Raw genomic sequence first — 53,191 nt, forward strand, 5'->3', positions numbered from 1 at the left:
ATATAATTGTCAGAGCAAAGGTAGGATTGGTGGAATTAATTTGCTGTGTTAATTGATACAATAAGTCTAAAGGAAGACAGGTTGGTGCGATCATCCTAATGGATAACAAGGTCAGAGTGATGAGCAAGGGGACTTGAACCACAGGAATCTGTGCCAAAGACTAACAAACCATTGTATCCTAGGAACAAGTTATAAAGGCAGGCAATTGCTTCATTTATATATCCAAGAAAGATCTTGAGTCAGTCAGTACCACAATGGAAAATCATGGTCTCTTGTCTAGTTTCAAGAGTTGAGGCAGTTTTCAGACTCAGAATCCATTGATTGAAGAGCCATGTCCCCTTGAAGAAAGTCCCTGAAACACCATAGCAAGTAGTTATCATAGCTATGAGCAATCCTTCCTCAAAAGGGCCTGCAGACATTTACCAGATTAACTACACACCGGGGAAAGTGAATATTCAGGTATTTTGAAGGCTGTGGATAAGTCAACATGAATACCAAGCAACCCAAAATAGCATCGGCCTCCTTATTAGAGTGGGGATGATTAGAGAACAATTGATATATGGAGTCCTACCCCAAGTCAGGGGGCTGTGGTATATTTAGCAACTGGAAGAACCCTCACATTGGTTCTCTGTGGAGTGAATCTTTATAGTAGGAAAGGCTAAGTGGAAACCCCTAAAAGTCCTGCCTGATCCCCATCCCTGGGCAAAGATAGTAAATTGAAAGGACATCCTGCAGTGATTCATGTCACCCTCAACCACTTCAAGGATGCAGGAGTGATGCTCTCCATAGTACCCCATTCAGTGCACCAGTCTGATCATCACTTAAAGTATATAGATCATGGATGATAATGATGGACCTTGATTGCCTGGACATTCTGGTCACTGGTCCACTATATTGATGACACCATGCCAGTTGGACCCAGTAACAAAAAGTGGCAAGAGCTTTGAATGCCTAATTAAGAAATGTGCACCTCAGGTGATAGGAAATAAACCCTACAAAGATTCAGGAACCTGACAGATCTGTGGAACTTTTAGAGGTACAATGGTCTAGACCAGTGGTTGGCAAACTATGGCCTGTGGGCCAAATCTGTCTATTTTGTATGGTCCACAAGCTAAGAATGGTTTTACATTTTTAAGTGGTTTTTAAAAATCAAAAGAAGAATATTTTGTGATGTGAAAAATATTTGAAATTAAGGGTTAGTATATGTCAATGAAGTTCTATTGTAACACAGTCACACTCTTTCACTTATGTATTATCTATGGATACATTTGAGTTTCAACAGCAGAGTTGAAAAGTTGCAACAGAGACCATATGTGGAACTCTCATCACTTCATGCTTATCACTCAATGAGTCATAACTCACTCAAAACAGTGTCACAAATGCTAAGCATTTTGTTATACCATTTTATTTTATTTTATTTTGTTCTATTTTACGTTACCAGACATGTTTTCATGTCTAAACAAGAAAAGTGGACTTCAAATGTTGCACTTTCAAATCACTGGTGGAGGGTGGTTTGTTATTGAATTTTATTTATTAGGCAATGACACAATAAGTGTGCTAAAATAACACAAGATATGTCAACATTTCCAGGTTAAGCACTCATCACAATATCCCAAACTCACAGGAAAGCAACAGTCGGAAAAATTAGGAAATTTAAAATAGAATACCTCATTATAGCAGAATTTCTTCACAAGAATTAAAAATGTAAATGAGGCTGCAAAGAAAGTGAGTTTCTGAGTGGCTCACTTGTTAGCAAGCAAGGAAAGCCATTTACCGATGGCAAGTTAATTAAATTGTGTTTGATCATAGAAGCTGAATAAATGTGTCCAGAGAAAATAAACCTGTTTAAGATGATCAGCCTTTTGGTATGAACAACTGTTCGGAGTTGAGGACCTTGGTAGCAACATCAATAGTTAGTTTTAAAAAAAAAAAAAGTTAATGGTTCTGAGTATTCTTTCTTGTATCTTCATGAATTGACAAGATGGTACTGATGCTGGTCAGCTGTTGTTTACTTGGATGTGTCAATGCCAAGTTTGAAGTGACTGAACAACTGGCTTCTATGAATAGTCTGTGTTGAGCTACAAGCAAGAATATTTTCAAAGAAGTTGAGAAATTTTCGAATTTAGTACAACCTGAAGTGGAATTTGCTAAGATGTATACAACTCCTGGTGATAAAAATTGGTGTGGAGCAGGAAAAGGCTTAGTCGGACAAATTTACAAAGCTTGTGGAAAAGAAGGATATTAAAGACTGTGATTATTCTTTGTGTGATTCATCAGCAGATACTTCAAAGGCAATATTTGAATCTATCATGAGTTATTGAACCAATACTGTAAAAAAATTAACTTTATTCACTCTTGTATACTTACACAACTTCAGTTCTATTAATTTTTGTCAGCAATAGAGGCTGAATATCCTGACTTGCTCAACTAAACAGCAGTTTGATAGCTTAGCAATGGTAAAGTTTGACTGTGGTTTTTTTTTTTTTCAGCTTGAAATTTTTCTGAACAAGAAAAACTACCCTCATCCACTATTTAACCCTGAATGACTCTGGGAATTTTTTGCTAATTTTTAGGTGGGAAGTGGTATTAAGAATTCTTACCAGGGGCTTCCCTGGTGGCGCAGTGGTTGAGAATCTGCCTGCTCATGCAGGGGACACGGGTTCGAGCCCTGGTCTGGGAGGATCCCACATGCCGTGGAGCGGCTGGGCCCGTGAGCCATGGCTGCTGAGCCTGCATGTCCAGAGCCTGTGCCCCGCAGCGGGAGAGGCCACAGCAGTGAGAGGCCTGTGCACCGCAAAAAAAGAAAAGAAAAGAAAAGAAATGTAGAATCCACTACGTAAGGAATGAAAAATTCTCTAGAAATCCTCTCCCCTTCAGGGAGTAGAGAAGGGAACCCTTCTGGTTCGGCCAACGACCCAACTGACTGAGAACAGTGTGGTCAAGAGCAGAGCTACCCAGGAAGCAGAGGTACAGGAATTCAAAACTTCCCAGGAGAAGGATGGGAAAGTAGAGTAATTAACTTCCAAAAACTTTTACAAACTCAGAAAGGAGGAAAGAGGTGATGGAGTTTGAAGGGTACAGAAACTTGCCTGAGATCAAAGGCAGTCAAATTGCCTAAAGCCAGGGCTCTTCTTTCATAGGCCACACATTCCTTTAAGAATTATTTTTTTTTTTTTAATGAGAGAAAGTAAACAAGTATTCACAAGCATAGAATTTTGCATTTGATTTCAGAGCCTCCCCAAAGCCTGGGATCCATGAGCACTATGTTAAGAACTCCTGGATGAAAATTTTCCTTACAGAAAGTTCATGGTGGAAAATAAATGGCAGGGAAGGTAAGAAGGGCAATTCTGAGTGTGGTTTGCCCATTTCAGGGAATGAACGCATAGCAACATCATGGAAGCTTTCTTGCCCTAGGAGGATATACGTGAAACTGTAAAGTACCACGTTAAGGGGAGATTTTTCCCAATGGCCATGTGTTGGAGCAGTCACTGAAATGTTGAAAGCAGCTACTTAACTTGAGAAAGCCAAGTATTTGAAACTAGCTCGGCCAGATCCCAGCTGTCATTTCCACTCCACCCCCTGCAATCACCATTAGTGATTTTTCAACCTTCAACCAACATTTTGTAGGTAATGTGTTGGGAAGTGTGGGAGATGAAAAATATTATTGAAACATGGACTCTAACACAGGGACGTTCATCTCCAAGTGGAGAATGTGAATGCTGCTTGCAACAGCCTGGCCCTGGATTCTTTGACCTTCAACTTTATTGTCTTCAGGACATTTTTAGAAGCACACAACCACGGCTACTCCTTTGGTATTGATACTTAATACTCCTCTGTCATCAAGATTTCAAACTCTGAAATTCTGATAGGCCACAAACTCTTATTTTTCTGTCTTTCTCATACCTACTAATTTTTTCTTTACCCTCATCATGAACTCCAGACCCCTTGAATGCTCATACCCGAGTATTCAGGTATGAGTATTCAGCTCTGTCTTGCTTTCACTTGCCTCTTCCTAGCTAGGATACCTTGGACATCTGAAGTGACCAAGGACCACCAGGTGGCAGCAGAGTCTCAACTAAACTGTCCACCAACTTGGGCACCAAGTCAGGTATGGTCATTGTTATTTATAATGGGAGCCTCAAGTTTGAAGGGGAAGTGGAATTAAACAAAGGATAGAGCATACAGGGAGATCAGGCAGCAGGGGGACAAGAAGATCTTGATCCTCATGTAAGTATAAACCAGAGAAGTGGCTAGACCCAAGCAATGGGGGAGATGGCAGGGTTCTCACAGGTTCATTGTCTGTAACCATTTCATAGCTATATACCTGGGTAGTCTCCTCCTGCTTTGAAACATCCCTTGCCCAACTGCTCTGAAGCTCTTTCTAGTTAAGGGTTAGTTACTTAATGTCAACAAGCCTCCTGGAATCCTTTGCTCTTAACTGCCTTGCCAATCCCCAGTGCTAGATGGAGTCGACCCTCTTGTCTCTCTCCTTCCAGGCGGCCAGGTGCTCCTGCAGAAAGTTACAAAAGTCTACACATTGGATCAACTCTGAATCCATAATATGTAACCTCAGTGGTAACCTCAAGGCTGCTGAAGTTTCCTCTTTTCATCCTTAGTTAATTCCTTGGGGCATTGCTCATAGAAGCAATTCTAAGCCTTCTCCACTCGCTGAAGTCCCTTTCTGCATTTCAGCTCCTCGACCACAGCAGATGACCTCACATCCTCCTTTGTCTGGAGGACTGGGACCATCCATCCAGTCCTCCTCTGCAGGCCCTCTCCACTGTAGACAGAGCACAGGACCTACAGAGTCCTCCATGGTACACTTCTTGAGCTGAATGGGAAAGACATCAGAAATTTCATCCTTTTCAAGGCAAAGTAAGAAAACAGCTAGCCTACATCTCATCTCAGAATCAACTTACTACTCTGAATGATATGTTACTCTCTTAGTCAGCTCGGGCTGACAAAATAACACAGCCTGGGTGGCTTAATCAATAGACATTTATCCTCACAGTTCTGGAGGCCGGGAAGTCCAAGGTCAAGGTGCCAGACAATTCGGTTCCTGGTGAACATCTTCCTGGTTTGTAGACAGCCACCTTCTCCTTACGTTCTTACGTGGTTTTTCCTTGGGTACATACAGAGCGAGAAAGAGATCTCTCTCTCTCTCTTCTCTTCTTATAAGGCCACCAATCCCATCATGAGTGCTTCACCTTCATGATCTAATCTAACTCCTGTGGCCTCATCTACAAATACCATCACACTGGGGATTAGGGTCTCAGCATATGAATTTGGGGTACACAAATATTTAGTCCAGAACAGTTACAAATGTTGATGGCTGGAGTGTTTCCTAACTTAGGACTGGGGTGACAGCTCTTAAAAATCTCATCTGCAAAGATAGTGCTTTCAAACTTTTCATTGAAAAATTCACAAACTAACATAAAATCTATTCTGTCCAATTTTAATTGACCTTGTTCTTCCTGTGCAATGATTTCTGATTCATTTATTCAGTCATTCAATTAGTAAATACTTAACTGACTTGAGCCAAGACTCCTAACTACTACGTACTGCCAAATACAGACATGTGATGATGAAGCACATTTGTGGCAGATAAAGAATATTTAACAAGAAGAATCATTCATCCAGAATTTGTCAGACTCCCCCTTCAGCACTGTGGAAAGAGAATCCACTCACTGGCCCGCAGGCATAGGCCAGTGTGCTCAGCTGGGTGCTCAGTCAAGAGGTAAGTGCCTCAGGATAAAGTTTTTATTATAATCTCTCCCGATATTCAAGTAGTTTTCAAAGGCTTTCTATTTAATGAAAAGATAATGTGTGACTAGCATATATATGTATGTTCTAGACTGCATGATGGGTACCTCTCTCAGAACAGTCACTTAGAATCCTGCCCCATTTATCTGTTTGTTATGAACTAGATTATTATGGATTATCCCAACTCAGGTCACTCCTGAGTAAACTAACAAAGATGAACTTTTAAATTTGCAACACTGTAGACTAGACCTTGGCTTCAAAATGACCTCACCAATGCGCTGGCTGGCATCCTCGAAGGTTCAGCTTGATCCTTCTTGTCTCTTAAAGCTATCAGTACTAAATTAAAGACACGTCCCATTTAAACTGTATTAATTGAATTTAATTAATTAATTTACTCTTTTGATTTAATATTAAAAATTAATTTATGAGATAATAAATGTATTAAGAAATTAAATTATTAAAATTAATTCATTTGTTTATTTTTTGAATTTTTGAATTTTATTTTATTTATTTATTTTTATACAGCAGGTTCTTATTAGTTATCCATTTTATACATATTAGTGTATATATGTCAATCCTAATCTCCCAGTTCATCCCACCACCACCACCACCCTGCCACTTTCCCCCCTTGGTGTCCATACGTTTGTTCTCTACATCTCTGTCTCAATTTCTGCCCTGCAAGCCAGTTCATCTGTACCATTCTTCTAGGTTCCACATATATGCGTTAATATACGATATTTGTTTTTCTCTTTCTGACTTACTTCACTCTGTATGACAGTCTCTAGATCCATCTATGTCTCTACAAATGACCCAGTTTCATTCCTTTTTATGGCTGAGTATATTCCATTGTATATATGTACCACATCTTCTTTATCCATTCGTCTGTCAATCTTCTTTTTGTGTGTGTGTGTGTGTGTGTGTGTGTTTTGTGTGTGTGGTTTTTTTGGTCAATCTTCTTTATCTATTCATCTGTATCAATTAATTGGTGATATTTACCCAAAACAACTGGGTATAACATAGGACTATAACAGCTATATCAAATATTTGGAGGGCTTTCACAGCATTACCAAGTCCAAACTCGTACTGCTCGCTGCATGACGAGCCAATAAATTGAGAGACAAATTTCTGGAGCAAGAAATAGCGACTTTATTTGGAATGCCAGTAGACTGAGAAGATGGTGGATTAATGTCCCAAAGAACTGTCTTACCCAGGTTTGGATGCTAGTTTCTTTTATAGAACAAAGAGGGGGAGGTGAAGAGGTAAAGTAAAAAAGGCAATAAGTTGTTGCAGATATTTCCTGGTTCTGGCCAGACTCCAGAGGGGGTTATGTTAATTTCTTCTTTCCTGCAGCGATTCACAGGTGGGCCTGGTCAGGATGTTTCCTGTGAGCTAAACAAAGGTGGGGTTTTTTTGGTTTTTGTTTTTGTGGTACGCAGGTCTCTCACTGTTGTGGCCTCTCCCGCCCCGGAGCACAGGCTCTGGACGCGCAGGCCCAGCGGCCATGGCTCACGGGCCCAGCCGCTCTGCGGCACGTGGGATCTTCCCGGACTGGGTCACGAACCCGCGCCCCCTGCATCGGCAGGCGGACTCCCAACCACTGCGCCACCAGGGAAGCCTTAAACGAAGGTATTTTAACTTAATGCTCATTGCATGGGAGGCAGGGTTCCCAGAGATAGGCCATTATGCATATTTTAGGCTATAGGCAACATCCCTTTAGTGATTAACTTGTAGCAAAAGCAATAGAATACAAAGGTTAAAGTAAAAGAAACAGATCCAATATGGAGTCAGATTTGTTCTTGCTTATTACACAAGGATCAGGATGCTGTGTGGTCACAGCATACAGAATTGAGATCTATAGGTGGAAGATATAGGAAGGCACATTTTACCTCAGCATAAGAAAGACCTGTCTCAACACAAGATTTTTCTGAATACTAGTTGGCAGAAGTGAATTCCCGGCCACTAGAGAAGGCTGGGCGTTAGCCAGACTGTGATGTTTGAAGACCTGGAAGACCTTCAGTGCCTCTAAGGCCCCACCAGCATTGATAGCCTGTGAGTCTAGCCTGGCTGGTACCAGGTGAATCTCTTAAATCAGCCCTATCATTTCTGCCACAGCCCAAAATGCACAGCTGCCCTTTAGCCTTGGAGCTCCCTCAGCTGCTGGCTCTGGCCTACCTCATACACAGAAGCAGGGCATAACTCCAGGGAGACAAACCTATTTGTTCAGCAGAGCTTGTAGAGCATGCAGCTGTGAATGTGCCACTTATCCACTGGTAGATTTGCAAGCAGAAGAAGAGCAAAGAGTGTTTTGCTCACCATCCAGTTCTACGAATATGAACCCACTGCAGTGGCTGACCAACAGTGCATCCCTTACTTCAGACAGAAGAGACTAAGGCGATAACAGGGTGAAGAACTCTGTGCTCCAGACATAGGAAATGAAGATGATAACAGGATGCTCTGTACTTCTGACGAGCAGGCCCCTTAGATAGTTAGATGTATTATATCTCAGGAAGAACTTTAATGAATCCAGCTTCTTGCATTTTCCCATACATTGTAAAGCACTAAAATCATTGACTTGAGTTACCTGTTCTTCATGACTAGCAGCAATCTTTTACCAAGATGCATACTTGACTGCGCATATTCCCCAGCACCCCCCCCAAAAAAAATCATATATGAGCTAGCCTTCCCCCCTACCTCTTCGGAGTACTTTCTCAGAGCTACCAAGAGGCCATAGTCTCCTGGGCTATAGTCCTCAGTAAGAATATGAATATAACTTAACTCACAACCCTCACATTGTGCGGGTTTTTTTTCAGTTCACAGATTCATACTGGATGATGTTACACGGTTGATAGTTAGGATGAAGCAAATATTTAAATCCTTGTCTGGGTGCTTGGCTTCCAGCTTACAGGTAGAAATGAAATAAGTTACGGAACATTAGTACACAACAGTTACAGCAGTATTTTCTGCTTTTGAATATCACCTGTTGGTTTAGAAATAAACCAAGCAAATCTGAAAGAAGCTGCACATCTGAAGTTCTGAAATCAGAGAAGAAAGAAGTAGAGGGATGTATTTTCCTGAGATCATTCTTTTTCCTCTGAAATCCCAAGCAGAAATTAAGGAATTAGTTCAGGAGTTCAAGGGCCCTTAGGACTAGCTGGTTTCACATTTTTGCCAGGAAGTGGGAAGTGTGGGGTCCAAGAAGAGCTACGTCATCTGAGAGGCAGGCAGAAGACAGGGAGCTTTATTTTGGCACATGTGCAATTATTAATACTTTTGGAAGAGTTGTAGGTTCTAACTTCAATCTACTAACCTGTTTCTGGACTTATAAGAAAATACTCGGTATCTGATTTACTCTGAAGAGTATATTTGGGTGATGTGTGTGTTGCTTTATTACAATAACTAACATCAGGAAAAAGAGGTTGTGAAAAGAAAGAATGAGCTGGGGCTTGTGGATAATTTGATTTTCAGAGGCCTGCCACCTCTGACTCCGCTGCCCTTGCCTTGCTGGGAGAGAGAGCGACAGCCTTGGATCAGAAGGCCAAAGCCCCAGATCCAAAGACAGGGTGAGGAGGATGCATATGCAAAGTCATGGTGTGGGGAACTTGGCCAACCATGTAACAATTGATAAGATTGTATTGATGTTTGGACGTGGTAGTGCAAAGTGCAGAGAAACAATACACATAGAAGGCAGTGGGGCTGCTCAAAAAGTGGAACCTCACGACCTTGTTTCTGGTCATGTCTAGAGACTAAGGTCACCAAGACAATAAAAAAGAAAAGGCTGATTTTTTTTAAAAAACAGAAACTAAAAAGTAGTCCTATGTATTTATTGCGTGCTGAATTCTAGGAGAAATATGTAAAAAAAAAATCAGTAAATATTAATTCCTTTTAAAATTAAAAAAAAAACTATTTAAAACCCTGCATATTGCTATATAAAGGAGTGGCCTGGGACCTTGACAAAACCCTTGGCATTTCTGTGTACTTTGAAAAACATTAATTACATTCTTAATATGCTGTAGAAAGGAATACTCTATTTTTCCATCCCTTTGAGCTTCAGCTTTGCCATTTTGATACATGACCACTGATTTTGTCGAACAGCTCTCCTGATGGGATGGTTTGATGTTTCCTCATGTTTATATTCAAGTTATACAACTTTGGCAGGGATATCAGAGATGTGATGCTAGCTTCTTCTTATTGCCTCCTAGCAGGTGATACATAATTTCAATTTGTCCTATTACTGATAATGTTAAACTGATCACTTGATTAAGGTGGGGTGGTAGGCAGAATTTTAGGATGGCCCTATGACCTTGGCCCATGGTGTTGCTGCCATGATTTTGCTTAGTTATATGGCAAAAGGAAGATTATCTGTGGGCCTAGTCTAATCACATCAGCCCTTACAAAGCAGAGTTTTCTCTGGCTGGTAGCAAAAGGGGAAGTCAGAGAAATGCAAGGTGTGACTGGGATTCAACTCCAGGGAGGTCTACCTTGTTGAGTTGGAGAAAACCTGTGGCAAATAACTGTGATTGGCCTCCAGGATCTGAGAGCAGCCCCCAGCTGACAGCCACAGGGAAATGGGGACCTCAGTCCTACAGCAACAAGGAACAGAACTCTGCCAACAACCTGAATGAGTTTGAAGGAAAATTCTTCCCCAAAGCCTCCTGATGAAATTCCAGCCTGGCCAACACCTTGATTTCAGTCTTGGGAGACCCTGAGCGCAGAACCTAGTTGGATCTGACTTACAGAGCTGTGAAATCGTAAGTGGATGTTGTTTCAAGCCATTTGTGATGATTTGTTACACAGCAGTAGAAAACTAATACCAGAGGTATCTGCCACCTTTCTCCACCGTAAACAAACTCTTTCCCCTTAGTAACTGTTTTAGACAGCTTGGGCTGCTATAACAAGTTACCATGGGCTAGAGGTAGCTTAAACAACAGGAATGTATTTCTCACAGTTCTGGAGGCTGCAAAGGCCAAGATCAAGGTGCCAGCAGATCTGGCACTTCCTGATTTGCAGATGGCCATCTTCTCATTGTATCTTCATATGGCAGCGAGCAGAGAGAGAGAGAGAGAGAGAGAGGCCGGGGGAAGGGAGATCTCCTGTGTCTTCTTATAAGGGCACTAATCCCATTCATGAGGGTTCTACCCTCATGACCTAAACCCCTCCCCAAAATCGTACCTCCTAATACCATCACATTAGGAGTTAGAATTTCAACCTGTGAATTCCGTAACAAACATTTAATCCATAACAGTAATTAATATAATTTATGATTAGTTGTAGAGTCCTTCATAGAATCACTTCAGCATAGGTAGGTAGGTAGGCACCATGGGTTGTAACAGTTAAGAGACCTGGTTTCAGTTTTCTCATCTGAAACATCAGAATAAAAATAAAAATAAACAGACAAAAATTCCTGCTCTCATAGAGCTTACATTCTATTAGGTAGAAACAGAACAAGCAAGCAAGCAAACAACAAATAAATAAAACACATAATATGTTAGGTAAATACATGCTATGGAAAAAAGGAAAACAGAGAGGAGAAAGAGGGAGCCCCAGAGAAGATGGATTAATCTTAAATAGGGTGGGGAAAGAAGGGCTTCCTGAGAAGATGATAAATGAGCAAAGACCTGAAGACTATGAGGCAGAGAATCACTCACACTATCTGAGGGTAGATAAAGCATCCCAAGCATTGAGAATAACCCGGGCAAAGGCCCTAGGCCACAAACACAGCGGTAACCTCCAACCACCTATCAGTGCATAACTTTTAAACAATGGTCATAGTCTTCTCCTTGGTCTTTCCATCTCTCCCTAACTGACGTGGGGCCTGACCATTTTGAACCAACAAAAGTGCTGAAAGGCAGCACTTCCCTGGAGTTGCTGGGAAAACATTTACCCTACTGACAACAAATGAGAAAAAAACAAACTGGATAGAATTTTAAATACAATGTAATCACATTCTACCCTGTAGTACACTCAGGGTGTTTGTTTTCTAAAGTTGAAAGACCAACTGAATGAAAATGACTTCAAGTAAAAATGTTTCTTTAATTTGACTTTCCCCATAGGTGTGTGAAATAACTGATTGAGTTGGATCCTTGTTATTTTTTTTTAATGCTTAAAAAATGTTTAATGTTTACATCTCTGACTGTAAACATGAATTTCCTATTTTAGAAAATACGAAAATTATGTAAGAGAATAACAAACATGAAATTCACTGGTTACCACATAGAAAAAAAAACCTGCTTACATGTTTATTTTGCTAGATAGATTTTTCTTTTATTTTAAGCTTTATTGATTTGATAATGTAGATAGCTTGTTATAATTTGCATTTTTGGTTACTAGTATGAATAACTTTTCATGTTGTTTATTGGCCAATTTTCATTCACCAACTTTTCTTTTGAAAAATCTTAGATTTTTCTTACTGATTTGAATAAGCTTGTTTGATTGTAAGAAAATTACTCATCTATTTTCTGTCACATTCATGGCAAATGGTTTTTTCCAAGATTCTTTACAGCCTATTATTTTTGCATGGTTTTTACGTTCAGTTTTATGTTTCACTCTTATACTCATGTGTACTCAATATTAAAGCAAAAAAAATGCTTATTTCCAACAATGTTCACTGATGAGGGTCCTTTCAAATTTTACTGGAAATTATTTTCTACAGGAGCCTCTCTCTAATCTGTACCCCTTTTAACTCTATAATGTATAGCAAAATCTCACGATAATGCAATAAGTAGGGTACAAAATTCTAGTCATGTAAAATGCAATTATTGCAAGTTAATGAATGACTAAAGCAGGCCTGAGAGGTTGGGCATTATGGGGTCTTATTGAGAAAGTCAAATCCCTCCAGGTCCCAGTTGGAGTTTGGTACCATCTGGCTGGCATTTACCAGATCTGACTTAAATACTAATGGGTCCAGTCTAGTCCTGAGACTCCCTGGGACTTGTAGGACAGCAGCAGTGATTCCCAGATTTCCAGTTAGCTGGTACCCATCTTTCCAGCTCAATCCAAAAATACCGGGGGAGAGACATACCTGGAACACATGAGGACCCACTCCCTGGTCCCCTACTTCCCATGACAAGCTGCCTTCCTTTTCCACACCCCGCCTCACCATCCTCCCCTCCCCATCACTCCCCAACCTCTCTCCCCGTAAGAAAAGGCAAGTTCACTACATAATCACGTAATCATAGAATAGAAAGAGTTAATTTAACACACACCTGTAGTGTATACCTTAGACTGGATTCAGGTTTAGCTGATGACTAGTGTGGCTTTATTCCCAGCAATCCAAAATCAGTGAACAAATTTTAGGATGGATTCATTATCTTGGTTAGAATTGTGAGATTGAAGGGTCTGAGGCCTGCAAAGTTCTCATTACTCGAGATGTAAACGTGAAAAGTGAAGTCAGGAAAAACTAGGAAGTTGTTTTTTAAAATATTTCTCTGTATCAGCATTTTAATTCACCTCTGTTTGGTTAAATTCAAGTGAAACAAAAAACGTCATATAACTTATTAATAGGAACCTAATCTTTTTATCCTATACCTAAGCTTTTTAATTAAGGAAATCATAATCATAATCACATGAAGGAAAATTTTTCTTTAATTTTAAAAAACACCCAAAACAATCTCATAGATTATTTATGGGTATATAAATAAATAGCAAAAATATAAAAATGTGGATGGGAAGTGTGACACCATACTCTGTCATTTACAAGGCCCATGAGGTAGAAACAAAATGATGAACTGAGACCCCCAGGCTTGCCTTTCAGAGTGCCAGGGAAACCGCAGATATGGAAATAATTTGCTCACAGCCCCTTCTGCTGATGCCCCAGATGATTGATAGTGACCAAGAATGACAGGGCCCAGGGTCTCTCCTAGGAACTACTGGCTCCACTGATATTTCCCACAAGGAGCCCTGGGTAAAAATGACTGTGGGAAATAAGCTTGTTGATTTTTGATTGATACCGGACCTACTTTCTCTGTGCTAAACTCTAAACTGGCCAAAGCCTCCTCAGAGATAGTGACTGTCTCCAAAACCTCTCCAAAAGCCCTTTTGGAAGCCACTGGAGCGTCAGATAGGAGAGACTTATTTGAAGCAGTTTCCCTGTACATGCCTGAGTGTCCAATGCCTGTGCTGGGATGAGACCTCTTGAGTAAACTAAATGCAAGAGTCGCTTTCTCCTAAGAAAGGATGGACATTAAGGTGCCACCAGAACAAACTTGCTCGCTTCAAGCAACATTACTATAGCTAGGAAAGACTGAATTTCCTGAAGAGATCCTGCAGAAGGTAAGATGGGATGTTTGGGCAGATAGGAGGCCAAGAAGAGCAAAGATGGTAACACCTGTACAGGTGAAACTCCATCCAGGGTCTAAGATCCCGAACTTAAAACAATAGCCCTTAAGGGAACATGCCAGAAAGGGAATCCAGCCAGTGATATCTGCCTTCCTTGAACATAACCTCATCTGCCTCTGCCAGTCACCATACAACACTCCCATCCTACCAGTCCAGAAGCCGGGGACCCACGAATACCACTTTGTACAGGACCTGAGAGCAATAAATCAGATAGCTGAGGACATTCATCTGGTGGTAGCCAACCCCTATACCTTACAACTTTATCCTGGGATTTCTGCTGGCCCTATGGTTTGGGACCTACAAGGCACCTTTTATTGCACACCCTTAAGTCCCAAATCTCAGGATTTTTTGCTTTTGAATGGGATGACCCAGAGACCAAATTGAAACAGCAGTTTTGCTGGATCATGCTTCCCCCCGGGATTCAAGAACGCCCCCACCATTTTCAGGAAAGCCCTAGCCAAAGAGCTAATGGACCTACAGTTATACGAAGGAACCTTACTTCAGTATGTAGATGACGTTTTGATTGCCAGAGAAACCAAAGATCTCCCAAGAGCCTTTGAAACTTGGTTCAGCCACTTACAACCTGGGTGGCCTTGAGCAAGTTCCTTGGCCTCCCCATTCCTGCATTTCATCTTCTGTAAAATGTGAGTAAGAGTATCTACCTCCAAGGGGTGCTTGCAGGATTCAGTGAGTAACACATACAAAAAGCATTCCGAATAGTGCTGGCACGGGGTAAATTCTCCATGCATGTTGGTTATTATTATTCTTTATCCTTTTAAATCTTCATATCCTCAAGATAGCAGAGTCCCCGTGATCAGATCAGAGGTACAGCTGTGCTCAGACCTGACAGGACCTCACCGGCTGCTCCCCCAGCCCATCCTTAGTCATTCATCTCAGCTCTGAGGTCAGCTCCCTGGCCTGAGAGATTGCAAGGTGCTGGGAAGGGGGAAAAGCCCACAGAAAACTCAGGGACAGCATGAGAGGCCTGGTGAGGGAATCTCTCCCGTCGCCTCCTCCACTGAGAAAACCAGGGCCAACCAGCTGGAACCTTACCTGAAAGTTCTCAGCGATGCGTGCTGGCATCACAGACTTGGGAATTACGACCACGTTCCTCCGGATATGGAACCGGACCAGAACCCGTGCAGAAGGGGACGTGGTGTTTCCACTTATCTACAAGGACTGCTCCCTCTACTTTTTTTCAGAAAAATAAAACATCTCTGCCACTCACTGTATCTTTAGTACAACAGCTAGTATTGACTGAGCACTTTATATAACTATCAGAAGCTTGTCAGTCCTCTGCCAGTATCTCCCTTAATCCTCACAACAACTCCATAACCTTCCTTTTTTATTTTATTTATTTATTATTATTATTATTATTTTGCGGTACGCGGGCCTCTCACTGTTGTGGCCTCTCCCGTTGCGGAGCACAGGCTCCGGACGCGCAGGCTCAGCGGCCATGGCTCACGGGCCCAGCCGCTCTGCGGCATGTGGGATCTTCCCAGACCGGGGCACAAACCTGTGTCCCCTGCATCGGCAAGTGGACTCTCAACCACTGCACCACCAGGGAGGCCCTCATAACCTTCCTTTTTTAAAAATAAGGAAAGTGGCTTGGGACAGTGTTTGGGGTCATGAGGCTGATAAGTAGTGGAACTGGGATCTGAACCCAGATCTTTTGGCTGTATAGCCATGCTCTTCTTCCTGGACAACAGGACTCAACAGAAGCCGTTAGATGCCATCCTTGTTTCAGTGATAACCATGGGATTTCCTGAGTTCCAAACAAACAGGCTTTCAAGGAAGGGCCTCAGTGGGCTTCCTTTCCTGTTTTTTTCGCCTTCAAGGAGTTAAATGAAGACAGCACAAGGAATAAAACACAAGACTGATCTGCTGGACGGAAAAGAAACTATATACCTTGTACCTGGGCTGTGGATTTTTTGTGCTTTGCAGCAATCTCCTTAATCCTGGGATCCTCCAGTAGGGACGAGTCCTAGATTAAGGACCCTTGGCCCTAGAGGGAGAAAGATGGCTGGTGTGAATAATCACCATGGCTACCATATGTAAATAAATATTACTCCAGCGATGGTCCCAAGGCTGATCATCAGTCTTCTCCATGTGGGAGACAAGGCAGCAGGATTTGAAAGCTTCATGTCTTACCCATGGGCTTTGAAGTGTCAGTAATTTTGCAAAGGTTGATCCAGTGCTGGGTGGCTGAACTGGAGTAATTCCAGAGGGTCAGGCATGTTGCTGTTTTTTGTAAAGTTACCATATTTTCCCCACTGTTTGAGTATGCCAGGCACATTGCATTACATGTATTTTTCTTTCTGATGGCTTTTTAAAAAATATATATCTTTATTGGAGTATAATTTTTTGGAGCATTATTTTTTCCAATAATCTTTATTGGAGTATAATTTTATACTCTTTATTGGTGTATAGTGTTGTGTTAGTTTCTGCTGTACAACAAAGTGAATCAGCTATATGTATACATATATCCCTATATCCCCTCCCTCTTGAGCCTCCCTCCCACCCTCCCTATCCCACCCCTCTAGGTCATCACAAAACATTGAGCTGATCTCCCTGTGCTAAGCAACAGCTTCCCACTAGCCATCTGATGGCTTTTCTTAAAGAATGTCAAGAGAAAGATCAAATGCCTCGCCCAGGTCTATCTGGAGAGCCCAGAGGGCTGTAAGCCATGACAGTGATGCCCTTAGACTGGCAGTACTGGATCAGTTTCTCCTGCCTGAGGTATAGGTGACACTCAATCTGTAAAGGGGAACAATCCTCATCACTAGGAAAGTGCACCTGCTTTTTGAGCTGCTCATAGGGAGTTCTACACACAATAAAAGACTGTCAAGCAGAAGCCAAACACTGCCCACTGCTAGCCTGGCTAAACCAGACTCCAAGAGCCGTCTCACATGACCAACGAAGTACCTGATGACTGACCTTCAAATGAGACTCAGTGCAAAGCACTGAACTTGCCTCCAAATGTTTAAGAAGTAATAGCGCAGGACCCTTACCCTTTACTAAACAGAATTTACCTGGTAAGCACTGGTTTGTATTTCAGTCTGGGTTTGTTCAAGAGCCTCTCGATCTGGAAGTGGTTGAAGCTGGAGATCCCAATGTTTTTCACCAGCCCCTTGTCCACCAGTTCCTCCATGGCCTGTGCTTTGGGCAGTGCTAGAGGGACCCCAGGGATCCTGGCTTGGCTTAGTCCTCTCTGGGACAGGAGTACCTGGTACAGGATCCACTGTCGTAAGGATTAACCAAAGTGTGAAGAGGAATTTTCCATTCAGCCCATGGAGAGAGAGGAAAGCAGGAGGAAAGCCTTTTCAATAACATTTTGTAACTTGCCTTTTACTAGACTGAACTAAAATGAAATTCATATATGACAATAAAAAACGCTCCCACCATTTTCCAAAATACCTGCTGGCTGAGAACGTCTGGGCCACAACCATTGAGACCACAGTGCTGAAAGGTGGAGCTTTAGGGCTTCCCTGGTGGCACAGTGGTAGAGAGTCCACCTGCCGATGCAGGGGACACGGGTTCGTGCCCCAGTCTGGGAAGATCCCACATACCGTGGAGCGGCTGGGCCCGTGAGCCATAGCCACTGAGGCTGCACGTCCAGAGCCTGTTCTCCGCAACGGCAGAGGCCACAACAGTGAAAGGCCCGCGCACCGCAAAAAAAAAAAAAAAAAAAAAAAAAAGGTGGAGCTTCAGGATCCATTTCTGACTGCAGCCTTAGCTTTTAACTGCCACGGGGCAGATGGAGCCCACTGATGGGGAACGGGGATGCTAAGGGCACTGCCATGGCTCAATGGAGCCATCCCCACAAAGGGAAAACCCAGTCGAGATGGGTAAGGTAGGAGGAGCGTCTCTGCACACCAATACTGAGCTAGAGTGTGGATGTTTGTATCCAGGGATGTTATAAAGGCAGCGGGGGAAATGACCAGAGTACTTAGAGCAAAGGCTGGCAGAGTTCCGGGTGCTGACCAAATCCAATACTCTGCCTGCCTTGAAGTGCAGTCCTCCCACCTCCTGCTTCACAACCTTCTCTCAGATCTTCTCTTGGATGGCTTCCCCCCACCTCATGCTCATTCTCGTAGGCATAAGCACAGTCCAAGTGGCGACATCCTATGTCAGTGGCCACTTTCACAGCCTCTCTGACTTTGCCTGGGGTAGACTGGAAGGAAAAAGAAAAGACCATCATAGACTCTTATCCCCAGACCACCTTCAACAGGCTCTCCTATACAGCCCAGCTTCTCCAAACCAAGGTTTACCTGGGGTCCCCTTTTCCAGGGGACACCTGGGAAGAAAACATGCTTTGGAAAACTTTTCAAAAGAGAAGGAAGGAAAGTGAATTAACTTTATGATTATAGCCTCATGTCGTATCCTAGCTCAAGCCCACTCCCTTCTAATCCAGGTTCACCCTCCAGCCGGGAGCTGTCTCCAGGTGTGTGGAAGACACTGCAACCTCTTTCTAATGACCAGGCTGAAGACTGGATTTTGAAGTAACTCAAAGGAATCTTCAGAGAGAGAAAATGGTCATTACTGCATAAATCCAGGCTCATCGCATACTAGGTGTGTGGCCTGAGCAGATTACTTAACTTCTCTAAACCTAGTCTACAAAATGGGAATAATAACAATAGCACCTGCCTCATGAGGTCACTGTGTTAAGGGCCACAATGAATGTCAAGTTTGCAGCACAGCACTGGGCACACACCTAAGAGTCAATGGATGCAAGGCATTATATAGCTGTTGTTTCAGAAAAAGGAGAAATAGAAATCCTTGTAAGAATGGGGTTTATTCCTCCCCCCGACCCCCGCAAGGCAAGAAAGAAAGAGAGGAAGAGAGGAAGAAAGAGAGAAAGGAAGAAAGGAAGGAAGAAAAAGAAAGAAAGGAAGGAAGGAAGAAAAGAAAGAGAAAGGAGGGAGGGGAGGAAGGAAGGGAGGGAGGAAGGGCATTAAAAATACCACATTCTGTCTAATCTAGCAAAGGCAAACTGAAAAACACTTCATACTGATCTTTCACAAAATCTTTTTCAAACCTCTTCTTTCATCATGAAATAATAAACGCATTCAGAAGCATCCCTGGGCACTTCCCTGGTGGTCCAGTGGTTAAGAATCCACCTACCAATGCAGGGGATGTGAGTTCCGTCCCTGGTTGGGGAATTAAGATCCCACATGCTGTGGGGCAGGTAAGCCCAAGCACTCTAGAGCCCACGCTCCAGAACCAAGAGCCCACGCACCACGACCTGCACGCCCCAACTAAGACCCAAAGCAGCCAGATTAATACATAAAAATAAAAGAAAGAAGCATCCCTGGATGCCCCTCCCAATCACTACACCCTACTTGACCTTCACTGGTAAACACATAAGCCTTAAAAATTACATCATCCCTACACCTTGAAAATGTTTCACTTCATAATCCTTACATCTAATTCTGAAATTCTGAACATAATTTTTTGGGTAAACTTTTTATTTATTTATTCCAATGAAAAATCATTTATTAGAGTAGATCCAGTATTGCTTTGTAGGGCTAGAAGAAGCAATATTGACGAAGCATAGTTGAACCTAGTAATCCAACTTTTGTCTTTTAAAAAGTAATTATTGTACAAAAATAAAGACCAAAAGTATATGGTATCTTTGATGAATACTTAGTATCAAATACTTGGCATCACATTGATTATATCTTTATACAATACTGCTTTGAGTGCTATATTCTTTTTTTTTCCAATTTTATTTTTTTATACAGCAGTTTCTTATTATCCATTTTATACATATTAGTGTATATATGTCAATCCCAATCTCCCAGTTTATCTAGCTTTATATTTTTTCAGATTAGTGGGGGTTTTTAAATAAATTTATTTATTTATTCTTCTATTTTTGGCCGTGTTGGGTCTTCCTCGCTGTGCGCCGGCTTTCTCTAGTTGCCGCGAGCTGAAGCTACTCTTGATTGCGGTGCGTGGGCTTCTCACTGCGGTGATTTACGGGCTCTAGGCGCGCGGGCTTCCGTAGTTGTGGCTCACGGGCTCTAGAGCGCAGGCTCAGTAGTTGTGGCGCACGGGCTTAATTACTCTGTGGCATGTGGGACCAGGGCTCAAACCCATGCCCCCTGCATTGGCAGGCGGGTTCTTAACCACTGCGTCACCAGGGAAGTCCCCTTTTTGGGTAAATTTAGACGAGGTGAGCAGATTCACTGGAGATGTGGAAGTAATTATTTGTCACATCTGTGTCAAAGTCAAAGCTCTGATTTGGAGAAAAGCAGCCCTGTTCAAGCAAGAGAAGCTGGGATGAATCAAGCTGGAATTAATCTTGCTCGCCCAGATTATCCGAGAGAGCTTCCTGAGAATGACGCAGTCCTGGGACGAGGAGGGAGCCTACCTTCTAACCCAGGAGAGGAGATGAGAAAACCAGGTGCAGAGAAGGACGGAGTCAGAGGAGAAAGACTCAACAGAGGGACAAGAGGGAAGAAGGTAAGTAGAGAACTGGAACCAGTTAGGATGGCGCCATCACAGACGGAAGTGAGAGCGAAGGCAGTTAGAAAGTGATGGGAAGACATTTTAAGCCTATCATAAGAGAGGCTCCGCAGTCTGCTTCCCTGAGCACTCGGAGTGCCTTTCTGGGTTCTGCCAGCTCACTCTAGCAACACCTGGGGAACCCGAGCTCCCCGACTCCCAGCCCAGGCGCCTCTCTCTCTGGGACCACCCTCCCTGTGGTCACAGCCTTCTCAGACTCTACTATGCTCTGGAGATCGTTAAAGAGCAGGTTCCAACTCAGTAGGCTGGGGTGGGGTCTCAGCTTCTGATTCTCAACACTCTCCCAGGGACTGCTGATGCTGCCTGGGCAGCCTCCTGAGCCCTCCCAGCCCCTCCTCCCAACCCCCCAGGCCACAGCAGCCAACCCAGGGCCCTCTAAGTGTCCCAGAGCCAGGGGGAGTTGAGAGGGAACGGCTGCTGAGAGAGAAAGTGCCCAGGAAAGCAAGTGTGTTTTTGAGTCCCCAAACTGCTTAAAACTTGATACTTGCTAGCAAAGCTCTCACCACTGCTGGAAAAAGCCAGTCTTGGAGCTTTGCAGCCTGAATCAGCCCTGAGAAAGCAAAGCAACCTCGGTCCTGCCTCCAGGGCCCAACATTTACCTCTCCAAACCCTTGCCTCTGAGCTTTCCCTACTGACAGGAGAAAATGTCCAAAGCCCCTCGAGGGAAGTAGGTGTCCAAATCCTTGCATACATACCTTCCAGGTGCCCAGGCCCAAGTTGGCCTTAGTACTGAGCTCCACAAGGGTGGCCACGGTGAGTGCAAAATGGTCGTGAGTGAGCCGATTCGTTGTCTTCTGCCCCGCTTAATGGTGCTGACTCTGGCTGCAGAGGGAGGAGCTAGAGGCTGGGGGTGGGCAGACATTTTCAACCCTGGAGAGAACAGGAAAGCCCTTTCAGCCTTTTGTAATATTGATTCATGTGAATGAACTTCACATATTGCAACCTTGTGTCCAGTTCTCCCTGATTCAAAATGCATGGATTATTTTATGAGAGTGACACTTAGAGATTTTATCCATTTTTCTTTTCTTTTGCTAGTTTAATAAATGGAAAATAAAAAAGGTGCATGTATTTTAATCTGTTCCTATCTAATTGCTCAACAGTTGCAAATTTTTTCCCTCAGAACATGGAAGTTACAGAAGTGTAAGAATATGTTTATCTGTTAACCACCTGGACAGGATGCTAACACTCTTCGTATATTTATTTAGTGATTCTTGTCACTTCCTTAAAGAAAAAAAGCTTTGTGATAATAAAATGATATATGCTCATTATAGTAAAACTAGCAAATGTAGATTATAAGCAAGGAAATATTAATCATCTATATTCTCACCACTCATGATACCATTACAAGAGTGCTGTTTCTGTGCATATATATACAGGGAAAAGGGGAAGGGGCTACGTGCTGAGGCTTGTGGGATGTGTGGTCAGCTCGTGGACATTCTTCTGATAGGTTGGTGGTGAGGAAGTCGGGAGTCAACATCATCAACCTTATTGGTTCCAACTGGTCTGGGGTCTCCATGCTTGTGAGCAGCATACAGTTAACTTCTTATACTTGATGGGGGTTTCAATATCTGGAATAGAGCTTGAAGGACATGGCTCAGAACATTATCTATAGCCCTTGCGGAGGAACTAAAGGTCCTTGACTTTGTTAAATGGTTAAACTATTATTATTTTTTCTTGCTTGACTATTTTCCTTTCTGCATTTTCTCACTTCTCTGATTAAATTTATTCTTTGCCTAAGTTCTTCTACTGACAAGGGACAGGCAGAGGACTTGTGGGGAGGTCAGTTCCAAGAAGGCCCCATAGAGTCCTGCTCAGTTACACATATAGTTTTAAACTTAGGACCACAAAATACACTTTTCTATACATTCATAAATGCTCTTCTTAAAATTGTTTTTACATCAACCATTTTTAGTTGTTGTAAAAAATTCTGTTTTATGGTTATAAGGTACTCAATCATTCTCCCTATTCTTAGACATTTAGTTTATTTCTAGTTTGTTTCTATTATAAATAATATTTCAAGGAATAGCATTGTGAGTAAAGCATTGGACACATTTTGATTAATTTTAGGCTTGTTCTCCAGAAGCAGGATTATGTGGTCAAGGGAAATTTGTTTTAGTTTATCATGTGAAATGTGGTTCAAAATTGAGAGGTTTTTTTTTGTATTACCATTTATAGAATAACACACCTTACTGTTTGTGATGTTTCAGTAATTATTTACAACTTTCATTTTTTAATATTATGTTCTTTGTAAAATATAAAAAGAAAAATCAGTGGAGAATGAAGAATAGATTAAGTAAGAAAATAAAACCCATCCATAGTCCCACATTTAGAGGTGATTATTGTTAATATCTTCAGGCATCTGTGGATACCCTATTGAGTTGGGACATCCTAAAGCAGAGGAGAACTGTGCCTCGTTTCCCGGGGTGAGGCTGTGGGGAAGACACCAAGCCTAGGATGGAATCTCCTGGTTCCCAAAGCTGTTGGATCGCCACGACCACAGGAGGTGTCCAGGTGAGTGGGCCTGAGGTAGTCTCAGGGTGTCCCATTGGGAGAACAGCCGGGTTACTGACGTCCACTGGCAAAGTTGGCTGAAAGGAAGTGTAACCGAGCAAGTGGGGCTGTTACCCTGTGTGACAGCAAGACCAAAAGAGGCAAAGGTCTTTTGCAGAAGGAGAAAGGCTTTATTGCAGGGCAGCCCAGTGAGGAGACAGAAGGCATAGCTCAGCTCTGTCTCCCCAGTGGGCTTTTGAGTGGGGTATTTATCGTGGAAGTAGGGAGTAAGACAGGGAGGGGGCTCGGAAACGATTGGTGGAAAGTTAAGAGGAAGTTTCAGGAGTCCTCTGTGCAGGTGTGAATGTCCTTCATGAGTGGCATGTGCAATATCGGAAGAGTTCCATACGTTACGCTTGGTAGATTTTCGGCATATGATGTCCAAAGTTCGTGATCAATCATTCTAGTCCCTCAGTGTGCCTGTGTGATGCTCAGTGGCAGGGGCTGTTAGTGTTTCCATACCTGGTTTCCCTGGTACTCTGCAAGACAAGCTTGGGGGTCTCTGTTAATTATTTTGTTGCTACCTTACAGGCCTTGGGTGTGTAAGTTACAGGGTAAGGTTTCTGAAGGAGCGTGAGCCCCTGAACATCTCAAGGTTGAGACTGTGAAAGTTGTGACGTGTACAAGTTCATCCTGCATATTATATTCAGGGGAGCTGGATGGAGGTTATAGAGTGGGCTGTATGGCTAGGGCTTGATGGAGATAAGGACATCTTGGATGACTGCACAAAGGGATGGATGGTCACACCTAAGCACCAGAGAGATGAGTCGCATCTCAGGGGAAGCCAGTGTATAGATGGTGATCCACACCAGGTACCGTTCCCACTCTGTGGGATTTTGCAAGTCTCCCCTAAACCCTGCTGATACCTACAGAGAAGGAATCCTAAATGTAGTAGATTTTAATCCTGAAATACAAGGAAATCAAAGTAAAGACCTTGACCTAAAGGAGAAAGCCAGTGTCAGCTGGAGGTGTAACACAGAAAATTTTCAGACGTGGATATAATCATCCAGAAGCAGTTGCTTGCAGCCCATTTTTTAGCTCATGCCCTCAAAAATTAATTTCAAACTCATTTATAAAGAAAAAGTAAGTTTTAGTTCCGTGACGAACCGAGGAATATCTGCTTCAGAATTGATCTCACAGGAAGAATGACCCAGGCACAAGTCTTACCTAGTTTAAAACAAACAAGCAAAAAAAAGCCTTCATTGTCAGGTGAGGAGAGAGGTGATTCTGATTATGGTTTGCTATTATTGTTATTACTGTTAACAGGCCTGTGCTACATAATATTACATGTATTTGCTCATTTATTCTTCCAGTAGCCTCATGAGGTAGATACGTTTCTTATCTCCATTTCATAGATGAGGAACTGACACATCGAGATGTTAAGTAATTTGTTCAAGGTGAATGGTGGAGCTGGGATTTGAATACAGATTATTGGGCTCTAGAGCCATTTATTTGTTTGTTTATAGTTAGGCGCTGTGCTAAGTGCCACACACATTCTCCAATTCAATTGTCACCGTGCTATAATGTAGATGTGATTATTAATCCCATTTTATACCAAGGAGAAAACAGAATTAAAGAGGTACAAGGTCAACTGGAAAAGCCAAGATGCAAACGGGCCTTCAGAGTCCAGAGGCTCCACTACTAACTCTTGTGCTATTCTGCTACCCTCACACCCCAACCCCTGTATTCCACTTATTGCTACCCCTGTAAACAAATACCAAAGAAGGAGAGAGACTGTAGCATCTGGTGGGGGATGGCACTGGGGATTCTCGGGGACACTGATAACTAGTGGAGGTGGCTGACACGCCCAGAAATGGTGCCAACGCCTGCAGGCTTTACACACTCATTGGACGGAGTGGTGGTTCCTGGCAGACGGCAGATGACGAGAAGGGCATTCTCTGCTGTATTAGTTATCTGCTGCTGCATGATAACTTATCCCCAAACCTAATGGTTTAAACCAACAAACATCTATTTTCTCATAGTTTGTGCGGGTTGATGACTTACAATGATCCATGACCAGCAACCCAGACGTCCAAACTGATCAAGCACGTATTCAACTTTGTAATTAAGGAAAAATGAGTCATCGAGAACATAAGAGAAAACATATTTGGGGAAAAGATTGCCAGAACAGGAGAAGGCTCTCTTCATTTCTGCTTCCCAGAAAACCATGTTCTCATGAGAAGGGATCCTCAGGCATGGGGTTCCCAATAGTGTAGGAGGAAACCAACTGTATTGGATTCCTGAGCTTTTGTCTTTGTTTCCATAAAAAATACACATTTCTAAATATCAGTTTATGTTTTCTCATTCGTGTGTTTCTGGGGGGTCAGGTGCATGAACTGACCTCATGGAATATGAACATCATTGTTTCATACGAAGTCCTCTTTGTGTGTTGGATTTACATATTTATCCTGTTTTATTTCTATTGCTCATGCAGGACATCATGCTAACATATTTGGTCAATGCTTTCATAATGCTTATTGGTATGAAGTGTGCCTGTGTTTGGAGTTTATATAAACAGTGTTGTGTTATGCACATTTAGTCCACATACTCCACACGGTGCTCCGCCCTGTGCATTCAACACGTTGTGCCTGCAAACTCCATCTTTATCCAGGTAAAGACACGCTTTCTTCTCAAGGAGGAAGACAGCCCAAATGGTAGACAATCCCCTGAGAAAGTCTGTCAGGCAAGGGAGAAACCAGATAGAAGAGGAACCACCCTGGAGAAGGAGAGAAGGAGAGGAGGGATGCGGTCAGCATGATGCCGAGTGCTTTTGTGCAATTTTCCCATTTAACATCCAAAGTAACTTTACTGAGTAGACACCATTATCCACCTCCTATGATAGAGGAGGGGGCTCAGAGAGGTTAGGTAAACCGTTCAGCTCAGTCAGTTTATCTGAGGGGACAGTTTGTCACCTTAAAAGTCACACAATTAATAAGTAAAAGATCTTTGCTATAGACCCAGATTAGGCTTTTTCTAGAGCAGTGTTTCTCGACCTTAGCTGTACAGTAGCATCACCTGGAAGCTTCTAACTGCAGACGCCTGTGACCTCCCACCTACACGCGCCCACACTCACACAAGACATTCAGATTTAACTGGACTCAGGTAGAGCCCAGACACTGCCTTTTTTTTTTTTTTTTTTTTTTTGCCTTAAGTATTAATAGATATTTGGTTGAAGTTTAACATACCCTTCAAGACGAGTGCTCAGGACCTGGGCATAGGCTGATGAATCTCACACAGTGAATGCTCCCACGTAACCACACCCACAGCAAGGGGCCTGGGGTTGTTCTTGAAGAAGCCTGGGCAAACAGCCTACTGGAAAAAAAGTAAAAAGCAAATTAGAAACTGCATGAGTGGGAGTAGAATGACACAGACACAGAAGCCCCTCACGCCACCTCCCCAGACCCTCAAGGACAACCATTCTCTGGACTTCTAACACCATAGAGCAGTCGTGCCTCGTTTTGAACTTTACTTACATGTTTCAGTGGAACCGTACGTTGTGCATTCTTGTGTGTCTGGCCCCTTTCATTGAAAAGTATGCTTGTGAGAGTCATCCATGTTGCTGGATGAAGTTGTAGTTTGTTTATTCCTATTGTTGTGTCGTATTCCACTCTATGACATCTTGTTCCACGATTGATAAGCATTAGGATTTTTCCAGTTTGGGGATATTATGAAGTAGTGATGCTTTAAACAGTCTTGTATATATCTTTTGGTGAATATTTCTGGTGGATATTTACATGGGATTGGAATTGCTAAGTCTGAGGGTAAAACACTGGCATTGTAAAAAGCTCCCTGGGGGATCCTAAGGTGCCCCAAAAATGGAGAAACCCTTCTCTCCACTAGAGATTATACCTTGAGCACCATGAAGGTACAGTAAGTTCCCTACATACGAACCTTCAAGCTGTGAACTTTCAAAGATGCAAACGTGGAGCTTACTAATGAAGACCTGATGGAACTGGAGGCCCAGAGAAAGGATGAAGAGAGACAAGAGAAAGAAGTAACTGAAGAACCGAAGAGATTCACAACGCAGGAAATGGCAAGGGGATTTTCTTTATTTGAGGAGGCACTGTTAGTTTCTGAGGCATAGCACCCGAACATAGAACAGTACACGAAGGTTGCAGCAGCTGTTTAGAATGCAATGCGGTGCTACTGTGTTGTCCATGGTGAGAAAAAAACAGCTACTACCCAGACATCACTGGATCGTTTTTTCAAGAGGGTAGATAGAATTGAATCCAGCAAGGAACCAGAACCTGTGCCATCCACGTCAGGCGTGAGTGAAATTGCAGCTTGCCCTCTGTCTCCTATTGCTGACGATCCTTCAGCTCTGCCATCTCCCCCCTCCTCTCCCTCCTCCAGTCAGTAACTCTTCTTGCCTGTTCACTCGATGCCAGCCCGTGTGCCAGCTGTTATACTGTACTACTGTACTTTTCAAGGTACTGTACTGGAAGATTAACAATGTTTTCTTTATTTTTTGTGTTTGTTTTTGTGTATTATTTGGGTGAAAAGTATTATAAACCTATTACAGTACAGTACTGTATAGCCGATTGTGTTAGTTGGGTGCCTAGGCTAACTTAGTTAGACTTACGAACAAATTGGACTTACAAACGCGCTCTCTGAATGGAACTTCTTAGTATGTTGGGGACTTACTGTATTTCTTACAATACGATCTACCAGTCACTGGCACCTAAACCAACTCAAATTCTTGTTAAAAATGAAGATTCCTGCATCCACTGAACCAAAATGGGGAGGGGGGATGTGGTCCTTGGGAATCTACCTTTTTAACAACCCCCCAGGTGATTCTTACACACATCTAAGCTGGAGAACCACTGTATTATATCATATTGCAAAGAAGTCAGATCAGACCCAGTAGTATTTCTCGACCCAAGATCTTTTGAAACTGATGAAAATGCAGCAACTAAATGGAATGATGGTTTTAATTGCCTTCAGTGAGGATTTATGGGTAAGACCTACTCCTCTCAGGCATTGTTAATTTTGAAAGTTTGCTACAAGAATGGAGATAGGGCTTCCCTGGTGGCGCAGTGGTTGAGAGTCCACCTGCCGATGCAGGGGACACGGGTTCGTGCCCTGGTCCGGGAAGATCCCACATGCCGCGGAGCGGCTGGGCCTGTGAGCCATGGCTGCTGAGCCTGTGTGTCCAGAGCCTGTGCTCCGCAACGGGAGAGGCCACAACAGTGAGAGGCCCGAGTACCGCAAAACAAACAAACAAACAAAAGAATGGAGATAAAAACGTTTATAAACTTTTGTCGCTCATGAAAGCACTCTTTGGTTGGATTGCTTATCTCTGGGGCTGATAAAATAGGCTTCATTTACTCACATAAAATGAGAGGCATGAGATGGGTCTAAGTCAAGGCCGTAGCAATCTTATCTGTGATGGACAAAGAACACACGCAGGTTTTCTGCCAGGAATGATTTCGCGCGCGCGTGTGTGTGTGTGTGTGTCTGTGTGTGTGTGTCTGTGTGTGTGTGTCTGTGTGTGTGTGTGTAACACAAACAACCACCAGAAGTGCTTTCCAGGCCTGTTTAGTCTCTACCCAGCCAGAGAGGAGTTTTTCCCTCTGGCATCCCCACACCCTGAGAACAGGACTCTTCTGTCTCAGCTGGTCTCTGCTTCCAGGAATCCAGCTCCCACCTGGAGGTTCCTTTGTAATTGGTACTTAATGCCTTAGTTCCTCCTATCCTACACAGAAAATACTGTAGCTTCCCAACCAGCCCCATTCTACTCCCACTCATGCAGTTTCTAATTTGCTTTTTACTTTTTTTCCAGTAGGCTGTTTGCCCAGGCTTCTTCAAGAACAACCCCAGGCCCCTTCTTTTCTTAACATCCCAGCTCTGTGTGAAGGTCTTAGCTCATTTCCAGCTGAGCCCCAGCCATAGAGCAGGCCCACACCCAAATTCACTGGGTATTATGTTTCACGCCCACACAGCAAGGACCTTAGTATAACATTTGTGGGCCCTGGACACTTGTGCGTTTATGAGCCCCTTCTCCCATCATATATTTTAAAGTATATTTTATGACTGAGGTGGTATAAAGCCTGGATTTATGGTTATATTGGGCTGGCCGAAAAGTTCGTTCGGGTTTTTCTGTAACATCTTAAGGGAAGATGTTACAGAAAAACCCAGCCCAATATATGTACTATTATGTTCATGTTTTCCTCCTGAGTTTTAAAGAAATTAAAACATCTTTGTGGGTCCCTAAAAAATATCATGGGCCCTAGACCCTGTGCCTGCTGGGCCTCATGGATATGTGGGCCCTGCACATAGCCCGTTTCAAGATGGGACAGCCTCATCCTTTTCTTATGACATTTTTTTTTCATTAATAGGGTTCATTTTGGGGGGAAGTTTTAGGTTTACAGAAATTATCCATACATTATTATTAACTAAAGTCCATAGTTTATATTAAGGTTCACTCTTTACGTTGTACGTTCTATGGGTTTTGACAAATATATTAACGACACGTGTCCATCATTAAAATACCATACAAAGTATTTTCACTGCCCTAAAATTCCTCTGTGCTCTGCCCATTCATCCCTACCCCTTTCCCCTCCAACCCCTGACAATCACTGATCTCTTTACTATCTCCATAGTTTTACCTCTTCCATAATGTCATATGGTAGGAATCATACAGTGTGCAGCCTTTTCAGGTTGGCTACTTTCACTTAGAAATACTCATTTAAGTTTCCTCCATGTCTTTTCATGGCTTGATAGCTCATTTTTTTCTTTGCCAGTATCCATCGTATGGGTATATCACAATTTGCTTACCCATTCACCTATTGAAGGACATCTTGGTTGCTTCCAAGTTTTGGCAATTCTGAATAAAGCTGCTGTAAACATTCATGTGCAGGTTTTTGTGTGGACATAAGTTTTCAGCCCATTTGGGCAAATACCAAGGAGCAAAATTGTTGGGTCATATGGAAATAGTATGCTCGGTTTTATTCTTATGATATTTTTTTTCCTGAAACCTTGCATTTACTTCTTACACACCCAGCGCACCTGTCCAAGGTATCAAAACACCCGCTGTGATTTTCTCTGAAAAGTGTGTGCTTGCTCCCACAATGAGAAGGCTTTCCCTTCAGCCCCAGCATTCCTTTTCGACTCCATCCTGCTGACAAGTCCATGGGGCTTCTAACTATATGGCCTCTTTATTGCTGTCTGGGGGATGCTATTTCACTGATGAAAACAGGGGAGAAACAAGATCTAAAGGGCCCATTTCTGTTCATATCATATTGCAAAGAAGTCAGATCAGACCCAGTAGTATTTCTCGACCCAAGATCTTTTGAAACTGATGAAAATGCAGCAACTAAATGGAATGATGGGCCCATCTAAAGGGCCCATTTCTGTTCAGTCAGGTTTTTGCTAACAGACCTGAATTAAGTTTCAGAGCCCTAGATCACATAGAAGTGCAATAGAAATTTCTATTTGTTCATGGTAAGGCAACAAAGTCAGTACAACTGGAAGTTGGAAAGGTGGACTTCTTTTGTGTAAAAGGATCTCAGCTAGAGGAGAGAGAGAGAAAGGGAGGGAGGGAGGAAGGAAGGAAGGAGGGGAGAAAGGGACTCTTCTTGCCTTGTGATTGTTTCCACTGTGAAATGGGGTCTAGAAGAGGAGAGGGGAATAGCAGTGCATCAGTGCCGAAGGTTGCAATTCCAGGCTTAGTTGCGAGATGGCCAAATCGTGATCTAAGTCAGCTGTGACTAGTTGGGTAGGCAGCAATACAGAGGACATGACAGAGACTCATGGCACGGCACAGCATAGATTTCAGCCAGTAGGTAGGGGGGTCTTCTGTCTTTGTGTTCTCACTTGTTTGTGAGTTGGCTTTGATTGACTCTTGAAGTGAACATTAACCTCTAGACTGTGGATTATGACATAGCTCATTGGAGTCAATTGGCATGATATTTGCACCTATGAACGGAAAATCTTCAGACTCCATTAATGTTTGTTAAATTATCTACTTCAATATCAGGTAACATATGCATGTCTCATAAACCCACTGTGGCCACTGGGTTTTAGTAAAATCTCGTGAATCCACGTAGGGGCATCTTACCATCCCAGCACATAATGATGACATGGCAATGCAAGTATTATTGAATTAGTAAATTCTTTGTGACTCACAGAATACAGAAAGGTGTGTGATCCCTCCTAATATTTCTTCTAGAACCACTTAAACTGTGAGCCAGTGAGAAGGGAGATCTTTATTGGACAGCTGGGGTTAGGAAGGTGTATCAGCTGTTTCTTCGTCAAATATGAGCTCGTTATAACAACAGCCATTTATTTGCTCATGATTTTGTGGGTTGGCAACTTGGGCTGAAATCCGTCAGCAATCCCGTCTCTGCTCCACGTGGTGTCAACTGGGCTCACTCACGTGTTCAGCTTCATTTGGCTGCGGGCTGCCAGCGATGACGGCCGAGACCCCCCTCCACACATCCGTCATCCTCCAGGAGGCTAACTTGCACTTGTTCACGAGACAGCAGCATTTTAGGACCTATTCTTAGAACATCTGCCGTGTTAATTCCGCCACGTTCTATCAGTCAAAGCAGGTCACGGGGCCAACACAGATTCAAGATGTGGGAACACAAACTCCACTGCTTGTTGAGAGTTGTTACAGAGAATTTGTGGCTAGTTTTGATCAACGCCAGGAGGTTTAGTAAGAGCTTTGATTAGGTACTTTCCAGCTTCATGGTTTTATACTTTTAAGAAACTGAAGTTCTCTTTTATCTGGTCTGAGGAATATGTATTTATAATAAGTTTTACTTTGTGTAAAATACATACAAGTTAAGAGAAAATTATTTTATAGAAGAATGAGTGAGGGGCAGTGACCATTTTTCACCCTCTGTAATATTCCCACATCAGTGTATCCAAGAGGGAGAGGAAGCAGCAACTCATGTGTCTGTTAGAAACAAGGAGGAAAGGAACAGTTCCAAGAATGGTGAGACACAGAAGTTTCTGGGCAGAGGAATAGTATAAGCCAAGATCCTGCGGTGAGAGACACTGAAATTCATTGGAGGAAGCCGGTGTGTGGACGCTCCAAGAGCAGAGCTAAGGATGAAGCCAGAGAAGTATAAAGAAACCAGATGGTGCAGAGCCACGAAGTCATGTTCACAGAGGTAGATTTATGATGAAACTTAAGTTTCAGTTGCTCTTACCTTTTTTCTCAATAGACATTTTTATTTATTATTTTTTCAGATTTATTGAGGTATAATTGACAAGCACAATTATAAGATATTTAAACTGTACAACATGACAGTTTGGTATATGTATACATTGTGAAAGAAGTCTGCTCATTGAGTTAGTTAACATATCCATCATTTCACATATTTACACTTTGTGTGTGTGTGTGTGTGTGTGTGTGTGTGTGTGTGAGAGAGAGAGAGAGAGAGAGAACATTTAAGTTCTATTCTCTTAGCAAATTTCAATTATACAACAGTGTTATCAACTATAGTCACCACGTTATACATTAGATCATCAGACCCTATTCATCTTTTTTTTCACTCAATGAATGTTTATTGTTATTTTTAAGTAAGCTAAAAATGCTTGTGATAAATGCTAAATTGGAAATGCACAGGTTTCTGGGATAGACAATTCTGGGGCAAAGAGCTGTTACATATCACGTAAACCTACAGATATTTTTAATTGGAGGAATTTAAAAAAAATTACTATCAATTCAAAAGAGAGCAAGAAAGACCAAAGAGAAAAAATGGAACTAATAGAAAACAAAAAATAAGATGATGAAAATAAAACCAAAATAGCATTATTAAAATAATCATGACTGGTCTAAAAAACTCAGATATATCATGTTTAAAAGTGCCAACCCTGGAACATAAGACTGTATATACAAAGGTTCTAAATAAAAGTATAGGAAAATATATATCAGAACAAAGCATACAAAGGAATGAGCTAAAGTCTTTCACAAGGATGCAATAATCAAAATCCAGAATATGGGGAGGTGTATAGGAAAAACAAGACAGTTTTCAATAAATAAAATCCATGGAAAAAAAGAGAGAAGTTGGGAGCAGACATCTTAGATTAAAAGAGACATGAGAGATATATTAAGCTATTGCAGTAAAAGGATCTTGTTTGGATTTAAGTTCAAACTAAGCATTTTGAAAGATGAGACAATAAGTGATATTTGAACAATGATGGATATTTGATGATGTTAAGAAATTCAGACCTTATTCATCTTATAACTGAAAATTTGTACCCTTTTAATAACTTCTTCCTAATTCCCCCACCCCCCCCAGTCTCTGGCAACCACCATTTATTCTGTTTCTATGAGTTTGGCTTTTCTCATAGACCCCATATATAAGTGATACCATGCAGTATTTGTCTTTCTCTGTCTTATTTCACTTAGCATAATGCCCTCAAGATCCACCCTTGTTGTTGCAAATGGCAGGATTTCCTTCTTTTTAAAGCTGAATGGTGTTCCATTTCATGTATGTACCACATCTTTATCCGCTCATCTGTTGACACTCACTTAGGTTGTTTCCATAAGTTGGCTATTGTGATTAATGCTGCAATCAACATGGGAGTACAGATATATTTTTGAGAGCCTGTTTCCATTTTCTTTGGATCTATACCTAGAAGTGAGATTGCTGGATTATATGATAGTTCTAGTTTTAATTTTTGAGGCGCCTCCATTTCCTTTTCTATTCGTCTGAACCTATTTACATTCCCACCAACAGTGTACAAGGGTTCCCTTTCCTCCACATGCTCACCTTGTGTCCTGTCTTCTTGATGATAGCCATGGTCTCTTTATCTTTGAGTTTTGATAGGTTAATTATAATATGTCTTAGAGAAGGTCATTTTGCATTGAGATAAGGGGTGATTTATTAGCTTCCTGAACTTGGATGTTCATGTTTCTCCTCAGGGTGGGGAAGTTCTTCAGCAATTATTTCTTGAAATAAACTTTCTGCTTCCCTCTCCCTCTCTTCTCCTTCTGGAAACCTGATTATTCTGATATTTGTATGTTTCATTGAGTCCCATAGATCATGTAGGATTTCTTCACTCTTTTTCATTCACCCTGTGTTCCTCTCTGGGTTATTTCAAAGTTCCTGTTCTCTAGGTAACTTACTCTGTCTTCCTTTTGATCTACTCTATTGCATTTTTCATTTCACTCATTGAACTCCTCAGCTCCAGAATTTCTGTTTGGTTCTTTTTTTATGATATATATCTCTTAGTTAAATTTCTCACTTTGTTCATATATTTTTTTCCTGACATCACTGAATTGTCTTTCTGTTTCTTGTAGCTCATTTACTTTGTCAGAACAGCTATTTTTAATTCTTTAACAGCTAGATCACAAGATTTTGTGCCTTTGAGCTCGGTTATTGGAGGATTATTGTTATTTTTTGGTGCAACATTTCCTTGATTCATCGTGTTCCTTATAGCTTTGCATTGCTGCTTTTGCACTTGAAGTAGCAGACTTCTCCTCAAAGCTTTACTAGTTGCCTTCAGATGGGGTGTATTTTTCATTGGGGCTATTACATCTGGGGTTTTCTGTCTGCCTTGATATGGATCTACCTGCTCCACACATCTTGCTTTCTTTTGTGGCAGGATTCTTAAGATTTTCTGTCTTCTCTGGTTCTTAAAACTCACCTGGCTGGCTGCTGAAACCTCTCTTGTTTTCCAGAAGGTGGCGCTATAGCCCAAGTTTGTGGCTTCTCCCTTGCCCACAGATCCTGGTCTGTTTTTCTGATGGCACTGCTTTTACCAGACTCTCTCGCCACCACACTCAGAGCCAAGCCAGCAACAGAGTGAGGGGAGGTGTGTGTTTAGTCTTGGGGCCTTGGGGGTGCCTGTGGCTGGTGGAGAGATCCTCAGGGGAGGTGCTCCCAGTGGCTTGTGGGCGAGCTTCCTGCTGGAGTCCTGAGCTCAGTCAGCAGCAATTGCATCCCTTAAATGGCCTTTGATGTTTTCATCTGCCCCTTTCCTGATCTCCTCCCTCCCACCCACCATGGAGGTCCTGCCTCTGTGCACTGGGCACTTCTGGAGAGAAATGGGCTTCTCCAGCTGTGTTCCTCACAGCTGGGGGTAGCTGGGCACTCACTCACTACTCCTCTTTCCCTGTGGGAGAGGTCCCCGAGGGATAGCTCAGCCCCTCACTATGTTGTCCTGGGGGGAAAAGCAGCACTGGCCAATTCCCTCTTACCCTCGCCACTGTGTACAAACTCATATATATTTTTTTCTAACAGCATGCTGGAATCTCCTCTTGGGAAGGCTGGACTTCAACAAATTCTCTCTCATCTTTGGGTATTTTCCCAACTCAGCACTCTCCAGGTCTTCCCTGGCCACAGCCAAGAGCGTTTGGGGCAGGATTGCTGGCTCCCCTGGTCCCATGGCCCTTACTGAGGTCTGTGTATTACCAGATGCACAGATGGGCAGACTCCTTTTGGGTCCCTTGGTGTATAGTGCCGGATCCCACAACTCCCACAAGGCATTTTTATTCGTGGATGGATGCCTAATTAGGTGCTTTAAAAAGGGACAGAAAGGGAGGGACATCCTATGCTGACATAAGAATTTTAAAAAGATGCCCACACATTATGTAAGTCAGAGAAAACGTTCAGTTCTCAGTTTTACCGATTTATCTCAACCTTTTTATTTGGGACTTTTTTAAAAGAAGAATAGAATAATGTTGAAACAAGGTTGTAGAATTTCTTTGCAAACTTTAGAGTAAATTTTAGTCAGGAACTACATCGACTTTTCTTGTTTTTATGACTGTAAATGCTTTTTATAGATCAACTGACTGATTCCCTCTCAACCTCCTTTCCATTGAAACTGTACCACCATGTCCATGTTCACCTGGATCCCTGAAATAGCTCCTAACTGGTCTCCATGGACCTATTCTTGGCTCTCTCAGAGCAGTAGTTCTCAGCAGAGTGGGCCCAGCCCAGTATCAGCATCACCTAGTATCTTAGTCAGGCTGCCATAACAAAGTACCACAGACTGGGTGGCTTAAACAACAGAAGTTTATTTCTCACAATTCAAGAGCCTAGAAGCCCAAGATCAAGGTACCAGCATGGTTGGGCTCTGATAAGGGCTTGCTTCCTGACTTATAGACAGCTGCCTTCTCACTGTGTCCTTACATGGCACAGAAAGTGAAAGAGATGTCTCTTCTTATAAGGGCACTAATCCCCTCATGTGGACCCCACCTTCATGACCTCACTGAAACCTAATTACCTCCCAAAGGCCCCATGTCCTAATGCCACCACAGTGGGGGTTAGGGCTTCAACATACAAATTTGTGAGGGACACAATTCAGTCTGTAGTACCTAGAACTTGTTAGAAATGCAAATTCTCAGGCCTCGCCCCAAACCTACTGGAGGTGGGGCCCAGCAATCTGTGTTTTCCCTAGGTGGTTCTGATTCATGCTAAAGCTTGAGACCGACTGTTACAAACCATTCTCTTCACTATACCTTTTTAACAATGAAAATGGATCATGTTACCCCCTGCTTAAAAATGCATCAAGGAGTTCCCACTGCACTCACAGTGAAATACAGACTTCCAATAGAGCCTTCAAGGCCTCTGCACTTTGTCCCTTTACTGCCTTTCCTCCCACATCTTGTGACTCTCTCCCTTGGCTTATCATGTGTCCCACTTGCAGGCTTCCTCGCTGTTCCTTAAAGATTCCAAGTTCTTTCCTGTCCTAGGGGTAAAGAAAAAAATGTTGCCTGCCATTCCAGTACTACAAAGATCAAACCATTAGCCCCTTCAGTCGCCTTCAGGGGAATTCAGGGATGGAGAAAAACGGGAAGCATTCTGTGCTTTGAATATACCGGCCCCTAGATAGTTAAGATACATATCTAAGGAAAAATGTCCAATGACCCCAGAGTCTTACATTTCCCCATACATAGAAAAGCACTAAAATCATTAACTTGAGATGTCTGTTCTCTATGATTAGCAGTCATCTTTTGATGCCGGACTACATTTTTTTTCCAAGCAGAAAAGAGTTCAGAGACATCCTGGCTCCTCTCTTACCTCTTTGGAGCAGTTCCTCGGAGCTCTCTGAGCGGTCCTCTCCCAGGCTATAGTCCTCAGTAAGCTCCGTGAATAAAATTTAACTCATAACTTTTACATTGTGTGTTTTTCGTTTAGTCAACACAGGGCACAGGCAGTTGCTTTTCCCTCTGCCTGAAATCTTCTTGTCTGGCTCTTAGCAGAGCTGACTGCTCTCTGCCTATCTCGGCAAAATTGTCTCCTGAACTGATGCTTCCTTCCTTGACCAACCCACGTAAAGTGGCATGATTACCCGCTCCCCCCCAGCTAGTCTCTACCATCAGGTTTATTTCTCACATCATCTCATTACAATCTGAATTAGTGTGTTTACTTGTTTCTTTCTCCCATCACAAGAATGTAAACTCCACGTGGAAGAAATCTTATCTGTCTTGTTCACCACCATCACTGCCTGGGAGAGTACCTGGTACATAGCAGGTATTCAGTACATACTTCGTGTATGAATGAATGAATGAACGATTGTGGCTGGTGAGTGTCTTGGTCTTCAAGGGAGCGGGCTACACAGCCTGCTATATTGCTTCAAAGTTTTGAGTCAGTGCAATTTTTAAAAAATAGCCAACAACTCTGTCTTCCTGCTGCTTTACTCTGTATCTGTTATTTATCATTTTTTTCCATGATCAGAGGGAACTATTTACCCTCTGAAGCTGGTGCTCCCATTTCTTCTCTGTATGCAGCTGCCACCACCCAGCATGGCTGATAGTGGAAAGTTCCCAGAAGATAAATTTGTATAAAAGGTGAAGGAAGGAATATCCAAGAAAGAGCAAATAAAAAACTAAATGAATGAATGGATTGTAGAACATCCAAACCAATAGAAAGAAACCATCAGGATTAAAGGAAACTTTTTTAATAGGGAAAAAGTCAGCAAAGCATGACAAAAATAAAATAAGGTTAGATAATAGAAATTTGAAAAGACATTACAATAATATGAATACGTTTAAGTTACCTATTAAGAGTCAAAGAAAACTGTCATCTTTATATGGGCAGGGACACTGTCTTATTCGCAGTTTATTATTACATAGAATAACCCTTGTTGAGCACTTACAATTCTTCTGGAATTGTGCTAATGCTTGTAAAACAATTCATCTGTACAATAATCCTCTGGTATCTTTTAAGGATTATGCATGATAAATATTTATTGAATTAATATGATTAATTCAGTACATGATGAAAGCCTATCAAACTGGGTTAGAAAGCTAAATCTATGCAACATGTTCTTAAGAGATAAATAAGGATGAGTTACAATAGCGGAAGAGCAACACCTCCCACTAGATTAATGAGGAAAACAACAAGGAAGTCACAAATACTTCTCCCCAAAAATAAAAATCACCACAGATACAGGGGAAATTTAAAAATTTTTTGAAATTATTTTACATAATTCCATACACATAAATTTTAAAGTGTGAAATATTTTTATGTATAAGTTGCTAAAGCGTACTAAAAAAAGTAGAAAATCTAAACCTATAACTAACTATGGAGAAGATGAGAAATTTGTCAAAGAGCAGTATCTCTTTCCCTCCCACCTCCTAAAAAATTACAGGTCCAAATGGGTTTAGAGGTCAATTCCCTTCTAACCTTTAACAAACAAATAATTCCTCTGTTTTGATTTTACCAGAGAAAGAAGAAAAGCTTCACAGTTTCTCTTATGAATTCATCATGACACTGTTACCAAAACTTCACAAAGATAGTTCACCAAAAGAAAACTACAGGCTCTGTGGCAACATGGATGGACCTTGAGGGTATGACGCTCAGTGAAGTAAGTCAGACAGAGAAAGACAAATACTGTATGATCTCACTTATATGTGCACTCTAAAAAAACCCAAAAAACAAAACTCATAGAAAAAGAGATCAGATTTTTGGTTGCTAGAGGCAGAGGGTGGGTGTCGGGGGAACTGGTAAAGGGGGTCAAAAGGTACAGACTTCCAGTTATCAGATAAATAAATCCTGGGGATGTAATGTACAGCACCATAACTATAGCTAACATTGCTATATGGTATATTTGAAAGTTGCTAAGAGAGTAGATCCTAAAAGGTCTCATCACAAGGAACAAATTTTTTTTAGTATATGCAAGGTGATGGATGTTAACTAAACTTATTGCAGTAATCATTCCATAAGGTATACGTATGTCCAGCTATCATGTTGCACACCTGGAACTTTGCATTGTATGTCAGTTATATCTCAGTAAAACTGGAAGGAAAAGAAAAAACTACAAGCCAATACACATATGGGTATTGGTGTAAAAATATAGAATTTTAACGGTGTTAAAATATAGAATCTAACAACACTTTTTCAAAAATCTACCTTACGATCAAAAGGAGTCCCATTCTTAGATCATGTTTTAATAGGTTAAAAGAGAGAAAAACAGCATGATCTGGTGGCTGGGAGTGGAGGGGCCAGGAAGAGTGACAGGGTTCCAGCACAAGGCTCCCACAGCTCTCAGAGGACACTGAAGGATTAAGTAGGGAGAAGCCAAACCTTCTCTCAGACTGGCTGCAGCCTGAAGAATTAGGGAACAACGCCAGCCCGGAAGAAGCAAGATAACTCCATGCCCCGGTGCTGGTGGCCCATGGCTTTTAGTATATTCCATAAAAACCCTGCCACCCTGATAGTGTTAACACAGGAGCTGGGGCAAGATGGTCAGAGGTCAGAGGGTGCCTCGATAGTTGTAGTATGATGGCTGGAGAAGACCCAGGTGGGAGAAATGGAGCAGACAGAGAAACAGGATGTTACTATCAGGCTGCTCCCCCTCCCCCAACACTTTTGGTAATGATCAAACATTTCCTTTGCTGAGTATCTGAGTTCAATTAAGGGACGTCTCCTCTTAAATAAATTAAGTAGAGCACTTGACACAAAGGCCACCCCTTCCAAGATGTCAGTCCTCTTGCCCCCTTTACAAATAATTATCGCCTTGTAAATAGTGCAGAAGTACAGATGTCTGAGTGTTAGAGCTTTCTATAACCATCACTGGTCTCGTGGTTCAGGCATTTCTTCTGTTCCTGCCCCCATCTCTTCCTGCCAGCCTTCAGATGATCTAATTTCATGATAAACTGCCATTGAAATCTGGCTCCACTGTTTCGACTTCAGAAGAAAGGTCGCTTGATCAAAACTATAAGCAATCTACAAGGCCAACAGCAAGCGTGCATGTTCCTTCGTACTCCCCACTGCCCCTGGCCCTCCTCCCTCAGTCTCTCACTTCCTGTCCTTTCCTGCTCACCTAGCGAAAGATGGAACAGGCACACAGGTGATGGTGCTGCCACTCTCATCAATTCACTTTTTGCCCGACATTTATTAAGCCACTAAGTGTCCACCATGGGCCAGCCACTCAATGCCAGGCTGCAGACCCAGCCCTCCCGGAGGTCGTGGTTCCCCACACAGGTAGTGGAGGGGGATGAAGGGCTCGGGCCCATCCCTCGCCACAGGCCACAGCATGGCTTTGACCCCTCAAGGGCTGGGGGCCACCAAGAGCAGAGCTGTGGCGTCAGGACAGTGTTCTCACAGAACAAGGCAGGTAGCCTGGACAGGCCAGGGAGGCCAGGGCAGGAGGCCGAGGGCCCCCAGGTGCCTGAGCAGGCCCAGGCTCAGGCTGGTGAGCCTTGAAGTTTAGCCTACGTGACTTAGTGCACTCTAAGAGAAAGCATGGCTTTAAGCTGTTATTTTGTTCAGAACCTCAAAAACAGGTATTCTTTATAAATGGTTCAGGGACAATCTTAAGGTCAGAAGAAAATAAGGGAAAAGGCTGTATTTAGGGAAGATTAGACGGCTCCACGGGACAGGGATGAGCCGTGGGGTTTTGATGGTGATGGTCCTGAGGGCAGGAGTGGGGCCTGGACCCGAGGAAGAGCAGCTGATAAGGACATTTCCAAGGGCCATCCCCACGAGCTCGCCAGCTCTCCAGCTCTTCTCACTCGCCAGGATCAAAGACAGACAAGTGCACTTTTTTGTGTTCGTTTTTTTTCTCTCACAGTTTCGTCCTTACCTCATTCCTCCACTTTGCTCAGAGTTTCTGGCCCACTTGACATATAAGGCTGAAGTCCAATAATCAAAGAATCTTCCCTCCTTTCCAACATTCTGCTCAGAAACAAAGCACAAACAGCAGCGGATGCAAAGCCCTCTTACAACATTTTCCACAAACACCAACCCTGACCTTGGCTCAGGCCACAGTACACGAGCACACTGAAGGGAAATCTGTTGGCTGTCCCATTCTGTAATAACAAGAAATAACTGAAAACTTTATGAACCAAAGCAGAGTATGCTTGCTGATAGGTTTCTTGAAGACCTCATCAGCAGAGCCGGTGAGCTTTGCCCTCTCTCCTGGGAGAAGAGAGCGAAGGTGGGTTTATCCAGCAATAAATTCATGCTGATCTGCTAGAGTTTTTGTTCAGCTCCCTCTCTGCCTTTCCCTGACCGGCAGGAGCACAGGCAGCAGCCTCATCAGATCTGGCAGCAGGCACTGTCAGATGGACTGGTCCAGCCTCTGCCACCACAATCTTCTCCCCTTCAGTTGTCCCCATTCACTCTGATACGCAAATGTGTAGAATGGTCATGTTCTATCTCCCTGCCTCCTTCCTCATGTTCAAATATAGTTCTAGTATTATTGATTCTTTCTTTAAAGTGTTTCCTATCTCAATCCATACCTTTCTGTTCCACAGAAAGAGAACCATATAGAATCACCCAAAACCACTGTCATTGCCCTTTGCTTCTCTCTGGACCTCTCTTCCTCCCACTGCCATTAGATTATTAGAGTTGCCAAAGGTGTGTCCCAGGGAATAGATGTTGTGTGAAAAAAAAAAATGATGCATTCAAAATTTTTTGGAAAATTCAGGGTTAAACAAGTATAAACAGGTCACTTTTGCACAGGACTTGTCAGAGCCTTTAATACACTAATCATGTGCATTGTGAATCTTGAAGTGGAGGTATAGATGTGGTTTTTCTAAACTTTTTTGATCCTGGAACACCATCCTCCCATTTCTACGTACTTTTGTTAGTAGATCATCCTTGACGCGAGTGAACTGCAGAGCACACAATGAGAAACAATACTAAAGAAAACTTACTCCTCAAAAATTATGCTCTAATAGTCCAGGGTGCTCTTACGACCTCCTTAGAATTTTGTGTTGTATGGAAATAGAAAGTATTCTTTGATATTTTATAATAAATAAAAAATACATACCACATTTCGTACCTACAAAAAAATAAACATAAAGTATGAATAAGCTATAAAGACTAGATAACCCACAAAGACCTATGGTACAGCACAGGGAACTATGTTCAATATTTTATAATAACGTATAACGTATGTATAAAAATATGAAAAAGAATATATATATATATATAGAATAACATATATACAGAGAACTGAATCACTGTGCTGTATACCTGAAACTAACATGACATTGTAAATCAACTGGACTTCAATTTTTTTAAGAATTTTTTAAAAAGAATAAAATAAAGGATGCTTGTGTCTGCCGCCTCACCTCCACACCCCCAGCCTGATGAACTAAACCAGGGGGCAGAAAACTTTTTCTGTAAAAAGCCAAAACTTATCCAATGAGCAAATTAGCTTGGCCCATGTGGTGTCCACATATTCAACTCTGCTGTGTAGCATGAGAGCAGCTATGAACCATACGTAAATGAATTGGCATGTTGCAAGAAAATGTTAGTTACAAAACAGGTGACAGGGGCTTCCCTGGTGGTCCAGTGGTAAAGAATCCGCCTTCCAATGCAGGGGACGCGGGTTCCATCCCTGCTTAGGGAGCTAAGATCCCACAGGCCGCGGGGCAGCTAAGCCTGCGCGCTGCTGCTACTGAGCTCGCGCGCCTCCCCTAGAGCCCGCGTGCCGCCAACCACAGAGCCCACGCGTCCCGGACCCCGTGCCACAACTTGAGAGAAGCCCACGTGCCGCAGCGAAGATCCCGTGTGCCGCAACTAAGACCTGATGCAGCCAAAAATAAATAAAGTAATAAATAAATCTTAAAAAACAAAAAAGCAGGTGACAGGCTAAATTTGGGCCATGGGCTGTAGTGTGCCAACCACTGCACTAGACCAGTTCTGGAGCACCTGGGTACACCTGCCCTTTGGCATATTTTGCTCATGCCAAGGGTCAATCCTCTTAATGGCCATTTGGTTTGTTACACTTAAAAAAAAATTTTTTTTTGGCTATTTTGAAAATGCTACTGTGAAAAATTTTGACAGTTCTTCTAATACACCTGAGTAAATTTCTTTAGGGCAACACCTTCCAATGTTTCACACTTTTCCAAAGAGGATTTGGAAAAAAATATGAACCTTCTCACACTCTTTATGTTGAAATCTAATGTTTTTGTCCAAAGAAATGTTGCAAAATATATAATTTTTGAAAGAGTTGCAAAGGACATAATCCCAGTTGATTATCAATATCGACATTTTAAAACAAAAACTTCACTCCTAAATGTAAGATTTTCTTTAACATTTAGAAACTTTTCATCTTGCCTCTTGCTCCTTTAACTCATAATTCCAGGCTTCCACCCTCACGGAATTTTATCCTAATGTAGCACCTTTTTATGCTCGAAGCATTTTTCTTGTTCACTAGATCATGTTTCTCTCCAACAAAAATAGAGATTTAAAATTTTAATATATTTTATTTCCTGTGACCATGAAATTTGAAAGATTAGGAAATTTTTCTTCTGAATTGAGTTATCATTAGCATTACTATTAGCACAAAAATGATTTTTTTAAAGAAACATAAATATAATTTAAAATTTTTATAAATCATTAAAATCTGTAAAATTTCACTGGAAATTCATCTTTAAAAAAGACAAATGGAGATTATTTAAAAAGCAGTTTCTGTATCCATGTGTGCTGTGAGAGTTAACTCCGTAGGCCTGAATGACATAAAATGATAAATGTGGCTACGTGGCATGTGGCTGTGTGTCACTGGGCATGAAAATAATGATTTAATAGTGTTGCTTTGTAACCTTGGGTCTGAGGACTTTCAAGACAGTTCATACCAGTATGTCAGCATTGTTTGCTGACAACAATGAAATCGACGGTTTTACACCTCAGTGTAAATTTTCCTTTACTGCCAGTTATGTCAGCGAGAAAATGCTGATTAAGCCAGTAAGGTATAAGAAGCATTGTCTGAGATCCCATTTGGACACCCTCATTCCAAGGGATTCTGTACATAAGTTGGTGGTTCTTGATTCAGGAGACAAAGTATGTCCTGGCACAGCCCTGATAGTGGGAGAAAAATGGGAGCTCAGGAGTCTCTGCAGACCCTCTGCTGTGAGGCAGGCTTTGGCTGTGATGGATATTCTTACTTTGATGCTGTTCTATACTGTGTCCCTTTCCTACAATAACCTGTAGATTTGTGCATTGCCATTTTGGATCCTGTGAGTCTAATTTAGCATTTGAACCCCATCTGGCCATGTAAACCCAAGGCCTTTTACAAACATGAGGTCACTTAGGGGTCATTGCTACCCATTTGATCTTAGCCTGAGGAACTCAATCTTTCGGGGTCTTCACTTTATTTCCTAACTGTATTAAAACAGTTAGTACTCACCAGCAACAACATGTCTGGAGGATCAAACAGCATTCAGCCCACTCAAAATAAGAGACCTTAAGAGAATTAGGAGGTGGGCTAGGAGAAGTGGGCCAGGCAGAATTCATTTTTCATGAGGAAAGACGTATTGCAGAAAAAGACCTTATAACATAGATAGGGCACCTGGAAGGCATCCTATTCCAGGGAGGAGGACAAACATAGCAAGTCACCTGGGATGATAACACAGCACTGATAAAATGGGCCCTGTAATTAGGGCAGATATTAAGACAACATGCCCAAACCCAGCAATGAAAACAAGCTGGCAGGTCCACACAAGCTGGGTTATTAGATGTCTTCATGCGAATGGAGTCTGAGGTATCCCAGGCACCATGGCCAGGGGTGCTCAGAGCAGAAGCCGAAGTGAATGCTTGTGGGGGACTTACAGGCTCCCCAGTCCATGAAAATGTTTAATTGGGGAATGCAGCCCATTGAGACCCTCTTTCCGAGAGTCAGCACCATGACTGAGTGCTAACAATTCTTTCCCCCATCGTGCAACTCATGGTAATTGGACACATTTTATTTACTTCTTTATTTATTTTTGGATAATATCATGCACTTTCTTGACAACTTTTTTGCTGAACAATATCTTGGACATGTGATCATAATAGTACATGTAATATAACAAGGTGTGTACTGGAAAAGTAGTTAGAATTTTGTGTCTAAATTCATATGAGATTAGCCAATAGTTTTCTTTTCTTGCCCTACACTTTTTTTAACAGCATGTTGTTTATGGAATTTAAAAACACAGGCATCAAAACCCATTTTACAAGGTTGCAAATATACTAGAGTGCTGGCCCGTGACAAGGTCTGGGAAGGCGACACGGTGCTGGCAGTAGGGTTGAAGGGCAAAGGGAAAAAAATGGAAGTGAGAACAGATGACAAATTGAGGGGCCTTGCGTGCACCGGAGGGAACATGCTGTGCACTGAATAATAGTTACTTGTTATTGGGTTTTCTAGTCTGATAAAACAATTGGCTGGCTTCTTTCAATCTCTCTTTTTTTCTTCCCTATATTTTGGAACAACTTATATGACATGACAATGATCTGTTCCTTGAAAGTTTCTAAAACTCATCCTTAACATTGTCTGGACCTGGTGCCCTTTTTATAGGTAGTTGTTTTATTACTCTTTCCACTGGACACATTCTACACAGGACAAGAATGTTTCCCATAGATCCTGTTGTGGACCTTTCTTATTGGGCAGGAGTATTTATTTAAGCCATATACCCAGAGGAAGGGAATTTGGCTGTGTACTCAAGACTTTCTATTTTTTTACTCAGACATTTTGAATCCTGGAATAACAAAGACATGGCCTCAAGTTCGTACTCTGTCGAGAAATAATACATAAGGAATGGTAGGCGAAATAATGAAACCCCCAAAGGTATTCACGCCCTAATCCCTGGAACCTGTGAATATGTTAGGTTACACGGCACATGGGAATTAAGGTTGCAGATGAAATTAAGTTTGCTAATATGCTGACTTTGAGATGGGGAGACTACCCTCGGTTATTCAGGTGGGCCCAATGTCATCACATGGGTCCTTATAAGTAGAAGAGCTTAGGAAGAGAGATGAGAAGAGAATCCGAGAGATGGCAGCATGAGAAGGGCTCAGCCCAACATTGCTGGCTTTTGAAAATGGAGGAAGGAGGCCACGAGCCAAGGGTGCAGGCAGCCTCTAGAAGCTAGAAAAGGCAAGGAAACAGAATCTCCCCTAGAGCCGCCAGACTAGAAAGCAGCCCTGCCAACACCTCGCTCTCAGCCCAGTGAGAACAATGTCAGACTTCTGACCCATAGAAGGGTAAGATAACAAATTTGCATTGCTGTAAGCCATTAAGTTTGTAGTACAGCAGCATTAGGAAAGTAATTCATATACCATATGCAAAGAGAGATTTTGTTGAGAGGGAAAAGAATAATTATAATGTGCTTATATCTGATTCAAATTGTAACCTTATATCCAGAGTACTACTTCCTATAATTCAGGAAGCATAGATAAAATTAATGTCATTGAAGCTAATGATACTTATGATAATACTGATGATGATAATCACATTTACTGGGAAATTGAATTAAAGCCCCTGAAGGACATTATCTCTATGGAGGAGAATTGGTCTGAAGATTTAGATTTAATTAATGATTGATTACAGTTCTTAACCATTCAACAGATGTATAGCATACAGTGCAAATAGCTAAAGATCAGGGAGGTAAAAATTTGTACAGTTAACTACAAAAATGTGAGATAGTTTATGCTAGAATCCCTGAATGCTTCACCTATTTGTTTAAATCTAAAAAGAACCCCTCACCGGCTATTGAAAATGTTTGGAATCTGTATGTACTGTTTGATGTCTATCTGATTAGGCAATGTTACAAGGCAAATAAGTACTGTCAAACTAAGAGTGTTTGTTTTATCATAAAAAGGCCTTTGACAGCAGATTGGGGGTGGACTGTGCTGTTAGTGTTAATTCCACCAGGCCTGGAATTAGCCTGAACAGTCTTACGAAATAAGAAATGCGGCTCTGTGATGATATGCATGATTTGCCCCTGGTATTGGTGAGGCCCCCAGAGGAGTATGGCACGGGGGCTGGTTACATAGCAAGAATGTCTCCATGACCCGCTTAGGCAATGCTGGGGCTCCATGAGAATCTGGGAACTGATTCCCTTAAACTATTCTTGTTTTCTCCTCCCTTAGAAAGTCCTCATTAGGACCACAGTCATGTCTCCTTTTGCAACGGGAAGGAAGCTTCTCTTGGGTGTAGGACAGCAGAGGGGGGAGGTGGTGGACATGACAGTAGGGTGAAGGAGGTGGTGCTTGTCTATTTTCTCCATGTATCAGTGTCTCTAAACATGCATGGAGATCATCCGCTAAATTTGAAAGGAAAAGTGTTGGTGATTTTAGGAGAAAGGAGAAGGCATAAAACAGTTTTGAAGGAGGGTAAGCAGTAAAAGACAGAGAGCAGAATTGGCCTCTTGGATTTGTTTTTCCCACCAGTCAATTTTCTTTTGCCTCTTTTCTCTTTGGCTGCTGGAAGCCGTACTGTCTTGTGCTTTTCTTTTTGGCCCTTTTCCCCACGATCGGTCAACAGGTCCCTTGTGGCCTGCTGGTGAATCTCTGTTAACTGGGTTACGTGCACAAAGCTTAAGATCACAGCTGAAGTTGCCCTTCATCGTAAGATGGAAATTGAAGGATCTTGTTTTTATTTACAAGAAGAGGGGTTTCTCATGATCCCTTCCACCCCTGTCTTTCATGGTAATCTTTAAAGGCAAGTCCTGGGGCTTAAATTCCCAGTTCTAGGGTTTCTCAGTGGTCATTACTAGCATTGTCCTTGACAAGGGAAGCCTGGAGACAGCCACAGCTGAGCTGTTGCATTAAAAATAATTAGAAGAGGGCTTCCCTGGTGGCGCAGTGGTTGAGAGTCCGCCTGCCGATGCAGGGGACATGGGTTCGTGCCCCGGTCCAGGAAGATCCCACATGCTGCGGAGCGGCTGGGCCCGTGAGCCATGGCCGCTGAGCCTGCGCGTCCGGAGCCTGTGCTCCGCAGCGGGAGAGGCCACAACAGTGAGAGGCCCGCATATTGCAAAAAAAAAAAAAATTAAGAGAGGCTGCCCGCTACCCGTTCTTCCCTCCTTCTGACCAAACAGATTTATTGGGCAGGAGGGGTCGGTGTAGCTCTGAAGGGGAGCTCCATGCTAGTCTTGAAGGGGATTGACCAGCTCCTCACACAGAGCCATGACCTGGACTCAAATGTGAGTGGGCAGATGCCATGACAGGTTCTAGGGCCAGCTTTTCCACTGTCAACGTGCCCTATCACTTAGCCTCTGTGAGCCCTCAGTTTATTCATGTGAAAAATAACAGTGCTGTGGTGATTCTCAGCAGAGAGAAGGGGCTGCCTGCCAGAACAGCTTGGAATGGTATTCTTGTCTCTTGGGGAAAAACTTCAAAGTCATTCTGACATACCCACCATCCAGTACTAAAAGGCTATGAAGCGTTCCTAACAGATCTAACATGTAGTCTGGAGAACCAACTCTGCAATAGTAACCTGTGTTAAAGCTTGAAAATGTGGCTATCTAAAGGCTTGATACAGAGTGAACCTACGCCTTTGAAGGACTGAATCTAGTGACTTTGGACGTGGACCCCAAATTGCCCCATCCAGCTGAATGTGCATGCCAGACTTTGACCAGCAGAGGCCAGCACATACCTACATACCTGGCTTTCCAGACAAATCTAACACAAAACTGGCCCTCAGGTATCGTTTCTGGGGAGAGACAAAGTAGCTTTAACGAAGCCTACTTGGGTGTATCACTTAAAAGCCATTTAGAACACAGTTGGGAACTCAGGCCCAGGCTAGACCAAGGCCATTTTCGGAACCGGGAAAATCTTGTCTTTGAATCCTCACCACCTCCTGTTTTGTCCCTCTTTTGCTTCTCGAAGTATGGTTGGGGGCCTGGCAGCATCAGCCTGAACTAGGAGTTTGTCAGAAATGCAGAATTTCAGGCCCAACCCCAGATCCACTGAGTCAGGATCTGCATTTTCACAAGATTCCCAGGTGATTTGCGTTTACGTGGAAGTTTGAAAAGCACTAGGATAAACACCCCTTCTCTGCATACACCCCTCCACCCAGAAAGCCACCCAGACCCCAGCCTCCCTCCGCACCCTCACCCGCGCACCCTACAGCACCACACAGGCTTTCCTGCTGCTTTCAGGCTGGAAGAGGGCCGGTGATGTGGCCTGGGGTGAACAGCTGTGAGATTCCCTCTTCAGGACCTCAGAGTGTTTCCACCCATCCAGCTACGTTTGTCTTTAGGTAACTGCTGAGCAGGGGAACACTGGGGCCAGATCCCCAAAGACGTTGAAAGCCTGTCCACAGCCCACAGTCCAGAGCTGGTTTGCATAAATACAGAAATCAATGGCTTATGAGTCCAAAATGATTGCTTTGTGTATTACCACTTGGAACTTTATTCCTTAAAATAGTGGAAAGAAACAAGCCAGCCCCTTTTTCTTCCTTATGTCACCACAGGGAGCACGTCCCACACCTTGTGCTTTTCCCCCCCAGTTGCTCAGTGCATCTTTGAGGAAGGAGCTCTGTCTGGAGAGTTCCTCTCCCTGTCCAAAGAAGTTGTCTTTGGCTTGCTGTGGAGGAGAAAGCAAATGGAAGCAAATTCCTTTTGTGGGGTGAGTACTTGTCAGGAGCTTCTTCAGGGGAGATTTGTCTTTCTGCAGAATAAGGGGTTTTAAGTTGTAGCCTCATAGTTACTTTGGTGAGAGAGTGTTTCCCCAGGACTGCAGGGCGCTGGCCTGGGAAGAGCTCGGCCTCTCCAAAGGCAGTGTGGGATGAAGGATGCTCCCACAGGTGCGAGACGCTCTGTGCTCAGACAACAGAGGCAGGAGCCTGCTGACACCTCCCCAGGCATCTTCCCCCTCATTCCTCTCAGCCCTGCCTTTAGTCTTTGCCTTTCTTCCCTCTCCCTTTTGCGGGGAGACGGGGTGGGGTGGGGGGATGGGGCAGGGGGTTAGAAAAAGAATACAAGACAGGAAGAAAGTCACCGTATGAATTCCCGAATTCCCTTCCTTCAGGAAGTACACGCAGGAGAAGGGGAGGAACTGATAACAGGCCTGCTCCAGGCCCAGACTTGGAGGTATCTGTGAAATAGGAGCACTTGCTTTCTCCCTCCCTCCCTCCCTCCCTCCCTTCCTTCCTTCCCTCCTCCCTTCCCTCCCTTCTGTGTCCCTGTTCCCTCACGCTGGGCACTTTCTTCCCTGTTTCCTCTACACTAAGAAGCAATTATAACATGAACTCATCTTGTCAACAGGGCATGCCTTCATGTGTCGTTTTCCCCAATCCTTCCTCCCTACAACTCACCTGAATGCTCCAGGTCTCTCAAGCCCAGACCCCATGGGTGCTCTGCTCTCTTCTTCGTAATCACACCCACTGGAAATGTATCCACCTTGAGCCATAAATGATCCATGGATCCTTGAGCTACGTCTTTCCAGCTGTTTGCATTTAAAAGCCTGGAGCTGATGGGACTTCCCTGGTGGTCCAGTGATTGGGACTCTGGGCTTCCACTGCAGGGGGCGGTGGGGAGGAGAGGAGGTTTGATCCCTGGTCGGGGAACTAAGATCCCACCTGCCAAGCAGCACAGCCAAAAATTAAAAAAAAAAAAAAGCCTGGAGCTGAGTTGAAATCTTGAGGGTGAGTTGGTAGAGAAGGTCTGAGGGGTGAGGCAGGTCTGTTATTCCATCTGCAGAGAAGGCTGGATTCCAAGGGAGAGTATATGGGGAGAGGGCGCTGAGTACGTCACTCATCTCAAGGGTATTTGCCTCTTCCTATGGCCCCTGCTTTTGAATTTTCCCACCTGGAAAAGGGCTGGACCTAGGGTAGGCATTCAACCAATATTTCAAATGAAAAATAGAATGGAATATATAGTGGCAACAAAACTATAGTCACGGTGGTGATGGTGAGTTCTTGGGTAAATAATGTCTATTGAAGAAACTGACGTCGTGAACACTGAATTATTGATATGACCTCAGAGATGGATGATGTGCATTGCATCAACATAGCAACCCTGGCCATTGAACCTCTGAGTCTAACAAGATTTACATTACTTGTAAACAATCAGAGAAAAGTTGAGAAAGCTAGTTTTAGTGTTTGTGATATTCAGTACTGTGTTCCATGACATGTGGAAGGCCCTGCACCCCTATGACAAACCCATGGCCTTTGCTTCTGTGACTCACACTGACGCCTTTGCATGGCCTTGCACAGCCCCTAACATGACTGCAGCTCTTCAGTGCAGGCCCAGGGCCTCGTGTTCTTTGCTCCCCCTGCAGAGGGCCTGGGACAGGGCCTCACATAGAGTAAGTGCAGTCCTTGGGGAATGAATGGGCCCAGAGTCTTCTGCTTCCTGGGTGAGGATAGATAACGGCCTGTGGGGACTTCCCTGGTGGCACAGTGGTTGAGAATCTGCCTGCCAATGCAGGGGACACGGGTTCCAGCCCTGGTCCAGGAAGATACCACATGCTGCAGAGCCACTAAGCCCCTGTGCCACAACTACAGAGCCTGTGCTCTAGAGCCCGTGTGCCACAACTACTGAGCCCGTGTGCCACAACTACTGAAGCCCATGCCCCACAAATACTGAGCCCGCGTGCCTAGAGCCCACGCACTGCAATAAAAAGTAACCCCCGCTCTCAGCAACTAGAGAAAACCTGCATGCAGCAGGGAAGACCCAATTCAGCCAAAAATTAGATAAATGAATAAAATAAAATTTTTTAAATATTTAAAAAGAAAAAGAAAACGGCCTGTGTAGGGTGAAAAATGCCTACGAGCAGGGGAGGAGGAGGCATCACTGGGCGGCCCCAGGGTGATGAAGCCACCTGTCGGCTTTGAGGTCAGAGACTGCCTGGGCCGCGGTGGTGACAGTCCTATACCATTGGTGAGATCCCCAGTGACACCTGTCTTCACCTTCCCTACCTGGCAAGGGTCTCTCGTCCGCTAGGTGTAGACACCACGTCTCCTCCCCTGGGAGGCCCTTCCTGACCCCTCCGGGCAGCAGCCGGGAGTCAATCACTAAATCCTTTGTGCTTTCTCAGCATTTTGCTCAGACCACCTGAACCTTGCTAAGCGTATGAGCTTTAGCCTCTTCCACTAGCCTGAAGCTTCCTGAGATCAGGAGCCACGAGCATTTGCATTCTCTCAGCTCAGCGCTCACTCCAATGAAGACAGTCAGCGTTACCTGATGGGTAAATGAACGAGTTAAGAACTGAATAGATACAGTATCCATGGTGGGCACAGTGGGAAAGCGACCGGGGACACCTTTCCAGATGATCTTTAAAGGCTTTACAGAAGGAAACCGGGGAGATGCTGGCAAGGCACATAACGGATCATTCTTCAACCACAGAAGCGCTTGAGGTAGGTACGACCTGTGCTTTTCAGTAAAATCTGTGCACCTTTGTGGACCCAGGCTGGGTCTGAATTTCTGTTCTACATCTCCATGGCTCTCCTACTCACTCTGACTTTTATCACATTCGTCTCCTGGGTCAGACCTAGTACACCACGTTCAAAGTCATGTTCATAGGCAGGCACAGCACATCATGTATAAGAGCAGCTCTGCTTCCCTTGCCAGCGCCTACTTCCGAGTAGATGCACCCAGACCAGCTATCAGTTCTTCAGAGAGAGACAGAGTGACCTGCGGCTAGGAGCTGACTTAGGACCAGACCTCTCCTGGATGACTCTGCCTTGTTACCGGTGTTACCCAGTGTTGGCTGGGTGTGAGAGCCCTCTTGGGAGGGGCATTGACCTGCAGCCAGGCTAGAGGCTGAAGCTCTCATTGCCAGAATGCAAGATGCTGAGCAGGCCTTTCTGATGGGAACTTCAGGACACCCCTAGGAGTGCCTGATGGCCAGCTCCCAGGGAAAGACAAGTTGGCCTAGGGAGACACTGTCCCCAA

General features: G+C 43.1%; 1 protein-coding gene across 1 annotated transcript; it reads right to left on the reverse strand.

The window, feature by feature from the left end:
• Positions 1-4,636: 4,636 nt before the first annotated feature.
• LOC101271027 (aldo-keto reductase family 1 member B10) lies at positions 4,637-31,621 on the reverse strand. Its single transcript, XM_049715004.1, is given in 9 exon segments — positions 4,637-4,831; positions 15,151-15,235; positions 16,014-16,081; positions 16,741-16,879; positions 17,130-17,338; positions 18,124-18,171; positions 18,173-18,271; positions 21,321-21,419; positions 31,553-31,621. Coding segments are annotated over 9 exon segments (1,011 nt in total).
• Positions 31,622-53,191: the final 21,570 nt, after the last annotated feature.

This window comes from Orcinus orca, chromosome 9 (assembly GCF_937001465.1).
Source record: "Orcinus orca chromosome 9, mOrcOrc1.1, whole genome shotgun sequence".
Taxonomy (NCBI): Eukaryota; Metazoa; Chordata; class Mammalia; order Artiodactyla; family Delphinidae; genus Orcinus; species Orcinus orca.